Source organism: Pan troglodytes, chromosome 11, assembly GCF_028858775.2.
Source record: "Pan troglodytes isolate AG18354 chromosome 11, NHGRI_mPanTro3-v2.0_pri, whole genome shotgun sequence".
In the NCBI taxonomy this organism is placed as follows: Eukaryota; Metazoa; Chordata; class Mammalia; order Primates; family Hominidae; genus Pan; species Pan troglodytes.
This window is the reverse complement of record NC_072409.2, coordinates 76,637,700-76,709,788: the sequence shown is the minus strand read 5'-3', so window position 1 is coordinate 76,709,788 and position 72,089 is coordinate 76,637,700. Positions and strand designations below refer to the sequence as shown.

The window sequence follows — 72,089 nt, the reverse complement described above, 5'->3', positions numbered from 1 at the left end:
GTAAAGCCCCTTCCTCCTTCCTCTTTTCTGCTTATCACTATAGACAGAAACTAAAAACCATGGCTTCAGGTTGCTAAAAGTCTAAAGCAAAACAAAACAGGACAGCAACAACAACAACAACAACAACAACCTCAACAAAATAAGGCAGGTTGGACAAGCTTGCCCTATGCAGCTTCTCCACCTAACTGTTCATTAGTTTCCTTAGTAATATCCTTTGTAATAAATGAGTAAATGTAAATAATGTGTTTCCCTGATTTCTGTGAGCCATTCTAGCAAATTAATTGAACCTAAACAGGGGGTAATGGGAACCTCCAATTTATAGCCAGTTGGCCAGAAGTACAGGTCACATCCTGGGACCTGCAATTGGCATCTAAAGTGAAGGGAAGTCCTGTGAGACTGTGCCCTTACTGTGTGGGATCTGACCCTATATCCAAGTAGATAGTGTCAGAATTGAATTCAATAATAGGCCAACCTGGTGGTGTCTGCTGGAGAATTCCTTTGCATGCGGGGAAAAATCCATACATATTTTGGTGACCAGAGGTGAAGTAATGTATTGAGTGGTGAGTGTGTGAGACTAAGAAAAACAGTTTGGTTTTTTTATGTCTCAAATATATTATATATAAATTTAAAGACAAATTTAAAAATTGAATCATTTTAAAATGTCTAAAATTTAAAGTACATTGAGTAACCCATGAGAGTAATTTATAATGTTCATATTTGATGAAAATAGTTTCCAGTCAATTATTTTTTTCTGTTTACATTATAGAATTATATTTAGGTTAAATTTTATACATTTAAAAATTATTTCCTTGGTTTATATTCTGAAATTTTTTTCTAGTCCTTCTTAGAGCTGATAAGCATCTTTGTTGATTATCTGCTTGTGTTACTCCATCAGGCTTCCATAGCCCATCTGATTCCACCAGATTATTCAAATGAGCTCCTTATCACACTGTAGCTCAAGCCCTCAGAGATGTTCCTCTCTCCTATACAGACTTGCCACATTTTTTCAGGTGTGTAGGCATTTGCTCATGTCTTAAATGTTCATCTTTATCCATCTGCCTATTCAAATCCATCTACACAATGTATTCTAGGAAGCATATCTTGATTATGCTATGCATCATTGACTTCCTCATTTAGATGAGCCTCTATAACATTTGTAGGCTGTATTGCAAAATTCAATGACAAGTATATTTATATTCTCTTGCATTTGTTTCTTGTGTTTCAAGTGTATTAGTCTTGTCTTCTCAGATAGATGGTTAAGGCCATGATTTATATTTTGATGGTTTTCACAGCACCATCTTTGGTAAAATGACTACCGAAAATATATCTTTCATCACCATAGATGCTCAGTGCCATTGGATTAATCTAGAGCTAAGGATACTTGTTTTTATCTGAATCTCAGAGGCTGGGGACAGTTGGTCTCAGAAGTGACATGAATCCCTGAAAGTTAAATGTTCCTTAACGGAGGGAAGTTGGAACTCACATATTTGAAGATAGCTCACATCATATACCACAGAAACGTTATGGTTTATTTACATACATATATATGACATATCTCATATATATAAGACATTTTCCAAATGTCTTAATCTTACGGTGATAGATACTTGTTGCTTCAAAGAACATGTACACTATAGAAATATAGAAATTAGCTTAAATTAGTATTGTTACTGATTCACATCATTTTCTCATTTATTGTCATTGAAATTGGCCCCCTGGAAGAATAATCAGTCCACCATCTTGGACCAGCACTTAATTATTATTTAGCAAAATTTAATTGTTATTACCAAAATGTAGGGACAAGTAAAAATATAATTCACTATTATGATAATATTGGTAAATATTCTGATTCAAATGTTTTTCTTGCAATATGCCTCAATCTATCATCATAAAAATAAAAGATCCAAGTTTCCAGATTGAAAATATTTGATATTTGTAAACTATGTACCCAACAAAAAACAAATATCCAGAATTTATAAAGAACTTAAACAAATCAACAGAAAACCCAAATAACCTCATTAAAAAGTGGGCAAAAGGAACAGACATTTCTCAAAAGAAGACATACAAGTGGCCAAGAAGCATATGAAAAAAATGCTCAACATCGTTAATCATCAAAAAGATGCAATGAGATATTATCTCACACCAGTCAGAATGGCTCTTATTAAAAAGTCAAAAAAACAACAGATATTGGCATGGCTGTAGAGAAAGGGAATACTTATAAATTGTTGGAGAGAATGTAAATTAATTTGGCTCCTGTGGAAAGCAGTTTGATGATTTCTCAGAGAACTAAAAATAAAACTACTATTTGACCCAGCAATCCCATTACTAGGTAGCTACCCAAAGAAAAATAAATTATTCTTCCAAAAAGACACCTGCACTCATATGTTTATCAAAATACTATTCACAATGGCAAAGACATGGAACCAACCTAGGTGCCCATCAACAATGGACTGGATAAAGAAAATGTGGTACATATATACGGTGGAATACTGCACAGCCATAAAAAGAACAAAATCATGTCCTTTGCAGCAACATGAATGCAGCTGGAGACCACTTCCTAAGCAAATTAAGGCAGAAACAGAAAAACAAACACTGCATATTCTCACTTATAAGTGGGAGCTAAACACTGGAAAATATAGATAGGAACAGTAGACACCGGGGACTCCAAAAATAGGGTGGGAGAAAAGGCAGCAGGGTTTGAATACTACCAATTAGGTACTATGTTTAGTATTGGGTAAGGGAATCAATAGAAGCCCAAACCTTAGCATCATGCAATACACCCATGTAACAAACCCGCACATGTAGCCCCTGAATCTGAAATAAAAGATTTTTAAGAGTAAGAAATAAAGTTATTTGAAGGAAACTGACCTATACATTTCTTTGCTTGCCTTAAATATCTCTTCTTTGAGGAATCTGATATTTTTTGTGTGTAAGTGCTCTTCAGCAATTAGTTGAAAATACAAAACCACATAGTTTGCATGATATATCAATTTGTGTCACTTTTTTTTCAATTCTTTGCAAATAAGCACTCCCCAAATTACTAGAAATCTCAGAAGGAAAATTAATTTATTGCTGCAGCATATATTAGGCAAAGTGGAGAAGTGGAGTATTCCAACTGAACTAAAAAGTATATCAAACCAATTTCTAGCTCCCACTGAAACATTCAAAGAATTCAACATTACAACTTACTACTGTCAATGTAATTTTGTTCACTTCCACTTGTTTTTCTGCAGTTTTTTCAAAAATTTTAACAGTGAAAACATTATAAAAATCATATAACTAATTGTATGTTGGTTAAAATATGTTTTATCATAATAACGACTTTCACGTACTAATGTTTGATATGGTTTGGCTCTGTGTCTCCACCCAAGTCTCATATCGAATTGTAATCCACAATGTTGGAGGAGGTGATTGAATCATGGGAGCAGACTTCCCTCTTGCTATTGCTATTCTCATTATAGTGAGTTCTCAAGAGACCTGATGGTTGTAAAAGTGTATGGCACCTCCCAGCTCTCTCTTTCCTACCAGTCATGTGAAGATGTGCCTGTTTCCCCTTTGCATTTCGCCATGATTTTAAGTTTCCTAAGGCCTCCCCAGCAATGCCTCCTGTACAGCCTGTGGAACTGTGAGTCAATGAAACCTCTTTTCTTCATATATTACCAAGTCGTAGGCATGTCTTTATAGCAGTGTGAGAACAGACTAATACAATATTATTATTTCCTCTTGAATTGTGCATTGTCATATTAAAAATTTCAAGCATTGTTCTAGGTGCTGGCAGCAGTGAATTAAACCAAATCCCTGTGCTAAATCCATTTATATTTGATGGGGGAGAGAGAATGCTAGCCAATCTTTCTTCCTAGGTACGTGGCCCTCTTATTCTTGATGCTCTTGTGAACATGTGATGTGGCTCTTTCACTGAGAAATCTCCATGGGGAAGAACTGGGTATTACATAAGGCACTTGTAACATCAGTACAATCTAGGAAAAAGAAATCTTAAGATTTGTTTTAGATTTGAATCCTAAAATTTCCAAAGACATTCTTCTATATTGTGAGTTGTTAGAGTTCTTTAAATTGCACTTTTGACTATAGAAAGTGGATTGCCATGTTAAATTAAAACAAAAATAAAAGATCAGCAATAAATAAACTGAAACTGATTACAACATTTTATTATAGTTGCATTTTTCTGGGAAAGGCAGAATGAACATCAGATCCCCCAAAGGGCCCATTATCTAAAGTGTATAAGGGAGCACTTTTATTGTCTCACATAGTTCAAGTAGAGATATTGGCAATTCCAAATTCATATGTAAAGCCCAGAGTCAGTCTCATACCAAGGTCTGCTCTTAACATGGCAGAGATACTCCATATGCCAGGGTTACTGAGATTTAATACCAGCTCATCATTCTTTTGACTTTTCCAGATGGCAGGCTTTTAGCATAGATATTTTTTCTAGATATCTACAATTGTAGCTACATGGAGTAAAGTGCAATTAACTGAAATTACTAGCAATTTTGTCTTTCTGATTTAAAGGCATTTTGTTTATTCTTTTTAAGTACTCCAGGCCCCTGCTCACACTCATTTGTTGAATTCAGTAACTAACCAACTCTTCTGAAAATGGGAATATAAAATTGGAATTCCTCAAAGGTTATGTAAAATAATGTATGAAAAACCTTGTACCACAGAATTTGGCTGTTGACATGCCTTTAATAAATTTTGGGTGTATCTGAGCACATCACTTCATAGTAAGAACATTTCTATTTACAAGCAGTAATGTATCAAGGCTAAAGTTACAAATTTGGTCTATGGTATAAGTCTCATAAAGTTTTTGCCATGTTGAATTTTTTTAAATGATGTTGGTTTTGTCAGTTCATGATAGTTTATTTTTTAAATGTTTTACCAAAATGGTCAAAATATCTTACATCTAAATGTTTATTCTGTTATAAATAGTAGACTTACAGATTTCTTAAATATTTGTTGTAAGCATCTAGTGAGGCAGTCGTAATCCCACTAACTATATACAAACCAAAAAGCCCTTTTTATGTTTAAAACACACACGCTGTGAAGGAAGTTATTCCAAAAACTCCAGACTGTGAACAGACATTAACCTTCTACTTTGACAACATCTAATTTTCCTGAAGAACAATTAAAACCCAGGGAGCCTCAATTAGAAGCACTTTCACTTTGGTAATAAAGGCCAAGTTTTAATGTTTAGGTTTTAGTTGCATTCATTTTTCATACCAATGAACTGCATCATGCTCTTCCTTCAGCACACAAGCTGCAACCAGGCCACAATTTTATCATTTTCATCAGGGCCCAAACATATGCCATCTCTACTCAAAGCCCTGCTAATTCCTGGAGGTTTCTTCAGAGAGCTGAGTTGAGGAGAGAATTATTCAGCAAAGGTAACTAACATGGATGCTAATGTATATAATCTGGCTGAGAAATCAGCTTTTCTTCAACAGCTAACTGTGCCTTATTCTTTCTGGTCACTTTCTCCAAGAGGAGCACTGGACTCTGCTAGTGGATCTAAAGTTTTCCCTAGTGTATTTTCCAGCCATATTCTAGAGATGTGACCCTTCTCCTGAACTGTGTGGTGTGGTGAAGGTGGGGACATGATGAGGACTTAGCTCTCAGAGTTAGCAATGCTGCATGCATCCAGGATCTGCTACTCACTGGGGGACCTTCTACAAGTCACTCAGCCTCTCTGGTCCTGTTTCATTATCTATACAATGAGGAACCCTGTCTACATTCTCTCTAACTATCATATAGCTCCAAAGTTTCTATGAAGCCCAGATGTTCCACTCAAGGAATTTAGTATCTTTACACCTTCATTTTCAAGAAAAAATGAAGCTTCTCCTCCCAAAATATTAGAAACCAGTGCTAAAAGTCTAGAATATTTTAGTGTCTATGAATTTTAAAATCCTGTTTTAATTACAAAATAATAATCAGAAGAGTAGGAAGGAGACAAGTTAATAAACAAGCAAAAGCTTTTTCCCTAACAAATAATCAGCCAAGGAAGAGATGAACATAAGAATTGACATAGTTAATTCTCCTGGAATGAATATAGTGTAGGAGTTACTCCATGATATAGAAAATAAGGTATAACCCCAAGCTGTCATTTGAGGACCAATAAGTCATTGAATGACACTTTGATTCCTAGATGCAAATATTTTAAAGACTTTTTTATTAATACAAAATTGTGGATTGAGGCATCACTGAGAATCCCAAGTAATGAGCATCCACAGCCATGTCTCTCTCAATATGCAGCAGGCGGGTCTGGGTCCTTCTCAGGGTCCAGGCAGGGTATACTATCTATGCTCCCCTATATCTGCTCTTCTTCTGCAGGAGGCATTTTTCCCACCTTCATAGCTGTCTCCGTTCTCTTCTACTTTACAGTTTACAGGAAAGCTACTTGCTGTAAGTCAGCCTGTTTTAGCCCTTGAGATGCAAAGAGCTTTGCATGTGGAGCTCTATATGCAAAGCTATGGAATGTGGCACTCCATTTCTCTGTCAGTAAAATCTATCTTGAAAGTCTTTTGTTCAGGACTCAGAAATATGATTTTACAAAATAAAAGTAGAACACTGACTTTAATGGAATAAAATAATATACCAGAAAAAAAAAACTCTCTCTACATTTTATCCCTTTTGCACAAGTAATGCCCAGTGGAGTCAGTCCCCTGCCCCAAGGCCTCACTGATAACTCTTTTCCCCCATTAAGCTTAGCCTTCCTTTCTAAGAAATATCTTCTCCTTAAGCCTAAATCTGAATGCTATTTCAACCAGATTTTACTTTGGTAAAAATTATACCAACAGAGATCCGAGTGCCATTCTCCTCCAAAGTACCACAAAATCCAAGGATAACAAGGAGTGCTTACTACGTGACAGAGGAAGTACTAAGTTCTCTGCTTGTATTGACTCATGTAACCCTCTCAAAAGCCCTATGTGTTAAGTTTCCCATTTAATGAATGGAAAACTGAGTCCTAGAAAGATTAATTGGCTACCTAAGAGCATACAGTTAGAAAGGGTGGATCTGGGATTTCACCAGATGCACATGTGGCTTTGTGAAATCTGACAGTGATGTCAATATCCCGACAGGTAAAGTGAGGTTATAATTTTCTCTTATTTTCTATTCTTTTTCTAAAAATCATGTGCTCAAATCTTACAGGACTGTGTACTCAAGAGGCTAGCTATTATTCTCCACTGCTTTTTAAGCAGCAAAATCTTTTTCATTAAATGACATCTTAAGTAAAAGCTTAATATATACAACATGTCAAACAGGGGTTGCTGTATTAGAGGGGAGGTATGGATGTGCTGGCTGCAGGTGAGGGCAAAGGGCAAAGGGCAAAAGGGCAAAGGGCAAAGCCCGAGTTACCTTCTTCAAGGCAACTCTGCCACAACTTGAAAACATCTTAGGCCTCAGTTTGAAATGCTTCTCCTACTTTCGGGAGTCTTCAGCATCAAAATTTCTCCCAGATAACCTGACAAAACTGTAGAACATCAGACCTGGAATGACTGAAAGACCACCGGGCTCAGTGTTTACCTGAGGTGGGCAAGTGGCTGAGCAGCTCAGGAGTGGGCCCCCTGAGTCTTGTCCCATCTTACTTTGTACTACACTGTTCTTTAGAGAAAGCTTCCTTTTGGAGACCAACCAGGACTCCTTAGAAGCAGAGGTGACAAAGCAAGCTTTCTAAATGATTTGGGGAAAAGGACAAGTCTTCCTTTCACATTTTTGGAAGGAAATACTTTTAATAAGGCAGGGATTCTCCAATGAACGGTCTAAACCACTGCTTGTGGCCTCATGCCTGGCCTGCTTCACCCACTCAACAGAATCACCTCGTCTCTGAAGGTGGTTGTGTTTGAAACACCTGCTTTACAGAGCAGCTGCTTACAGGCTTAAAAGGGAATCAGAGGTGTCGGTTCAATCAATCTGCCCCCCTGTAAGCTTCATGAGGACAATGACTCTGTCTCCCTGATGCATGTGAACCTAGCACCGGCACCCTGGAGCAGAGCAAGTGCTCAATACTGATCATGTTTGCTTAATTGATAAGCCATTAGTGTGCGCTCTAATAAACTGCTTTAGAAGAATGCTTTAGGAGTTGGAAGTATAGATCTGCCTAACATACACTTAGAAAAAATTAGGCAGATCTTTTAAATGCTTACATTTTAGTAAGGAAAACAATTGATCATTAGGGTGAACGCTGCATCATTATTTTACAATCTACAAAGTAACAGGAAAGTGTACAGATTTGGCAAACCACAGAATTAACCATTGTATCTGACTTACATTACTCATTTGCTCATGGATGAGATTCTAATAGAGATGTGTTTGGCATTTTCACAAATGCTCTGCGTTTCAAAGAGTAGATCAGCTAATTTTGCGCTGAAACCCTTAAACTTAATGGGGACAATGTATCTCACCTCAAATCTTCAATCAGATGTGCTGATCAAACCCACATGAAGCACATTTATTCTTGGAAAATATTTTCAGTTTTACTATTTACTATTGTAATTCCCATTCATAAAATAGCCAGCATTTGCCATTATATTTTACAGAGACATCTTTAACAACTTTTTACAAGAATGACTGCAATATTTTAGGTTATCAATAAACTGGTGTGGAAAATGCAGCATTCTTAAAAGTTAGTCATGGCACTAGTGCATTAATTATACATTAGAACAATTAGCCTTAAAGAGATTATAGATTTATAAATTGTAAATTATGCCAAGTATTTTGAAATTAGGTACCTGTGAGTTATGACCCTGTGTTTTGAAAGAACAACTTGTAACTATATTGCTGATATCTTGATTATAATATTTTATGCCAACATTATGTTAAAATATAATATCCCATTATAAAAGTTCCAGAGGCAAGCCACAATATGTAAATATTTCTGTATTTTAATTTACAGAGCTTATTTTTTCATTTGCCCTGATAACTGAATTAACATTGTCAAGGGAAATTCATATGAATCAAAAAATGCAATAAATTAGACCCTTAAAATAATTCATATTTCATGAGTTGCCCATTTTAAGGTCAAAGTTTTTAGCAAAACCTCACAACTCTTATGGCACTATCTTTTAGGTACATTTTAAAACTTTGAATATGCTTTGTTTTCAAGTGTTTATGAATAATTTCTTCAATAATAAAAAAAATCATATACTTTGAAGAAAGGGCCTATCTCATTCTTCTTGCCTGGCCACATGGTCTCATGGGTACAATTCAATATTTTAATAATTTCTACTATTCCTGAGATAGTCAAACAATTTCTCATCATCATCTCACCATCACAATCTTAATGACAAGTCTCAGTTTCTGAGTGTCAGCCAGAGAGCAGATACCAGGAATTGTGCTCTAATCCTCATTAACAAAACTTCAAGATCTCTCGGCAAAGAAAAGTCAAACCAAGATTCAAAACCATGGTTGTGGATTCCAAAGCTGAACCCTTTCTGGCCATGATGCCTCCTTTAGCCAAGTGGTAATTCAACAGTTAGCTTTATAATATGTCACAGATAGATGATCCATTAAATAGTTTCTAACACTGTTCTGATTCATCTCTTTTACAATATATTGAGAATAATAGCATTTCCACAAAGGTTATTTCAAATGAAAAGACATTTACTATCTTTGTGCTATGATTTACCCTAAAGAGCCTATATTTTTCCAATAATGTAGTTTCCACTCCTGGGAAAGCACAGCTCTTTTATACAAATGGCATGAAATCAGAGGGATGCTGTGCAAATGCTGTGCTTCTCCAAAATGAATTTTTAAGATTGACCCCAAAACTCATCTTCTCCTTTCAATTTACATAATATCTCTTACAAAACTGCCAAAACCATATTTCAAATTTAAAATGTCTTGGACAAAGGGAAAAATGCTCTGAAATATCAAATTACATGTACTTTATTTCTTTCACTGTGACGACTCCAAAATATAACCTCAGCTTCAGCTATGATTTCTCTTAAAAATTCTATTAAAATGCAAATAAATAGTTGGTTGTAGGTGGGAGAGCCTTCTGAGATCCCTCTGGCAGTTTGAAAATATGCCCTTAAATTCTTTGACACTTATTTAAAAATAGAGTCTAATTTCCCTCTCTTTGAATATGAGCCAGATTTACTGGCTCACTTCTAATGACTGTAATATGGTAGAAATGACACCATGTGACTTCCTCAGCTCAGTTAGGAAAGGCCAGACACCTATGCCTGGCTCCCTTCTGCTCTCCTGATACACTCACCATTGGATCCATCTACTACGCTGAGAGGAAGCTGAAGAGCCACATGGAAATCCAACAGCTAGTATCAACCACTAGATGTGTGAGTGGATGAGCCTGCAGATGATCCTCGCCCCTGGTCTTTGAGCCATCCCCAAACCATGCGGAGTTATTGCATATTCATAAACAAAATAAATGCTGTCATTTTTTAAGCCACTAAATTTTGGGTGGTTGTTCTGTGGAAATAGATAGTCAGAGCAAGCCCATTCAACCATTTGTTTTGGGGTTCCAAATAGAAAGCATCTTGAATAACGTAGATTAAATAACAGTAAATGCAAATGCAGACACCAAACATATCCTAGAGGAATCTTGGAGAACTTTAGTCTTGCTGCTTTTTATTTTTACATCTCATCAGCAGTACTGACGTTTCATCAGGATCAATGGAGAATTAACAATGGAGTTAATATTTTTTCCCTTTATTAGTTTGGGGAAAAGGTAGATCTCATAATCTGGTGTACTCCTTTTGGAAGCTTTTCATATTATCCTATCCTTTATCACAGGCTCCTCACATTCAGCATGTCCTAAACCAAATATTTTTTCTCCTACCCATTGACTCCTCCCCCTATGATTCTCATCATTATCAATGGAATTTGACTTAGAAATCTATTCCTTTCTCTTCTCCTTCCCTATAGTCAATCATTAAATCTTGTAGATATTATCTCCTATCACTGATCATTTGATATAACTCACCAAATTTCACTAATAATAATCAAAGTGGTAATACATTTGACAAACTCCAAAAAAAGATAATTTTTTTCTTTTTCTTTTTATATGGGGTCTCGCTCTATCTCTCAGTCTGGAGTGCAATGGCATGATCTTGGCTCATTGCAACTTCTGCCTCCGGGGTTCAAGCGATTCTCCTGACTCAGCATCCCAAGCAGCTGGGACTACAGGCATGCGCCACCACGCCCGGCTAATGTTTTTCGTACTTTTACTAGAGACAAGGTTTCACTATATTGGCTAGGCTGGTCTCAAATTCCTGACCTCAAGCAATCTGCCAGTCTCAGCCTCCCAAAGTGCTGGATTACAGCTGTAAGCCACCATGCCAAGCCAAAGAAAGATAGATTTTTAAAATGTTTCTAATAATAGAGAAAGTAAAGATGCTACGTTAGAACACATTATCTGTTCCCCTTCCCGAAACAGCGAATTATTGTTTCGGTTTGTGAAAATATCCAAATGCACAGTACATAGAAAACTGCAATGACTTCCTTTAATGTGTACTCATAGAAACTCAAGATCAGGAGTGACTTCTCCAAGACCCCACATTCGCCTGCTTCCTTTGCGCCCCTCTCAGGTGCATATTTTATGTTTTTTTTTTTTCATAACTCTTTTCAGGCATGGTCCCTCCGTTTATATTTTCAAAGACACTTAGCCAGGTTAATATCCTGTCAGTCTTTTCACACACTAGAAGTTAGCCTGTTCACATACGGGCCAATGGATCAGAAAATCAGGGAAGAATCCAAGGAAATCAAATCACCATGTGTAGTTAATAAACTCGTATTTATTGCTTATCTATCAGCAGATGCTTCTAAAAACATCCATGCCCAGGCCCCACCACAGTCCCATTAAATTAGTGTCTGGGGGAAGGGCTCAGGCCTCACTATGTCCAGAGCTCTCCTGGTGATGCCAGTGAGCAGCCAGGGCCGAGAACCACTAGCCAGGGTGTGCCTACTATTACGAAGGTGTTTTCAGAGATACACAGAAAGCACCTCAGATAAATTCTGTAAACATCTCTGTAATTGAAAAAAGTTATAATATGTGAGAGGGAGAACACTAATTCAACTCATTTTTTACTAACTGGACCAATTATTTTACCAAAACAAGTGTATATTGTAGGCTTTGTCATAAGGTTTCTGTATTGAAAGAATGTAGAGCATCTGTGAGACGGAATGTCTTTTGGGTTTTGGTGGGTGTGGAGTCTAACCTAACCAATATTTTGAGTAAAATGTTAGAGAATGGAGACACTGATCTTTGTTTAAATCTTATTTTCTCCATTCATTGATGTGCTGGAGATAGCAAGCCACAGCTGATGAGGACCTAATATTGCCCTCGTGAGCACAGACCTTCTGCTGTTTTCTACAACAAAGAAAACAGTATCTCTGCATCATTGTTGAGGCTTCCAGCAGAAAAGGTGCAGGCATGAGTTCAGAGAAGCACTACTAGTGAAGCCGGGGCGCCCCACAGCGCCCCCCGACAGAGGGGTGAGATGATTTGTGGGTGCTCTACACTGCGTGACTAAAACATTTGGAGGCTCGCTATTACTTTGCCTTTCATTCCCTTGTAGGAAACTATAGATTCAAATGGGTTGGTATGGCTGGTTAATTTTAATTTATAACTCTATGTTTATTTAAAAATTGGATAAAATTCATGCTGACTGTATTTTATTATATACAAACATATCCATGCTTACTTCCATTTATCCATACAACAAATTCTACTCATAGTATGTATTTAACTCGTACTATTAGAAATGATAAAATAAAATTGTTACTTAAATTTTATTTAAATCTAATAAGATATATTCAGTATTGTTTAGCTCATAATTGTATAGAAATGAATGTATACATTTATATATTTTTTCTTGAATAATCAAGAGGAAAGACATTCTCTGCTATAATATGAAGTGTCAAAGGTGATTGTTGCACCAGGCACGGTGTGGCTCACACCTGTAATCCCAGCACTTCAGGAGGCTGAGGTGGGCGGATCATTTGAGATCTGGAGTTGGAGACCAGCCTGACGAACATGGTGAAACCCCATCTCTACTAAAAATACAAAAATATTAGCTGGGCGTGGTGGTGCACTCCTGTAATCCCAGCTACTCGGGAGGCTGAGGCAGGAGAATCGCTCGAACCTAGGAGGTGGAGGTTGCAGTGAGCCGAGATCGCACCACTGCACTCCAGCCTGGGCAACAGAGTGAGACTCTGTCTCAAAAAAAAAAAAAAAAAAAAAAAAAGATTTCGTATAATGGGCAGCTGCTTTTACCTGGAACGCAATAAATCCTCACATACTTTCTGAAAACTGACTTTGAGATTCTGTCTTAAAAAAAAAAAAGGTGATTGTTGGGGATATAAATAGTCTATTTGTTCCTATAAAAAAAAATCTTTCGTAAATCCCCTGGCATATAGGAAAGGTGGAGGAAATGCTGGTGTACCAGGCCTCATGGGTAACTCTCCCATTTCCTCGGGGTGCTCCACCGCCAAGACCCTCTCGGAGAGCCTTGAGCGCAATGCCGACTCCCGTTCTGCCCTCGCTGGCCCCCGTGCCAGATCTCCATGCGGCTTCTGGTTGTTTCCATTGCCCGTTCTGATGTGGGAAGTTGCTTATTTCCAACATGGAGGGAAAAAAAAGCCCTTATAGCCCCACTATACATTAGGCTTTAATTAGCAATTACCACCCTAATGAAAAGAATCAGCAACACTTTTTACAATGCCCTGAGGTGGTGTTGGTGAGAATTTTTCTTTTAGACTACTACCACAAATACAACTTTTTGATTCAGAGATGTAGTGGTTTTAGAATTTAAGATTTGACTGCCATGCAGTTGATTATCAAATGTACTTACTATATTTAAACACAATCTCAAATTCTGTTTTGTTTTATTTTGTTTTGAGACCGAGTCTCATTCTGTGGTCCAGGCTGGAGGAGTGCAGTGGCGCTATCTTGGCTCACAGCAACCTCCATCTCCCAGGTTCAAGCGATTCTCCTGCCTCAGCCTCCCCAGTAGCTGGGATTACAGGCGTGAGCCACCATGCCCGGTCCACAATCCCAAATTCTTACTTGGGATATTATATTCAAAGAAATATAAAGTGGCCGAGCGCGGTGGCTCACGCCTGTAATCCCAGCACTCTGGGAGGCTGAGGTGGGCCAATCATGAGGTCAGGAGTTCGAGACCATCCTGACCAACATGGTGAAACTCCATCTCTACTAAAAACACAAAAATTATCCGGGCGTGGTGACACATGCCTGTAATCCCAGCTACTCAGGAGGCTGAGGCAGGAGAATCACTTGAACCGGGAGGCAGAGGTTGCAGTGAGCTTCGACTGTGCCACTGCACCCCAGCCTGGGCGACAGAGCGAGACTGCATCTCAAAAAAAGAAAAAAAAAAAAGAAAGAAGAAATATAAAGTGATACCTTGTTAAGTAATATTTCCATTATAGTTTCTGTCTGCAACTACATGAAGCACTCTGTGCTCTTGCAGTAATGGCATCTAAATCCAGCAAACAGAGTCGCATCTTCTATTACCACCATTTCCCCGATGGATTCTTCCAGGGAATGGAGGCACAAGTCAGCTTCATGCCTGGCTGCATATGGAAGAAAGCAATTTTCATAAATCCTCAGCTCCATACAATGGGAAAAGCTCATTTAGTTTCTGAGGTAAATTAATATTTTTTGTCTCACACTTTTTTCTATTTTCTTTTGTTTTTATAATTATCATACAGTAAAATTGACCTTTTTGTGGTGCACATTTCTATAAATTCTAAGACATATATATAACGATCACCACAATAAGATACATTTCTATCACCCTAAAAAAATTCCCACATGCTGCCTCTTTATCAAAGCCTCCCTTATGCCACCAAGCACTGGCAATCACAGATCTATTTTCTATCCCTATAGTTTTATCTTTTGAGACTGTCATATAATGGAATCAATACAGTATGAACTTTTTGAATGACTTTGTTCACTCATCATAACGCCATTGAGATTTATCCAAGTTGTTACATGAGTCGATAGTTTCAAGAAAATGTCTACTATTTTCCTGCCAAGGGACAGGTTTCCTTGGACAAATCCTAGACTCAAAGAAATCATTAAAAAATTCAATATCTTATTATCTTTATGTCAACTAGATTACCAGACAGAATTTTCTTTGTTAAAGGAATTTCTATTCTTTGTTTCTTAAAGTAACTAATTTTGGCTAAAAAAAAAAAAAAAAAATCTGCTCCTGGATTTCACAGGATGAAATCTGGCTTAAATGCACTAAATCGCCTTGTGACTCCTTAGTTCTCATGACTTATAAGAGCAAAAGACATTTTCCCTACTGCATGCAGCCAACTCTACAAATATTAAAATCTAGAACCTAATGTAGTGGAATAAATTCATATGAAAGCTACAGAATGCACTGAACTTTCAGCTAATGCAGAGTTCAAATAAGAATTCCCTCTTTAATGTCATAATACAAAACGTTCACATCAGTTAAGTATTGATTACAAACATCTATTTTAACAATTTGGTCCCTGGAAACTACCTTACAGCATGGTTCTTGCAAATGTTACTTCAAATTAAAGTTAAATGTTAAATATTACATATATGGAGAAAGAGAGATTCTTTTCTCAGAAAAATACCCTTCAAACTAATTTTAATACAAAGACCAAATTTTAACCAAAAAAATTATCTTCAGTTTTCCATTTATTTGGCATATATGGCAGACAAAAAAACAATCAATTTATTTTTCTAAAGACAGGGATGTTATATGTGTCATGTGTATCGTATGTTAAGTTGATTTTAATAAGTCTGTGTAAAGAAATTTATTGAGATAAGCATTTGGTGAGCATGTGTTTCTTCTTAACTGGTCACTTTCTGTTGGTAAGTGGGTATCTAACTGCAAACGACAACTTTACTATGCAAGGCACCAACCTCACTTGGGAGCTTGTTTGAAATGCAGACTTCCCTACTTACACCTACGTTGACTTGGAATCTGCATTTAACATGATCATAAGGATCTTGCACATTACAATTTGAGAAGCACTGCCCTAAAACATCTTAAGAATAAAACTGGAACATTTTCACTGCAAATGTGCTATTTACATTAGCATGACTACTGTGGAAAAAAATCCACTAAGCTTGAATTTTGAACTAGTTGAAAGCAGATTGTGATAATGTAAGACTGTTTTGAGAAATGCAAGCACTAACTATCCCTTAGCAAATATAAAGATGCCACATGTGGTCTAATGTAATATTAGACCTTCCGTCTTCTCAGGAGGCAGAGCCATTATGTTCCAACCTGAGCCTCTGAGCTACCATTACTTGTTTCTATTCTTAGCCTTCATGAATACAGGTCACTTATTGGGATTATACTATTCTAACAAAAAAAAAAAATGTGTTTTCCATTGGGAACTACAACAAAAATAGATGAATTCCTTAAGAAACAAATTTTTATTCCTAAACAAATATAATCATATTTGTAAGACATAAGAATAAATGAAAAAAATTAGTAATTAGGTAAAGAGTACATTTATTTTCAAATTCTGTAGTTCCCCTCAAGATACCACTATTGACGTGGTTGCAAAGCATTATTTGCAATTGTTATGTCAAAGTCGTGTTGTGTCTAAAGAAAGACTGCCTGACACTTGTTTCTAAATTGTTCCACTTATACAATTTGTGCTTTTCCTAGTGTCAAAGGCTTTCCAGCCAGAATGATTCCATCTTGAGTGAAGGCTAAGAAAATAAGGCTGGGACTTGCTGGGCTGCATTCATAGAAAGTTAGGCATTCCTAGCCTCTAGATGTTTACTGCTAAGAGAACAGATTGATAATGTTTACTAAACAGGCCCAGACTTGGGATTGTCTTGATATCCTGATATCTTGAGAACAGAAGCATTCCTAATTTTGCTTTAAAGATAATAATATCGATCCTTGCAAAACATAAGAAAATTAATCCTTTATCACAAACCCTTGTAGCATAGCACATCTTCCCGTGATCTTTATTTATCCTATATATAAACAAGCGTTGTACCTAGGGTGGACGCGTTCCTCTTCTTCCTTTTGGGAACTCCTGGCTCTGTCTATGGAGTAGCTGTTCTTTCGCCACTTTACTTTCTTAATAAATTTGCTTTTGCTTTGCACCGTGGACTGGCCCTGAACTCTTTCTTTCACGAGATCCAAGAACCCTCTCTTGGGGTCTGTATAGGGACCCCTTTCTTGTAACACTAGCAAGGAAGTCCCTTCCAGAGAGCTCTCTCTGGTTTAGCAGCACACTTATATTGGTGCAGGATGGGAACATTCCATAAAGACATATTCACATTTGTTCAAAGTCTTCTGCATCAACTACCCCCAGACTTTGATGTATTCTGCCTTTAAAATCACGCTATGTCCCAGTCACTTTTTGTTGCCTTCCCTTCCAATCCAGTTGAGGAATCCCTCTGGGAAAGTAAAATCTGTCTACTTGTGCTCTCCGTCCACCTCCTGGCATCTCCTGTCAATTATTTCCCTACTCTCTTGTTCTTTCAATCATTCCCATCCTACTGGAACTTTCTATCAACGTTTCAAATTGTTATCTAAATGTCACTTATCTGAAAACAAATAAATCGCCTTTCATGACTCTATTTCAAACTTTTTTTTTTTTTTTTTTTTTTTTTGAGACGGTCGGAGTCTTGCTCAGTCACCCAGGCTGGAGTGCAGTGGTGTGATCGTGGCTCACTGCAAGCTCCGCCTCCTGGGTTCACGCCATTCTCCTGCCTCAGCCTCCGGAGTAGCTGGGACTACAGGCACCTGCCACCACGCCCGGCTAATTTTTTTTTTTTTTTTTTTGTATTTTTAGTAGAGACGGGGTTTCACCATGTTAGTCAGGATGGTCTCAATCTCCTGACCTCGTGATCCACCCACCTCGGCCTCCCAAAGTGCTGGGATTACAGGCGTGAGCCACTGCACCCAGCCGACCTTATTTCAATCTTTTTAGCTTTCACTGAATGTTTCTCTACCTGTCCGTGAATGAATGGTCTCCCTTTATTTTCCATTTGTCTTTCACATATTCCAACTTAACATTTATTTCCACAACTGACATTTATTTGATAAAGGTCCTTTGAATACATTTTAGCTCTAATATGCCTACTCTGTCTTTAATGTGTGATAATTTCACTAATGGAAATACAATCACATGTGCCCTGTAAATCTCCCAAGTTGTCTCAATTCTCCAAAGAATTACATCATGTCTGTCCACACCCACCAAACACAAAACTGAAAAGTGACCAGTTCAGCTTCAGACTAGTGTTTTTTCATTCCACCAAAGCCACATTATATTTAATTAACGAAACTAATGCCTATAAAGTTAACAATAAAGGAATATAACACATATACCTGAATATACCTCTATTCAAAATTATTTTCCAAGAATGAATAAATGTTCACATTTTATTAGAGAAAATGAAACAATCATAATGTCTGAGATTTATTTCAAAACTCTTTTTTTTACTGACACATGTTCTTGTCCACAGGCCAATGGAAACAGACATGTGTAGCATTATTTAGATGATCAACTGCATTAATTCTTCATATATTAGTCATTGACAATAGACCTACAAAGAGAGTATTTCTCATCCTTGATATAAATTACAGTTTTCATCATTGAATTTACTTACTCAACAGTTTTTAGACACATGTGCTTGTGGACTTATATGGAATTCCTGAGGTTGAACTTGCTGTGTGATAAATCTTCTAGCTTTAAATACAGAGTCTGTTTAAACAGGGTGAGTTGTAAATTATCTGACAAGGAAATGGATTTTATGTGGAAAATGCACATTTTCTCACAGGCAGGGCCCATGAAACTCATGGTTTGAATATTTTCAGATGGCAGAGCCTTTGACAAGTAAAAGAAACAAGACTATTGTAAATACTGAGCTTATTGGAAAAGCATTTTTTTAAAAATTTCCAAGCTTATCAGATTATGTCTATATAAAACTAACATTTTTGTGAATTTCCAAGTATGTATTTGGCTCATTCATTGTTTCTTTTTGTCCACAGATGTACACATTTTTATAATGATTACAACAAAATAATTTAAACCATCCAGTAGGTGAAGCATTCCCCTTTTCCCAAGACAGTTGGATAAAATTGAATCAAAATTTAATTCCATGTCTGAAGGAAGTTTAACACCCTCCTCGGAAGTCTTGAAGACTCCCAGGTACGACTGAGTAAAGCAGATTGCTCTCCACATTGTAGGTGGACCTCATATCGTTCCTTGAAGGCCTGAATGGAATGAAAGTTTGAGTAATAAATAATTGTTTCTCTATGATAGTCTTTGAACAGGGTATCAGTGTCCTTCTGCCTTTGGACTCAGACTGGGACTGGAACTTACATCATCAGCTTTCCTGGTATTCAGGCCTTTGGAATTGGGGTGGACCTACATTACCAACTTCCCTGGGTCTCTAGCTTGCCAACTGCAAATTTTGGACTCCTCAGTCTCTGTAATCACATAAACCAATTTCTTACAATAAATGTACCTATGTGTCCACATATCCATCTAAGCATCTAGTGGGTTCTGGGTTTTTTTCTTTTGGAAGGTACGTGACTAATACAGATTAGTACTGAGATTAGCGTGATTTAGTACTAACAGTGGTTCTAGAGAAACAAAATTTTAAGAATAAATTTCTTGAATTTGTTCTGAAGTTTCCAGAATTGGCTTTCTAATCTGATTAGAATTAAAGATGCTAGTGGTTCTGTTTCCAGTGGTAAAGAAAGCACTCATAGTACCTGGCGTGATTTGGCAGTAGAAATATGCAAAATATCACCCTTGGATAGTCCTAATCAACTACTTACAAAAAGCATGGATATGGATGACTGTGTATATGGTACTTTCAAACATTTCCGACAAGCTATTGAATATAACAGTTTAGGACTGATTGTTCCTAATGGTGCTGGACAAAGTATAGAAAGAGAAAGATGAGCTTAACGATTAAAATTCCCAGCTCAAATGCTACCTAAATGATCTGAAAGCTTCTATGTGTGCCCTGAAGGAGACATTTATCTCCTGTAATTTCAGGTCTAAGATTGCTGAAAATGAAGCCCAGAAACTCATCCTGTGACTGGCTGAATTACAATGTAAGTTTGAACTCCCAGCCTTGTAGAGTATTTATGGGGAAAGTGAGGGCATTGATTGGGAAGGAATGGAATCTGAATATTGGAGTGGGGATGTGATGTGAGGGAAGACCTGGATGAAGCTGGAAACACTGAACCACTAAGTTCTTTTCTGCTGGAAGATGTCTCCCCAGCCCCAGGGGGAGCAGCCTCTCTACCCCCATTTGAAGAGAGTAACCTCTTAGTGACTGATGAAATTTTAGTGGCCTCCCCTGAGGAAGCTGCCATCAAGAAAATGCTGAATATTCTCAGGGACCATGCCTACCATCTTTCTTTGCTTCTGGATCTAGAACTAGACTCATCTCAGCGGGCCCCTAAAGGTGAGGTATAAAGTGTGGCCCATGAGGAGGTGTGCTACACTCTACAATAATTATTTGAGTTTTTAAAATTATACAGACAGAAACCTAGGAAACATGTGAGAATGGATATTAAGTGTGAGAGATATTGGTGGAGGAACACCAACTTACCTCAGGCTGAAATTACTTTTACTAAGCATAGATTATACAGTTAATGTGCATCTCAGGAGTCAGAAAGGGCTCTAACACTTTCTGTGGTTGACTAAAGCCTAGACCAAAAGGTGGCCTACAGTGAGTAAGTTGGAAATGCCAGACCTGCCTTGGTTGAATGTATAGATACCCCTCTAGTTACTATAAGGTTACATCCCAATAAAGCTACCATAACTTGAAAATATTGCAAGTCAAACTGCATTTAATACACTTAACCTACCAAACATCATAGCTTAGCCTATCCTACTTTAAACATGCTCAGAACACTTACTTTATTCTATAGTTGAGCAAAATCACCTAACACAAAGCCTATTTTATAATAAAGTAATGAATAGCTGACCTAATTTATTGAATACCATACTGAAAGTGAAAAACAGAATACTTGTATGGGTACTAACCATTAATGTACACAGCTGAAAGTGCACGGAGCCTGAAGAAAGTTTGAAACATTGAACTAAAATTGATTGCTGGCTGATGGAGAGGTTATAGTGACAGGGTCATTGGTTTCTCTCTCTTCTGATGAAGCTTGAGAATGCAAAATGATACAATGGACTTTGGGGACTTGGGGGGAAAAGTGGGAGGGGGGCAAGGGATGAAAGACTACAAATATGGTACAGTGTATACTGCTTGGGTGATGTGTGCACCAACATCTCATGAATCACCACTAAGGAACTTACTCATGTAACCAAATACCACCTGTACCCCCAATAACTTATGAAAAATAAGAAAAAATTAAAACATTAAAAGTATAAAAAATAAAAACCACTGGCAACACAGCACACTCACAGTACACAGCTGAGTATTGGTCATTTACCCTTGTGATGGTGTGGGTAGCTGGGATCTGTGGCTCCCTGCAGCTGCCCAGCATTGCAACAGAGTGTCATACAGCAGATCTAGCCTGGGAAAAGATCAAGATTCAAAATTCAAAGGTGGTTTCTACTAAATGTGCATCACTTTCACACCATTGCAACAGGAACCATCTTAAAGGGGACCATCTGTAGAGGAAAGCACTCAAAGGCTTAGGGAGATCGGAATGTTGGAATAGATTTGCCATTTCAGATCTAACCACCCTCATTGGGAGAAAACAGAAGATGTACTTCTTTTCACTGCTATTGTGAGAAATCAATTTGTAAGGAGAGCCTCAGCGTCTCTGAAGAGCTTTGTGATTGCCAGACCTTACAGTGGAGAATGCAGTCACTGTTTGGGAAATCTAGACAATGGGAGTAATTGGATCCCAGGATGGCAGGAGCCAAGGGGTGGTACCAAAGTGAGAGTGGGTGTGGTTCCTGTAAGGGAGGCAGACTCAAGACAGCAATCAGAATCATCTCACTTGTGCAGATTTATGGTGTTGGTTAGTTGAGCATGATGGTTCTAGAGGTGAAATACTCTGGAAGACTACTAAATTCTTACTTTCTCTGTATACATAAGGCTGTTCTTGCATTGCTATAAAGAAATAGTTGAGACTGGGTAATTTATAAGGAAATAAGTTTAATTAGCTCATGGTTCTACAAGGAAGCATTAGCACTCACATCTGCTTCTGGGGAGGCCTCAGGATCATGGCGGAAGGCAAAGCAGGAGCTTCCATGTCACATGGTGAAAGCTGGAGCAAAAGAGAGAGAGTTAGGTGCCACATTTTTAAACAGCCAGATCTCATGAGAAGGCACCCACTGTCATGAGAACAGCACCAAGGGAATGGTGCCAAACCATTCATGAGAACTCCACCCCCATGATCCAGTCATCTTCCACCAGGCCCCACCTCCAATACTGGGGATTACAGTTCAACCTGAGATTTGGCTGGGGATATATATCCAAACTGTATCACTGGGTAAGCAGAAAATTCCTAGGTCAAGTGAATATAAGTTTAACCTAGACCAGAGTCACAACTCCTCAATCAATTCCCAGATTAGAGCCAGTTTATAGCCCCAGAACCCCCTGGAGGGGAGGCCAAGTACTCTTGAGGAAGGAGCACCATACACTGCAAAAAAAATTACACTGTTAAACTTCCTCACAACTTCCCCAAAAGTAAGGTACCATTTAGCAGGGTAACTATGCAACGAGGAAAAGGAAATAATCAGACCTATTAGAAACTACTGGACACTGGCCCTGAACTGACACTAATTCCAGGAGACCTAAACCCCCTCTGTGGGTCACCAGTCAAAGTAAGGACTTATGGAGATCAGGTGATTCAGGGAGTTTTATCCCATGTCTGTCTCACAGTGGTCCCAGTGAGTCCCGAAATCCATCCTGTGGTTATTTCTTGTTTTCAGAATGCATGATTAGAATAGATATACTCAGAAACTGGAAGAACCCTACATTGGTTCCTCAACTTGTGTAAGGGACAAGGGTTATTATGGTGAGATAGGCTAAATGGAAGCCGCTAGAACTGTCTCTGCCTTGGAAAGTAGTAAATCAAAGTTAGTACTGCATTCCTGGAGAGGTTGCAAACATTAATGCTACCATTAAGGATTTGAAATATGCAAGGGTGGTGATTCCCACCACATCCCCCATTCAATTCACCTATTTGAACTGTGCAGAAAACAAATGAATTTTGGAGAATGACAGATTACAGTAAGCTTAACTAGATAGTAACTCCAATTGCAGCTGCTGTATCAGATGTGGTTTCGTTGAATAAATTAACACATCCTCTGATATGCAGCCATTGACATGACAAATGCTTTTTTTCCTCTGTATCTGTTCATAAGTCTCATTACAAGCAATTTTCTTTCAGCAGACAAGGCCAGCAATCCATCTTCGCTATCCTGCCTCACAGATATGTCAACTTTCTAGGCCGATGTTAAAATTTAGTTGGCAGGGATCTTGATTACCTTTTACTTCCACAAGATATTACTGGTCCGTTACACTGATGGCATTACTGGTAAGACATACATGTCAGGGAGTGGTTAACAAATCCAACTAAAATGCTGGGGCCTTCTACCTCAGTACAATTTCGAGAGGTCCAGTGATGTTGGGCACATCAAGATATTCCTTTTAAGGTGATGTTGCTTCTGGTCTCTCCTACAACGAAAAAAAGAGACTCAACACTCTGTGGACCTCTTTGGATTTTGGAGGCATCATACTCCTCATTTGCGTGTGTTACTCTGACCCATCTACTGAGTGACCTAGAAAACTGCTGCTTTTGAGTGGGACCCAGAATAAGAGAAGGCTCTGTAGCAGTCCAGGCTGCTGTGCAAGCTTCTCTGCTGCTTGGGCCGTATGATCTAGCAGATCCAATGGTGCTTGAAGTGGCAGTGGCAGATAGGATGGTGTTTGGAGACTTTGACAAGCCCTATAAGTGAGTAACAGCACAGGGCCTTAGAATATTGGAGCAAAGTCCTGCCATCTTCTGCGAATAACTCCTCTCCTTTTGAGAAACAACTCTTGGCCTGATACTAGACCTTAGTAGATACAGGACTCGTAACCCTGGGCCACCAAGTTGCCATGTGATCTGAGCTGCATGTGATGAGCTGGGTGTTATCTGATTCACCAAGCTATGAAGCTAGGCATGCAGAGGAGCACTCCAGCATTTAATGGAAGTGGTATACACATGATTAGGTCTGAGCAGGCTCTGAGGCACAAGTAAGTTACATGAAAAAGTGACCCAAAAGCCCATGGTCCCCACATCTGCTACACTGACCTTTCTCTCGCAGCCTGCACCTATGGTCCCATGGGGAGCTCCCCATTATCAGTTGACTAAAGAAGAGAAGACTTGGGCCTGGATTACAGAGGGTTTTGCATAATATTCAGGAATCATCTGAAAGTGGATAGCTGCAGCACTGTAGCCCCTCTCTGGGACATCCCTGGACAGTGGTGAAGAGAAGTTGTCCCAGTGGACTCAACTTCAAATAGTGCACCAGGTTGTTCACTTTGCTTGGAAAGAACAAATGGCATAATGTGTAAACATAATTAGAAGATTGGTGACAAGGAAACCTGGGAAAGAGGTATGTGTGGGTGGACCTCTCTGAATGAGTGACAAAACCATGGTGATATTTGTGTCCCATGTGGATGCTCACCAAAGGATGACCTCAGCAGAGAAGAATTTTAAAAATCAAGTGGATAGGATGACCCATTCTGTGGATACCTATCAGCCTCTTTCGCCAGCCACTTCTGTCATCTCCCAGTAGACTTAGGAACAAAGTATCCATAGTGGCAGGATGGAGACTTAGCCTACATGGACTCCCACTCACCAAGGCCAACCTGGCCATGGCCACTGTGAGGGTCCAGTATGCCTGCAACGCAGACCAACTCTGAATCCTTGATATGCACCTGGGGTAATAAGCCAGCTACCTGGTGACAGATTGATTACATTGGGCCACTTTCATCATGGAAAGGGCAGTGTTTTATTCTTACTGGAATAGACACTCTGGATATAGAGTTGCCTTCCCTACATGCAATGTTTCTACCCAAGCTACCATCCATGGGCTTACGGAATGCTTTAACCACAGTCATTGTTTTCCATACAGCAGTGCTTCTGATCAGGGAATTCAGTTAACAGCAAAAGAAGTGCAGCAATGGGTCCATGTTCGTGGAATTCACCGACTTTACTATGTTTCCTACCATCCTGAAGTAGCTGGTTTGGTAGAATGATGAAATGGCCTTTGCAGACTCAGTTACAGTGTCAGCCAGGTGGCAGTACTGAGCTGGGGAAAGATTCCTCAGGAGTCTGTATGCTTTAAATCAGCATCCAAAATATGATGCTGTTTCTCCAAAAGGCAGAATTCACAGGTCCAGGAATCAAGGGAAGAAAGTGGGAGTGGTCTCACTCACCGTTATTCCTAGTGACCTACTAGCAAAATGTTTGCCTCTTGATCCTACAACTTTATGATCTGCTGGCCTAGAAGTCTGTTTCAAATGAAGGATTGCTTCCACCAAGAGACACAACAGTGCCTTTTTAGAACTGGAAATTAAAACTGTTACCCAGTGGCTTTGGATTCCTCATGCCTGTAAATCAATAGGCAAGGAAGAGAGTTACTGGGCTAGTTCTGGTTATTGATCTTAACTGGCAAGGGGAACTTGGACTCGTACTTCCAAATGGAGATAAGGAAGGGTGTGTCTGCAATATATATACCCTTAGGGTGTCCTTGGGATTATAATATTCTGTAATTATGGTCAATGGAAAATGACAACCACCTAATCCAGGCAGGACAACTAATGGCCCAGACCCTTCAGGAATGAAGCCTTGGGTCATCCCAACAAGGAAATAATCACGACCAGCTGAGGTGCTTAGTGGAAGAAGTGAGGTGCTTAGTGGAAGAAGGTAGCTATAAATACCAGCTATGACCACATGACCAGTTACAGAAATCAAGATTGAAATTATTATCAGCATTTCCTCCTTTTTTGTTATGAATACATACAAATGTGTGTGGGTGCATTAAGCAAATATTATTGTTTTTCTGCTGTCTTATTCCCTTATAAGGGATGTATTGACTATATCATTGCATTTAAGTGTTGTTGATTTTATATTATAACATTTAAGTTGCAGGATATCAAGGAGAAAAGTAAACATCATTCGAGGATTATACCTCCTTTTCTGGGGAAGGGGTAGGTGTGTCTTCAGTGGTACATGGGATGATGATATATTAGACAGAAGCATGGCCTTGCTATTTTCTTTATTTGGAGATTAAGTATAGTTTAAGGAGATGTGTATGGATGCCAAGTTGACAAGAGGTGGACTTGCGATGAATAATTTCATGTGGAAATTTGACTATGTCATGAGGTGCCCAGATGTTTAATGAAACATTATCCCAGCTATGTCTGTGATGGTGCTTTTGGATGAAATTAACATTTGAATCAGTAGACTGAGTAAAGCGAGCTTCTCTCTCTAATGTGAGTAGCCCTTACTCCATCAGTTGAAGGCCTGAATAGAACTAAAATTACTCTGACCTTCCAGTAAGAAAGAGAAAACTCCTGCCTGGCTGTTTGAACTGGGTCATGACTTTTTTCTTGTCTTCAGACTAAACTGAAATATTGGCTCTTCTTGGATTTTGAGCCTGCCAGTTTTCAGACTGGAACTTCCACCATTGACTCTCGTGGTGCTCAGGCCTTCAGACTCAGACTGGAACTCTCCCGTTGGCTCTCCTGGGTCTCCAGCTTGCCAACTGCGAACTTGACTTCTCAGCCTCCAGAATTACATAAGCTAATTACCTATAGTAAGTCTTTCTCGCTCTCCCTCTGTCTCTGCTATTGGTTCTGTTTCTCAGGATATTCCAGATAGTACAGTCACCTCTGGCTGAGAATTCCAACTTCTTCACTTTATAGATTATTCTTTCTCTATGATTCAAACATCCTAACTCATAAATAAGATTTATTTTCTCCCTCAATTTTCACCAAAAAAAGACACATATACATATAACCCATTAGTTTATTTTCAATAACCTTACAGAAGATATGGAGGTGTAACAAAAATTACTGTAAACATAAGCCTTATATTCTTTCTTTTTGTTTTGTTTTGTTTTGTTTTTTTTGAGATGGAGTTTCACTCTTGTTGCCCAGGCTGGAGTGCAGTGGCGCAATCTTGGCTCACCACAACCTCCACCTCCCGGGTTGAAGCTATTCTCCTGCCTCAGCCTCCTGAGTAGCTGGGATTACAAGCATGTGCCATTACATCTGGCTAATTTTGTATTTTTAGTAGAGATGGGTTTCTCCACGTTGGTCAGGCTGGTCTCGAACTCCCGACCTCAGGTGATCCACCCGCCTCGGCCTCCCAAAGTGCTGGGATTACAGGTGTGAGCCACTGCACCCAGGCCAAGCCTTATATTCTTTAAAAGTTAATTCCCCACTGCTTGGCCAGCTAATTCCCTCTGAGCTTCTCTAGCATGATCCTGGCTCTCCTTCCTGCATCTCCCTCCTTCCCCTCCCTTCTCTTCTGTCTTTTCTCTTCTCAGGAGCAAAAACTAAATTGGTCTCCTTTTCTCACACAAGATAGTTTTGGTGCCCCCTTTGCTGCTTTAACTCTTGCCAATGGGCATAACTTTGAAGTTTCAATTTTATCCCAAGCAGCTCATCAAACTAGTACTTCAACATTAGGAATTCTTCTGTAATAGGAATTCTAGTGCCAGCTATTCAAGTTATAAACATCTCAATCTCTGTCACAATCAAAATAACTGCCATTGACTGAGAACTCATGCTCCAATCACTGTTATGATGTGCTTCACTGACATTCTCTCATGTTCTTACAGAAACACCACATAGTCATGCTTTTTCTAACTGTGGCAGATGCTGCTGTGTTTCTAATCAATATCCATTTTCTTCTTCTTTTAAATTAAAGGGTGCTGCTCCATTCAGTCCCACTTTACTAGGCCTCTGCATTGCACCCCCGCATACTATTGTTGGTAGCTAAGGGCTCACAAGTGCCCTGTTCTCTCCTGAGCACTTCTCCAGACTTAAGGGAGCTGCCTCGCCTGGACAACCTGTAGCCAGTGACTGACTGACACATGGTATAAAGGGCTATTCCTCTAGCCTCAACGTCAGGCCAACTCTGTAATGCAATCCATGCTCCAAAACTCTGGGTGTCAGGCTGAGCCAGTCTTGTGTTGAGATCATCCTGGCTTAGGTAGATCTCACCCTTGTCTCACCCTACTTACTATTCCCCTCTCATAAGGTTATTCTCTCAAGAAAAGTTGCTCAATAATTGCTATTGCAGGCTCTGCTTCTAGAGAACCCTACCTGACAGACTGACTGTGCTGCAGAAAAAGCAATGAAGGCCATTAACAGAAGGAAACCAATTAGGGTATCACTGGAGCCTGGGTGAGTGGCGACCTAACAAGAGCTCACTCCAAAATGGTAGCAGTGGACACAGACAGGAGTTGGATCAACCAGTTCATTTGTTTTCCATAATCATATTTTATTTTCTTTGTAGCAATTATCACTCTCTGCTATTATAGCATTTTGTGTCTTTTAAAGTTTCTTTGTTTTTTGTTTTTGAGATGGAGTCTTGCTGTGTCGACTAGGCTGGAGTGCAGTGGCATGATCTCCACTCACTGCAACCTCTGCCTCCCAGGTTCAAGTGAGTCTCCTGCCTCAGCCTCCCAAGTAGCTGGGATTACAGGCATGTGCCACCACACCCGGCTAATTTTTTTAGGGGCGGGTATTTCTAGTCCAGACAGGGTTTCACCATTTTGCCCAGGCTGGTCTCAAACTCCTGACCTCAAGCAATCCACCCACTTCTCCCTCCCAAAGTGTTAGGATTACAGGCATGAGTCACCACGCCTGGTCTCCTTTAAAGTATTTTTAAATATTTACCTTGTTAAAAGTTTTTATCTTCCTTTAAAGAGATATAAGAATGAGGGCCTTTCTTAGGTACTATCATATTCTTTCTGCCCCTAAAACAGTGCTGGCAGACAATTCATGCGAAATACATATTTGTAAATAAGTGAATGAAAAATGAATGGAAGAAGAGTGATTGAGATTAGCTTGATGCCTATGTGGGATCGAGGACGCTGATTAGGTTATAAGTTGACAGAGATCTAGAAATATCAAAAGAACTCTGGAGAATGATCTGTTTGGTATAATAAATTATATACTGGGAACTCAGGAGAGATACTATAAGGCCTAAGATGGTATTTGGGTGACTAAGCCCTTCACTTTAAAAGCTCAGTGTAGTACTTTATGCAAAACCTTGAAACTTACCGTATTTCTTTTTGGCATTTTGGGTGATGCTTAAGAATGTTAAATAATGAAAGACTCTTTGTGTTACCTGTACTGTGTGTGTATTAGAATTGTAATCTATTTCAGTTTTCGTCTCATCACCAACAAGCTTTTCAAAGTAGTAGAAACTACTTTTTCAGAAGGTGAAGTGATGCTGTTTTGTCCAGTGGGTGATTACTTGCTGTGAATACTTAGTAATCATCTGGCTTGGAAACATGCATAGGTGTGTATAGTAAATGAGACCGCTACTACCTGTTAATTGTACTTTATAATTGCAGTTTATCTCCTCTGTACACCTGCAGAGTCCTGGCTTATATCACAGAGAAAAGGTCGTTACTGTGGCTTGACTGAGAGAGCTCATTTATTAAAGCTCTAAGGGGTTGTATTATCAACTTCATCTCATGTCTTTCTACATTATCTAATATTCTCCATTCAGATGTACACAAAAAATATCCATCTTTTAATGCGTAACTGATGTACATATATGCTGTTATCGTTATTGTTGAAGAACTTTAGTAATTTAAAGTTAGTAAATTAAAGTTATTGTTATGGTTATGCTGTTAAGTTATTGATGGTTAAATCAATAACTTTTAGGCAACAAATTGGTTGATCGCTTATTGTTGATTTTAGGCAGTTGCCAAGCAATATTAATGTCCTAACATTAAGATTAATGGAGTGTATCATTCATTGACTTGATCATTCCCCTCCCATTTCTATTGCCCTGTGCCTTGGGGTGCTGGCATTGGGTTGGTATGTGTGCAATCGAATCTTTTCCGTGGCAGATGCTGAGGAGCAAGTCCTGACAGTGAATAGCCGTGTGTTTAGTCAGCTGTTTACACAGGCTCAAGTAAATGAGAATTTTATGGAAAGTTGATAAGACATCTCACTACTTTCAAATTCATTTTAGAAAAGTATAGTATGAGAAGAAGAGCTTCGACAAATAATGTGTCTAAAAAGCTAAAAACATCCTGATCTTCGTAACCGAGTGGCTAACAAATAAACTAAAGAAACTCACACAACGCTCAGTTAAAGGAGTCAAAATAAACTGTCATAGAATACACATCATGATGAGGTCTTATTTAGCAATATTATATTCCCTTTAATTGCATTTGTAATGTTGACTTAAATGGGAGAATACTGCATTCCTTTGCCTTTTCCTCTCTCTGAAGATTTTGAGAGAAGAAACAGAAGAAGTTGTAGAAAATCAACTCTGCTTCCTTTTACTAATTGTGAATATAAGCTCACCGTACTCTGGAGTGAAAATAAAAACAATGTTTTAGTTGATTGCATCTACCAATGCCATCTACTCCACATTCTTGCTTTAATTGATAGCTTATTTTAAGAAAACACTATGACTTGTTTGTAGAAAATGTACTTTAAGATCCCAGAAGCATTTAATTCCTCAGGAAAACTTATCAGGATGTCATATAATGATTAAAAAGACATTGAAAATCAGTAATTTTCATCAGCTGATCTGCTTTCTTGGTATTTTATACTGTAATACCCTTTACTACATGTGATCTCTGAATAGATAAGTCAACTTTCAATGCTCACAGTTTTTAACATAGAGTATTTTTTTTAAACTTTGAGTATTGTATAGATTAGGGACAGTGACTTTCACTGAATGAAACTATACTTACTTCTGGTATAAAGAGAATATATACTCATCTACACATGCTCCACTTTGCACTACAGCTGAAGGACTCTGAAAGCACACCGCTCTGGGTTTTAGCTCCAGGGCATCCCGTGGGTGGGTCACTGAGCAAAAGCATTATAGGACATCCCGTTCTACAAGGAATGAGGACAAAGCCCAGGCTTTTCTGGAAAGTTCCTCTATATATCAAGATACTGCATTCTTAGCACATTCTACAGTTATTCTAAAACTGCAAGCCAGGAAATGGGGAAGGGGAGAAGAAAGCTGGGTCCGCTGAGGCCATCTAGGGGCCAGTCCTCCTCCAGAGGCCGTTAAATTGGTCCAGGAAAGAGAAAAATATGGCTTTGATCAGGGTGGTGACGATGGAGTTCTTAATCAGTGGTAGGGTTTTTGATAGGTTTTGTAAATGTGATAGAACCAATAAAATTTCTTTCCAGACTGGATGTAGAGTGTGAGAGAAGAAGAGTGGTGATCCCAAAGTCATTAGCTTGGGCACCAGATGGAATTGCCATCAACGGAGATTAAGGAAGAATGATTTGTCCCTTAAATTGCACAGTTGTAGTAATAGATGAGTTTACTAGGAAATAAAACATGTGTTTGCAAAGGACTGGTCTATTTCCTTAAGAAAACAGAAACTAGGCCGGGCGCGGTGGCTCACGCCTGTAATCCCAGCACTTTGGGAGGCCGAGGCGGGCGGATCACGAGGTCAGGAGATCGAGACCATCCTGACTAACACGGTGAAACCCTGTCTCTACTAAAAATACAAAAAATTAGCTGGGCGTGGTGGCGGGCACCTGTAGTCCCAGCTACTCGGGAGGCTGAGGCAGGAGAATTGCTTGAACCCAGGAGGCAGAGGTTGCAGTGAGCCGAGACTGCACCATTGCACTCCAGCCTGGGTAACAGACAGAGACTCATTCTCAAAAAATAAAATAAAATAAAACAAAACTATCAATATTTCTAGTGAAATTCATATCACTCTAATACCTTAAGATATATTATCAAAATCTCCTACTTAATCAAGCCCTGTAAACTCCCATCAGTGAAACTCATACATACGTGGGACGGGGAAAAAAACAAAAAAACACCTTTTCTTATTGCTGGAAACCTAGAGTAGTTTTGAATTAGAAATTCAGAGTTGCTTTGAGTTACTGTTATTCCATGAGAAAAACAGTATTTTATGAATATTTCTAAACTTAAAAAGATAGATCTAACCAAAGATGGCTTCTCCCAGTGATTTTTGATCTTTCTAGGGGCAGTATATAATCCATTGCAGGAAGCTGTGGTGCTATCAGAAGCTGAAACATCAAGAACCCAGATTATTCACATTCCCCTGCCTCCTATCTCCTCTGTCTCTCCTTCCCCCACTGCCCCACTCATTGATCATTTACTATTTCTTTTCACAGTGAATTATGCTTTTATCATGAATAGTATCTAGGTTTATAAGTGTACAGTAATATAAATTCTAAATTCTTCGGTTTAAATGTATTAATTTTCTCTCATACTTTACATCCTAGAACGATTATCTTGGATTATGGTGTTCCTAGACATTCTTGGAGTATTCTTTATCCCAAACTATTTCAAATTTAGAGCTTCAATCTCTAAAAGACTGTTAGTAAAATTAATTTATTATTTTACCTGCTCACCTCTTTGCTACAGTGGTTCTTTCCTATCTATGGATTCTATATCCATGGACTCAAAGAGACACAGATTTAAAATATTTGAGGAAAAACAATAAAAATAGCAATACAACAATAAAAATAATACAAAAAATACAGCATAACAACTATTTACAGAGCATTTACATTGTATTAGGCATGATAAGTAATCTAGAGTTTATTTAAATTATATAGGAGGATGTGTGTGAGTTTTATGTAAATACTATACCATTTTTTATCAGGGACTAGAGCATCTGCAGATTTCAATGTCTGAGAGGTCCTGAAACCAATACTTCACAAATACTAAAAGAAGATTGTACTTCTGTATCTATCTGTTTTTTGTACAATTGAAAGATTCAGATTCTTCCCTTTTTATCTCAGTTTGTAAGCACCCCCCATAGTTTTTCTTTCATCTAAACAAATGATGGACCATTTAAAACAGAAATTTCATGCCCACATTCTTAGTGTTTAAACCTCTTCATTTATGTTCTACCTTCCATGATGATCACAAGTACTGGATCACTGTACCAATTTTTTTTCTCTTTCTGTATCTTGATATCAGAATGCCATTAGAGGAAACCACGTATTTGTGTAGATTATGACACTCTAAACCTCATCTGGTCTATATGAACTAGTTAAACATGATCTTTATCAGTCACCTTTTCCATTTCCCACATAAGTTATTCCAAATGGATACCAAGCACCTCAAGTCCCTCATATTTCCACCGCTACAAATGCAAAGGGTGAATATAATCATATGGGAAATTGTGGTTATTAGTAAGATTCCTTCAATGTCCTGTCTGTATCTCTTTATATAACAAATAAAAGAAAAGCAACCGAATTAGAATTTTACTCATTTTCACATCTTTTTCTATAGGCCCACAGGATGAGCTTTTCACCATTCCCTTTTTAGAGGGGATTTTTCCACCAGTGACTTTGATTTCTACACTTTCATTTCTACCATAACCTGAATTCTGATCTCAAGTATTTTCAACTAATGTTCAGACACGGTGGCTCTGTCATAGTTCTTACAGTCAAGTCTCTTATTTTTCTCTCACAATTTCCACCTCCGAGTAGAAACTACCCTAAATCCTCGCCTTTCATTTTCAGTCAAGTTTCTGAAAAGAATATTCTATGAAATGTTTTTCAAATCTGGCTGCACATTAGAGTCACCTTGGGGAGGTGTTGAGCCACACTGATGTCCTTTTCCCTCCTCAAGAAATTCTGATTCCGTTGGTCTAGGGTACAGTGACAGGCATAATTTTTGTTGTTGTTGTGGTTTTTTCTTTTGTTTTTTGTTTGTTTGTTTTTAAACTTCCCATGGGATTCTTTTTTTTTTTTTTTTTTTTTTTTTGAGACGGAGTCTCGCTCTGTCGCCCAGGCTGGAGTGCTGTAGCGCGATCTCGGCTCACTGCAAGCTCCACCTCCCGGGTTCACGCCGTTCTCCTGCCTCAGCCTTCCGAGTAGGTGGGACTACAGGCGCCCGCCACTATGCCCGGCTAATTTTTTGTATTTTTTAGTAGAGACGGGTTTCACCGTGTTAGCCAGGACGGTCTCAATTTCTTGACCTCGTGATCCGCCCGCCTCGGCCTCCCAAAGTGCTGGGATTACAGGCGTGAGCCACCGCGCCCGGCCCTTCCCATGTGATTCTTATACGCAGCCGTATTTTGAAACCACTGTTCTACTAACTCAGACAATGGTTTCTCATTCCTCTCTCATGTACTCCAAATACTTTCTACTTCTACTTCTCCCCTAAAACAGTTCTTTTGAAGGGCACTAATATCTCCCTTGATTTCCAAGTCCAGTTAATTATTTTTAGTTTTTGTATTATTTTTTCATACTGAGTCTCAACTTTTCTTTAAAAGCCTTGCTTTCTATGACATCACTCTTTCCAAATCCATTTCTATATTTTTCTCAGTTTTCAGTTCTGGTTCTTTTTCTCCTTCCTTCCTCTCAAAGGCCACTGTTTCCCAACCTTCTGCTCTTTGCTCCTTTTTCGTCCTTCTTTGTAAGCACCCTCATGACTCCCTCCTCTTGCAGGGTTCCATGTTATTACACATTATGTTTCTGTAGCCCGTACAGACTTTTGCTGTATAACATCAGATTCATATTTAAGAACGTACTAATGGCTGGGCACGGTGGCTCACGCCTGTAATCCCAGCACTTTGGGAGGCCGAGGCGGGTGGATCACGAGGTCAGGAGGTCAAGACCATCGTGGCTAACACGGTGAAACCCCGTCTCTACTAAAAATACAAAAAAAAAAAAAAAAAAAAAAAAATTAGCCGGGCGTGGTAGCGGGCACCAGTAGTCCCAGCTACTTGGGAGGCTGAGGCAGGAGAATGGCATGAACCCGGGAGGCGGAGCTTGCAGTGAGCCAAGATAGCGCCACTGCAGTCCAGCCTGGGCGAAAGAGCGAGACTCCGTCTCAAAAAAAAAAAAAAAAAAAAAGAACCTACTAAGTCCTTCCAGAATGGTGTTCCAGATCCACCTCAAATACCACGTTTCTGTCAAACAGCAGCTTCTCCACCTGAACTATTCTTTCTTTAGTATCATGATTCCCCAGCCCTGACACTCATGAGAATCACTTGAGGAAATTTAAAATTCTGAGACTGGGCTGGGTGCAGTGGTTCAGGCCTGTAATCCCAGCAGCACCTTTGGGAGGCCGAGACGACAGGATCACCTGAGGTCAAGAGTTTGAGACCAGCCTGGCCAGCGTGGTGAAACCCCATCTCTACTAAAAATACAAAATTAAGCCTGGCATGGTGGTGCACGCCTGTAATCCCAGCCACTAGGAAGGCTGAGGCAGGAGAATCACTTGAATCCAGGAGGCAGAGGTTGCAGTGGGCCAAGATTGTGCCACAGCACTCCAGCCTGGGCAGCAGAGGAAGAAAGAGACTCTGTCTCATAAAATAAAAATATAAAAATAAAAATAAAATTATGAGTCTGACTTTCAGAAATGTTGATGTAATTGATCTGGGGTACCTAGACATTGAGATTTTAAAAATATTTCAGGTGCCCCTAAGGTTCAGGCAATCTGAAAGTTAGGAAGCACAAGAATGAATTTTAGTATCAGGGTATTCAAAGGTGGTTTCATATTAGAATCACCAGGAGAGCAATTTTTAAATACTATTGTAGACCCAAACCCATTTCAACTGAATAAGAATCTCTGAGGTTGGATTTCAGGAATTCGTATTTTTTTAAAGTTCCCCAGGTGATGCTTATGTGTAGGCAAGGTTGAAAACCATTGCTTTAGTAGTTTCATCTCAATGAATGGCACTGGTTTTTTTTTTGTTTTTTTTTTGTTTTTTTTTTTTTTTTTGAGACGGAGTCTCGCTCTGTCGCCCAGGCTGGAGTGCAGTGGCGCGATCTCGGCTCACTGCAAGCTCCGCCTCCCGGGTTCACGCCATTCTCCTGCCTCAGCCTTCCCGAGTATGGCACTGTTTTCCACACAATTGCTCATCCAGGACCGGGAGTCATGTTAAACCCAGACCTTATCCTCACCTTTCTCTTATTCCACACTCAAATAAAATCCACATCCCATGAGTCCTACATTTATAAAATATTCCTTTTAAACATCTTCTCTTGAATGTCTAATGGCCATTTCAAGTTTTAACATACATAAAATTAAGTTTTTGACATTTCTACCCAAAACAGGACTTGCAAAGTCCAAAATATCATTTTGACATTTTTTCCTAAAATAGTACTGCAAATAAAAAATCAGTATTGCCAATTTTTTGAAGCGAACTTATTTGAATAATATAGACTTTTTAAAAAGATCTTTGGATTTTGTTTTTCTTTGTTCCTTTAGGAAAGAGTATTAAATAATAATATTTAAGATTATAGTACTTTGAGTATATTTAGATAGAATGATAGAACAAGAAATTTAAAGAACTTCTGTTGTTGGAAGAAAAAAACTTATAAAAAGATTTCATCTCTTTGTCATGAGTTAAAAACAAACATTTTAAATGTCAATAAATTTCCAAAGGAAATTTGGCTTATAGTTAAAAAAAGGAAGAAGTAGTAGTATATTGAGAGTTAGTCTCAGCTCCTTGAACTTGAGATGTTTCTGTCTAAGCCTGTTTCTTGTCTTTTTAAAAATAATTTAAATTTAGAGCAATAATCTGTTATATTATCCTCTGTTTTTAATATTGATTCATATAATTTCTTAGTGTGCTGCTTCTTTTGTTCTTTCAAGAAAAATGAAACTACCCAGAGATGGATTTCCAATCTAAGTTTTCACTACCTTTTGTGCCCCTGAGAGCCAGTAAATCCAGTCTGTTTTGATAATATTTTAGCCATGACACAGGCCAGTCATGGCAAGGAAAAAAAAAATGAATTCATAAGAAAAAAATCTGTATATTTGTGAAAAAATCAGGATCTATCATATCCCAAGTTTATTTGGTGGCATTAACATATAATAGTCCATTTGCTTACTCCCCATAAATATGTAAAAAGGCAAAGAGAAAGTAAAAAATAAAATTATTCTTCCACTCACACAAGTGGCTGAATAGGCCTAATCAATATTAACTTCATTGTTCCCCCATAATTCTATATGTTTAGCTTTTAAACATCTATCTTTTAAATATGCTATTTTTATTAATTTGAAGTTAATCAACTAAAATAGGTTCATCCCTTTCACTTTACCAGTATTACAAGTGACTGTCTAGGAGCCTGAGTTCTAATGAGGCAGCCATTCCAAACATGTACAGACAAAGCAGTGGTTTCCCTGGCAACGAGAACCATGAAAAAGCTCTTAGAATAGTTATTCCCACCCTTACACACAACTCCTTCTCATTTCAGTAAAGCTTCCTGTCAGAACACATTCATCAATGTAATTTGCCAACAAAGTTTAAGACATTAAATCCCCCTCCCCACAAGAATGTAAAAATAAAAAAAAAAATAAAACCTACAATCAAAAATCAACAGCTATGCTGAAATTGTAGTTAGGTCATCAGGTAATGCTTCAAAGGAAGTAAAGGACATCATAAGACTCCTGAATACAGTTAACACCACTTTGAACCTGAGATTAATTTTCATTTGATTTTTATCAGAGGATACAGAAGGTAGATGCATCAGGAGGAGGGGCAGGTGCCTTTAATCATTACCTCTAGAATTATCACTTACAACCTCAAAGCAGTTTTTATTTAATTTAGTAAAAGTTTATAAAAATTTAAATTATTGTATGCATCAAATTAAGATTTAAGATGTCCTTCATAAACATTAACCTTTTGTTGGTGATGTTTACCAAGAAAGGTAAACTCTGAAAACATGATGTCATCGTTTCAATTGGTGGAATTAAGTAAAAGATTTTCAAATGAGGCACTTGAACCTATTTTCTATCTATGCATGCAGTAGAAAAAAGCACACAAAACAGGCAGCATTTTGTGTCATGCGGCATTTCAAACAAGAGGGAAAACACATCTGGAAATAAAAGCTGTTTAGTTGAAAGAATTGACCTTAAATAAAACAATTGCAACACTTGATTTGGGCTTCTTACTGGAAATCAAATTCTTTGAGTTTAAAATACACCTACTAAATGTAATACAAAACCAAAATAACACACTTTCAGCATTTCTCAAAATGTTAGCACCCAGCAAATGCAGAGTTTACAGTTCTAGTGATTTTCCCTGTTCTTTTCATGGAATGCATATCTAACCTGTTTTTCAGCCAGCATGCTACAGCAAAGGAAGATTCATGTTGTCCAGGGCTATTTCTTTAAAACAGTATGGAAATTACTTTTACCATAAATTAGGTTGTGCTTCAATGCTGAGAAAGGTCTATTTTGCCTTCATTTTGACCCATGACATACTTAGCCTTATAACAGCATAATGAGCATAATGAGGTCAAAACTAACACTGCAAAATAAAACACACACACCCACACAAACACACATTATTTCTCAAGGAAGATGAAAAAAAAAAAAAAGGTCACATTGATTTTTTTTTTTTAAAGTGGGACATTCTCACTACTTTTTTCACCTGAAGATTGAAAAGGAAACTCATTTCAGTTTGTAACACTGCACTGACTGTTCCAGACACAAAATGAATCAAGTCTCCTGTTGGATTATGTGGTTAGCATTTCTTCTCTTCTCTGGTGAGATAATTCGTTACTTACAGCTGTGGTATAAAAACTCAAACATTGTCTTTTGCAGAATGGATTTGAAAAGTGGGCCCTCATTCTATTTTTGTTAGAAAATAATAAAATCACAAATTTTATCATGTATCAAAAATGAAAAGTGAAATATAAATGTGAAAGGTCTGATATTTACTTAATGAATATTTACCAAATACTTAGCATTTGCACAGTAAGTACAAGCCTCAGGGAAAAAAATGTAGCCGTGTTTAAATCTCAACTTTATTTCTTCCCCTTGCTTTATTTTTTGAAAAATAAGAAATATTCACATTAAAGAAAAAAGAGAACATATTTAAAAATATTTTCATCTATATTCTAGTCTAACCAGAGTATCTATAATTTATATTAGTTACCAAATGTATTAGACAAATTAAAACACAAGAGTTTTTATTATTATAATGCTTTTTTAAAATATGGACATTCACAATTTTATGCTTACAAGAGAATATATAATTCAAGTACTCCCATGAAATAAAGTACCAGTTCTCTACAATCAAACCTACAGTGCAAAATGTCAGCTGAAAATTACTTATAAAACTTTCAATTAAACTTTTACTAGTTTAGGTATTCTCTTCATAGTTGAGAAATATAATGCAAATAGAAGTTGAGTATGCCTCCCTGCCTCCAACTAGGACATAAAGTTGATCTTCCATGTCATGTTTCTTAAAAGTAACTCTAAAATAAGTTTCTTTCAAACCTTCTAAATTATTCTCTTTCCCTAATGGCTTGTTGTATTCTTCCCCAGCAGAAATGACTAAAATAGCCCTATTGCACTTAATCTAATTAGGGATTTTTGGAGAAATGGTGGTTACATAGTTCTCATTAACTGACTAAAAAACTGTACCATCTCCAGAGGTATAGATATTAAAAAGCGGGGGAGGGGGATGATTCCTTTTAAAGCTCCAGAAATGAATGTAAGTGTTCATATTCTGGTACATTAACAGTTCGTTCCAGTACATTGATATTTTATGTGGAAGCCCTACTCTGCAATTAATATGCCTGATGCAAATTGAAAAACCCATAATCCATCCTTCTCTGTTGGAATGTAAGAGTATATTATTATTGAGAAGCTACAGGATACCAGAACCATTTTTTAAACTTGACTGCTCATTACCTTAAATCTGCGTATAAAACAGTTTTGCATTCAGATGAGGTAATACATACCGGAATATATTGTGACACATATTTAAAAAAGTGCTCCAAATAAAAATGACCTGTGGGCTTCCTTTGTAGAAGAAATTTATGCAGTTCCAGGCATTAGGGATTAATGATAGCTAAGAGCAAAAGAGAAGGAATGAGCATTAAAACATTGTGCCTAACTTTCCTGACTACCCCAAGGCTAAAAGACAAAGTGAATTGTCAAATCTCCTTAAAGGTAAGGACTATGAATTTATATTAAGTAAATATGATATTTGGGGATTGCATCTGGTTCTGTCACATTAGTATTCAGAATATTTCTTATAGCTTTAAAGGAGAAAAGACAACCTTAATGGAGGTATGAGAGAAGAAAGATTTTAAAAATCCTTTGTTTCTAACAGCTTAGAGAGCCTCTTTCCTTTGTCTTGTTTCCAAAATTATGCATACAATTCTTCACAGGACATAAAATGCTATTGTCTGCTATGACTGACAAAATCCAAGATTTTAATGAAAGTTATACTGTAACTATTTTAAAGGGAAGGGGAATCACACATCCCTAAGAGATTCAAATGTAATATATTCTCAAAAATGGAAAGATCCCAGGGATACAGATTTATTTCTTTCACGGATTTCTCCTAAGCCTGTTCAATTCATTTGATCATCACCGCCTGTGATCTGGGTTTTATTAACATTTTAGCATTTGATTGGACCCTTCTTACCTCTCTGTCTATCCATCACTTAAGACATTTAGTGCTGCCTACTGGCAGTTATCTGTGTAATTGTTTTATTTCACTCACTAAGTGATAAGATCCTTGAGGCAAGACGCTATGCGATATGGCCTGTATCTTCCACAATAAGTAATCACATTGATTCAAAAGATTCCCTCACAATACATTTTTATTGCAAAAATGATTTTGTATTTATCCATTTTGGAAAAGAAATTTTATCTCTTGAGCCCCTAAAAATGGAATTGTACACATTAAGACCCTTACACATATCACATAATAATCTTCAGGGTCAAACATTATAGTTTTCACCTGCTGCTATTCCTTTGCAGTAGACTAGAATAGAGAATTATATAAAACTTCTATGACTGTCAAAAAAAGATATATTTTTTGAAATCATGTAAAATCAACCTCTTTATTTTACAGATATAGAAATTTAGATCTGTAAGAACCATCAGTGTGGTGAAGGTCACATGGTAAGTTAATTACAGAATCAAATTTTTCCCTTTCATTTCAATCTGTTTTTAAGTTTTACATGATTCCACTTTCAGGAAAAAGCAATTAAAATACAGACTGGCTTTGGTAAGAGTGATATATATTTTTATGTTTCAGACCAGCATGTTGTTTCATGCTGATGTTAAAAGATAATGGTTGATATCAGATAAATACCCACACATACACACAAACACAAACTAACTTGGGGTCCAATAAAATAAGACTGGGTGGTTCACATATTTTTCCATTAGTGCAAATATTTTAAAGAGATAATTTTCTTTGATAAAATCTGTGTTCTTAAAACTGATTAACACATAGTCCTTACTAGAAACTCTTTACAAAAAAAAAAAAAAACATAAAAACAAAAATGAGAGTGCAAAAATTGAGAGAGTAAGTCAAAGGAGAAAGAGAAGTTCTCCCATAACTGAAATTCATTGTACCTGTACATTAATCAAAGAACAAAATTGACTGTCATGTGATTTGACTCATGCTAAAATGTCCCTCACAATGAAAATAATCTCTTTTATTGGCCCCTCACAGTATTTAAAATTTTTCACCATTTAAAAAAAAATTGACTTAAAATACTTCATCTTCTGACATTTTTGTTCACAAAAATAGTAAAAGTAAAGGAAAAAGGTAGATAATATACCAACTCTGCAGGGTATTGCAGGAAGTTCAGAGAGGGAAAGAAAGAGGAACTATAAATAGTTATCATAAATTACAGCTAAATATTTTAGTTTAGCATAAAGAGGGTATGATGAATGTAAACAACATCACATATAGTTCAAAGTAGACTTGTGGAATTACTTTTCCATGACAATGTTTAAGAATTGTACAGCTTTGCTGTTATCTAGTGATGTGTCCCCACCCAAATCTCACCATGAATTCCCATGTGTTGTCAGAGGGACCTGGTGGGAGGTAATTAAATCATGGGAGCAGGTCTTTCCCATGCTGTTCTCATGATAGTAAGTTTCATGTGATCTGATAATTTTATAAAGGGAAGTTTCCCTGCACAAGCTCTCTTCTCTTGTCTGCTGCCATGTGAGACATGCCTCTCGCCTTCTGCAATGATTGTGAGGCCTCCCCAGCCACATGGAACTGTAAGATCATTAAACCTCTTTCTTTTGTAAATTGCCCAGTCTTGGGTATGTCTTTATCAGCAGTATAAAAACAGACTAATACAGTAAATTGGTACCAGGAGTGGGGTGGGACTCTGCTCTAAAGATAACTGAAAATGTGGAAGCAACTTTGGAACTGGATAACAGGCAGAGGTTGGAACAGTCTGCAGGGCTCAGAAAACAACAGAAAAATGTGGGAAGTCTGGAACTCCCTAGAGACTTGTTCTATGGCTTGACCAAAATGCTGATAGTGATATGGACAATGCAATCCAGTCTGAGGTGGTCTCAGATGGACATGAGGAACTTGTTGGAAACTGGAACAAAGGTGACTCTTGTTATGTTTTAGCAAAGAGACTTGTGGCATTTTGCCCCTGCCCTAGAGATTTGTCGAACTTTGAACTTGAGAGAGATGATTTACGGTATCTGGCAAAAGAAATGTCTAAGCAGCAAAGGATTCAAGAGGTGACTTTTTAGCCAGACATGGTAGTGTGCGCCTGTAGTCTCAGCTACTCGGGAGGCTGAGACAGGAGAATTGCTTGAACCCAGGAGGGGGAGGTTGCAGTGAGCTGAGATCATACCCCACTGCACTCCAGCCTGGGTGACAGAGTGAGACTCCCAAAAAAAAAAAAAGATGTGACTTGTGTGGTGTTAAAAGCATTCAGTTTTAAAAGGAAAACAGATCATAAAAGTCTAGAAAATTTGCAGCCTGACAATGTGATAGAAAAGAAAATCCCATTTTCTGTGGAGAAATTCAAGCTGGCTGCAGAAATTTGCATAAGTAGCAAGGAGCTGAAAGTTAGTCACCAAGACAATGGGGAAAATGTCTACAGGGCATGTCAGAGACCTTTGTGGCAGTCCTTCTCCTCACAGGCTGGGAGGTTTTAGAGGAAAAAATGGTTTCATGAGGCAGGCTCAGGTTCCCTCTATGTGCAGTCTAGGGACCTGGTGCCCTGCATCCCAGCTGCTCTAGCCATGACTAAAAGGGGCCAAGGTACAGCTCAGGCTGTGGCTTCCAAGGGTGCTAGCCCCAAGCCTTGGCAGGTTTTACATGTTGAGCCTGAGGGTACACAGAAGTCACGAATTGATTTGGCAACCTCTGCCTAGATTTCAGAGAACGTATGGAAGCACCTGGATGTTCAGGCAGAAGTTTGCTGCAGGGGCAGGGTGCTCATGGAGAACCCCTGCTAGGATATTGTGAAATGGAAATGTGGGGTGGGCACCCCCACACAGAGTCCCCACTGGGGCACTAGTGGAGATGTGAAAAGAATGCCATCGTCCTTCAGACCCCAGAATGGTAGCTGTACCAACAGCTTGCACTGTGCACCTGAAAAAGCTGCAGACACTCAATGCCAGCCCATGAAAGCAGCTGGGAGGGAGGCTGTGTCCTGCAAAGACAGAGGTGCAGAGCTGTTCAAGACCATGGGAACCTCCTCTTGGATCAGTGTGACCCAAATATGAGACATGGGGTCAAAAGAGATCATTTTGGACCTTTAATATTTGACTGCCCTGCTGGATTTCAGAATTTCATGGGGCCTTTGTTTTAGCCATTGTTTTTTCCATTTGCAACAGCTGTACTTACCCAATGCCCGTACCCCCATTGTATGTAGGAAGTAACTAATTTTCTTCTTATTTTACTGACTCATAGGTGGAAGGGACTTGCCTTGTCTCTGATAAAACTTTGGACTGTGAACTTTTGAGTTAATGCTGAAATGAGTTAACACTTTGGAGGACTGTTTAAAAGGCGTGATTGGTTTTGAAGTGTGTGGACATAAGATGTGGGAGGGGCCAGGGTGAAATGATAAGGTTTGGCTGTGTCCCCACCCAAATCTCATCTTGAATTGCCATGTGTTGTTTGAGGGACCCAGTGGGAGGTACTGAATCATGGGGGCAGGTCTTTCCCATGCTGCTCTGGTGACAGTGAATAAGTCTCATGAGACCTGATGGTTTTATAAAGGGGACTTTCCCTGAACAAGCTCTCTTCTCTTATTTGCTGCCATGTGAGATTTGCCTTTAACCTTCCAACACAATTGTGAGGCATCCCCAGCCACCTGGAACTGTAAGTCCATTAAACCTGCTTCCTTTGTAAATTGCCTAGTCTTGGGTATATTTTTTCAGCAGCATGAAAACAGACTAATACAGCTAGGGTGGTTAAGATAGAGATATGGGCAAGATAGAAATCCTTAACAACAAATACATACATTAAATTGTTCCTTCCATCTAGGATGGTTCTTTTAACCTACAGGTAATCACTTTGTGTGTTTCATTAAGGTATTTTCAAAATCTCTTTGAACAGCATAACTTTTAAAAGCAAGTACTAATACTTTATAAAAGTATTTCATAAAGTAGTTTACAGTAACTGAGGTTGATTTGTGCCATTAAGGAAAAAACTTTTACTTTTTTATTACTAAAAATGTATGTAAATCTCACTGGCACTGAATGCATTTTTCAAACAAATAAAGAGGCTTGAAATGGTGAACAGCTATTCTTTTCTGCCTACTAGGGATGAGAAAGTACAGGCTGTTTTCAAATTAAAACCGGAAGCATATACAATGAGACATTATGTGGACTGTTGTGACTATTAGGGTTGTTAGATCATGTGCTGTGTTACTGTGGGATGTTTGGGAGGGTCCTTTGAATATATTTTATTATCAAAAATTTTATTTTTCTGATGTATATAATCAGAAGCTCTTGAAGTAGACAACTATATAAATATTAAATGCTCACTTCCAACATAATATTCATTTGATTAATAAAACTGGAGACAATTTATCTTAGTTGGTGGATTATACTATACTCATCCTTGGTAGATTATGCCATAAAACTGAAGTATTTCCACCTCAGGAAATATTCCCACCAGTTAAGTTGATGTGCATTGCCAGAGTATAGTTACTTTGTTGAATTTCCACATGTAAACTCTTTTATTGAATTAGATATGTAGAAAAGTCATTGTTCTATGCTTCATCACCAGTTACCAGTGGCATTTGTTCTTCTCTATATAAACTTAACATAGAAAAATTATAACCTACCTATCTGTATATTCTATACAATATAACTGCTAATTTTATCATCGGTGAGATGGTACAAAGAATTCAACTGTCAAATTAGACTCATATGAAATAGAAATGTTTAATCATTTTTAGGATATAAAAGTCTAGCATCTAGAGGCTCAGGGAGAACTAAGGTGAGAGGTTGAGTATTCACTGGATCTCTTCCTACTACAATAAATAAGTTCTGGCACATTACTTACACAAAAGATAAAAAGTATCAGTAATAAACACTTCCATTTTATAATCAAATAGGCACAAAGGATGCATAATATTTTCCAGGAAGCGATGCCCCATATATCCATAGATTCTAGGGTTGTTTTTTTTTTTTAACACAGGAGATGCTAAACAACCAAGTACATGCTGCTAAAAACACCTTGCAGATAAAAACCCTCCCACTAGCTAACGTAACTAGCTTGTTTGCAAAAAGTCTGCTTTTAGCATGTTTACAAATATATTAGTCTGCTAGGGCTATTATAACAAAGTATCATCAACCAGGTGGCTTAAGAGTGGGAATTTATTTTCTCACAGTTCTGGAGGCTAGAAGTCTAAGATCAAGGTGTCAACAGGTTTGGTTCCTCCTGCGGCCTCTCTCCTTTGCTTGCGCATGGCCGCCTCCTTACTGTGTTCTCACATTGCCTTTTCTTGATGCAAGCACTTCACTGGTGTCTTTTCCTCTTCTTAAAAGGACACCAGTCCTATTGGACTAGGGTCCCATTCATATGACCTTAATTAACCTTAATTACCTGTTTAAAGGCCATATCTCCAAATGCAGTCACTTTGCGGGTTAGAGACTCAACGTATAGGTTATAGGGGAACTTGATTTATTTCATAACAACAGGGATATGACTTTTATTTCCTTGTCCTCTATATAAAGGAAGAGCCTAGATAGCAGATCTGCTTCCCATCCTTTTCTTTCTCAACGAAGAAGGATTTATATTTTCCAAAAACAAAAAAAAAAACAAACAAAAAACTCTTGAATTTTATCTCACGAGAGCAAATAAATTCCATCATTCAGCCCCTAAATGCCTCAAAATTCTGTAGAATAGAGCAGCTTCAAAAGAACAAGTGGGAAGTAATGAGGAAGAGTAAGAGACAAAGCTTCACAAAGGCTGTGTTAAAGAAGAACTCTTACTCCTAGTGAATTCTGAGATGATATCACAGACTCAATTTATATGCAAACCTGAATTTAAGTGTACTAAAAATATAAAATTCACTTTGGAGCTAATGAAGTAACTTTTCGTCCAAAAAAAAATATTACTTTAAGTATTTCTCCTGTAGTAAAAGTATTTACCGTTTTATTCATAGCTTTGGATTGAGCAAATATATCTTAAGATATATGTGTCATAATATAGACTATAACATAAAATGTGGGTGAACACAGTAACTCACTTTTACATCATAATCAAGTCATTAGCTTCTCATTTCCACAATTAAAAGAAATATGTCTTATGAGCTATTCAAAATCTTAGGTTAGAGAAAGTTACCAAGTAATCAGCTGCCATTCTGGACACACAGAAATTAGAGTAACAAAACCAGTTCACACATAGATACATTCTTTGAGAGACAGAATAGTGGATTAACCACAAATATAAAGTAGAGAATGCAGAGAATGCCCCTGATGGAATTCTCAAGAAAACAATTTCTAGTGCACACAGTTGGCTGCCTAACCCTCTTACATTTTCCTTATCTTTCTTTTTTTTAACAGAATCCATATTTTATTCAGATATCCATCCTATCTGTAAATAGTCCCTGTGTTTAGGGAGAGATCAGCTTTATCCATAGAAGGGATATCTGAATAAAATAAACAGAACTCCCCAGTTCCAGAGTTGGGCCTCAGTTACTCTTAGACAATGTGGGTAATTATTTTCCCATTGCTCCTGGTTGTTTCAAAAAATCAGACATACATCAATCAGTACCTGTGTTTGTAAATTGTTATCTGGGAATAAGCAGACAGTGCAAATAGTTTCTATTATAATATAAAGAAGGAAAGACTTCTATTCATAAAAGGGGAAAACTCTTTCCCTTGTATTCACTGGATTTGAATGAGAAATCCTGTACTGCTCATTGCTCTTACCAGCCATTGCATACTACAAGGGGAAGCAGAAGTAGGATGAAGCTAATAGGTGAACTGCAGGGTGGAGAGGCAGAAAGAATGTGCTTCCTTGCTGAGATCTCTGAACCATAAATCAAGCAGAGCTGAAAACTTTTCTACCTATCTACTTCTTAATATATAATATACAATCTCTTCATTGTTTAGGTGGGCTTTATTTGCAGGGTATAAGCTGTAATAAAAGAAGGGCCAAAGATGTAAATAAATGTGACTGATAGAGGACAGCATAAAAGAAAAAATAAGTTTTTTTTTTTAAAGCAGGACTGTGAGAATTTTAATAGAGTCTAGATTGGTGAATAAAAAAGAATAGAATATCCCAAAAAGTGTATGTTAATGCTCAAACCAGTAAAGAAATATGAGTTACCACTTTGTGGAAAAATAACATGGGTAGATTCATATGCCCCTACTGCGTGTAAGATTATTTTTAAAGAGATTAAAGCATTAAATGTAGAAAATAAAACCACAAAGGCTCTAGAAGTAAACATAGGACATTTCCTTTATAACCTTTAAGTGGTTAAGGTATAAGTAATTATAACTAAAAGTCTAGAAGCTAAAAGATTAAAAAATGGGTATATGTGAATACAGTAACAATAACTTCATGAAAAAATATTGTAAACATTCACTTCTCAGTCTTTTGGCTAAGATCAAGTGAAATATTATAAACAAATTAAAACTACAAGTAATCAAAGAATAATATTTACTCTTCATATAGTATAATTTCTTTACTATATGAAGTGTTTCTAGAAATTTATAAGCAAAAGACTCAAACTCAAAAGAAATATAGGCAAGTATATAAACAATTGATAGAAAGTAAATGCAGGCCGTCGCGGTGGCTCACGCCTGTAATCCCAGCACTTTGGGAGGCTGAGGCGGTTGGATCACGAGGTCAGGAGATCGAGACCATCCTGGCTAAAGCGGTGAAACCCCGTCTCTACTAAAAAAAATTAACCGGGTTTTGTGGCGGGTGCCTGTAGTCCCAGCTACTCGGGAGGCTGAGGCAGGAGAATGGCGTGAACCCGGGAGGTGGAGCTTGCAGTGAGCCCAGAATGGCGTGAACCCAGAAGGTGGAGCTTGAAGTGAGCCGAGATTGTGCCACTGCACTCCAGCCTGGGCAACAGAGTGAGACTCCATCTCAAAAAAATAAATAAATAAAATAAAAATAAAAAATTAAGTAAATGCAAATGACTTTTAAGTATATAAAAGTGTATTCAAGTTCAACCATAATAAAACTACAAATAAAACTCTATCAATATTCTTTCACCTATTAGAATAGCATATTTAATAACACAAACTTCAGCAAACATATAGAGAAGTAGGTACTACCATTCATGCATCCACATGATTGGAGTATAAATTAGTACATATTTATCAAATAAAAAATGCATGTGTGCATGTCCAATCAATTATACTCTAGGCAGATTATCCTAAATAACTGCTTACATATAAAACGACATATATGACTATATTCATTGCAGAAAAATATATAAGAACAAGATTCTGAAAACAACAAAGTTTTTAATATAGTACGACTTAATGATGACACATCCCTTTGATGTTCTGCAACAGTAAAAATACTGAAAATTTTCTATATGTATTAACGTGGAAAGTTTTTCAAGATAAATTGCCAACGAATAAAGCAATGTGCCAAAAGGATACGTGTTATGCTGTCCAAATAAAGGAAATCAATAATGTATTTTGTTATTTCTTATATATACATAAAATACTTAAGACACCAAGAAGCTGTTGTGAAGAGGTAAGAGCTGGGCAGACGATAGAAAAGGATAGAATGTGGAATTTTCCAATTCTGTATCATGTAAATGCATCACCTGTTCAAAAAATAAAATAATGTTCACAGTTCCCTACATTTTCTGAGAAATATCCAACTCTTTAGCCAGTAATTTATAGCCTTTCAAAATTGTTCCGGTAATATTTCATTTTTCTTGCTCATGCTAAACCACCTTCTCATCAAACTATTCAGTACCTTAAATTCTACTAAAATTTCTTTGTGGCATCACACACATACCCATTTCGATACACTCTTTTTCTATTATCACCTGTAGAAACCTACATAACTTCACAGCACATCTCAGATGCCAGCTCTTTCAAGATCTTCTCTGATAAACCCAAGGAGAAATAATTTTTCCCTCATCAAAATCCTTAGTGCACTTGGGATTACATCACATATTCTTCTTATAGGAGTGGTCTTTCTATTAGCATTGAAGGTCCTTAAGAGCAAGATTGCTTTTTAAACATCTGTATTTCTTAAAGTATTCTGTGCAAAATACTATGCTAAACCCTGTATTTACTCAAACATTTTAGCTTAATGAATTAAAATATGACTCAAAATGGAATGGTAAGTTGTTCCATCTTAATATATTAAGAAATATCACCAACAGCAACTACATCAAGAAACCAAGAAGACGACCTTTAATGGAATATTTGATGGACGCTGAAGTGAGTCTATTAACAAAAACAAACAAAAAGAATCAGGGACTCCATTTGCCATTAATTCTAAAATTGTTGCCATTTAGGGCCTCACTGAAATATAGGGCCAAATAGCTGTTGCTCTACCAGTAGCAGTTCTCATATTAAATGATGAATTTGCAAGGCATGCCCCCTAGGATTTCATCTGTTCTCCTTGAGAAAATGTCAATAACTTCTATAAAGAAAGAGTGGCCCTAGTTAGAGTTTTTTAGTTCCAAGTCTATGTTTAACCCATTAAGAAATAATTCATACTTAGTATATATTTTTAAAAAACACTAAAATATAGTCTAAATTTTCCTGATTTTTTAAACTATGTAGGAATTATATAATAAAATGTGATTACCTAAGAGAATGTTCTGGTTTTTAGGACATATACAATAAAGTACTTAGGATTAAAATAATAAGATGGCTCCAATTTGCAAATAGTATAGAAAGAAGAGAGAGAGAGAGAGAGAGCACACTACCAATATATTCAAATGTAATTTAGAAAAAAAATCTGGATAAAAGGGTATATAGGACTTTCTTCTACTATTCTTGCAACTTCTTTCTAAGTTTAAAATTATGTCAAAATGGCTGGGCGTGGTGACTCACACCTGTAATCCCACCACTTCGGGAGGCTGAGGCAGGTGGATCACCTGAGGTCAGGAGTTCGAGACCAGCCTGGCTAACATGGTGAAACCCTGTTTCTACTAAAAATACAAAAAATTAGCCTGAATTGATGGTAAGCACCTGTAATTCCAGCTACTCGGGAAGCTGAGGCAGGAGAATCGCTTGAACCCAGGTGGCGGAGGTTGCAGTGAGCTGAGATTGCGCCACTGCACTCCAGCTTGGGCAACAAGAGCAAAACTCCATCTCAAAAAAACGTAGTATATAAAAATAAGAGTTACACACACACACACACACACGTCAATGTACAACCAGGCAAACTGAGTCTATGTTAAAATTCGGTCATCACCTGTAAACTAGTTCAACCATTGTGGAAGTCAGTGTGGCGATTCCTCAAGGATCTAGAACTAGAAATACCACTTGACCCAGCCATCCCATTACTGGGTATATACCCAAAGGACTATAAATCATGCTGCTATACAGACACATGCACATGTATGTTTATTGCAGCACTATTCACAATAGCAAAGACTTGGAACCAACCCAAATGTCCAACAATGATAGACTGGATTAAGAAAATTTGGCACATAGACACCATGGACTACTATGCAGCCATAAAAAATGATGAGTTCATGTCCTTTGTAGGGACATGGATGAAATTGGAAATCATCATTCTCAGTAAACTATTGCAAGAACAAAAAACCAAACACCGCATATTCTCACTCATAGGTGGGAACTGAACAATGAGAACACATGGACACAGGAAGGGGAACATCACACTCTGGGGACTGTTGTGGGGTGGGGGGAGGGGGGAGGGATAGCATTAGGAGATATACCTAATGCTAAATGACAAGTTAATGGGTGCAGCACACCAGCATGGTACATGTATACATATGTAACTAACCTGCACATTGTGCACATGTACCCTAACACTTAAAGTATAATAATAAAAAAAAAAATCTCAGAAACTAGAGTCAGAAGAATAGCCAAAAAAAAAAAAAAAAAAAAAAAATTTCAGTCATCACTATCTTTAATGGATGGAATGGAGTTTAGAGTAAATAATGCAGGGAAGGTAGGGTTATGAGGTTTTAGTGTTCTCTTTCTTAATCTGCATTCTGATTACCAGATTATTGTTCACTTGATAAAATTTTATCAAATTGTGCCTTGATAATCAGAATGTAAGAATGTCACATTTTCTGTAAGATATCCTTCAATGAATTTTAACAAAAATACTATGAAAAAATAAATTTCTCTTTTTTTACTTGATTACCCTATTATAGAATGCATATGTTTAGTGTCTTTGTACAGTGATAAGAAAATACCTCAAACAGGATTTAAAAAAACATAAACAGATGTAAATGACACTTTTCTTTATTTTTTATTTTATTTATTTATTTATGATAGGATCTCACTCTGTCACCCAGGCTATAGTGCAGTAGCATGATCACAGCTAATTTCAGCCTTGACCTTCTGGTCTCAAGTAATCCTCTCAAGGCAGCCTCCCATTTAGCTGGGACCACAGACACGTGCCACTATGTCTGGCTAATTTTTTGAATTTTTGGTAGACAGGGTCTCACTTTGTTGCCTAAGGTGGTCTTGAATTGCTGGGCTCAAGCAATCCTTCAGCCTCAGCCTCCCAAAGTGCTGGGATTATACGCATGAGCCACCAGGCCCAGCCACTTTTCTTTAACTGAAGTGCTATAGCCAATACCAAAGTTGCTGGCCTCCCATCCAACTTACAATTTACAGTATAGCACCTATACATTTAGTCTGCTGCTCTAAATGTCTCCCAGTAATCAAACTGTGTGTGAAATTCATAGTATGGGGCACACTATTTTTTAATCATTCTAACTACTGTAATTATGTCCTTATCTGTATTCATGTCCTGAAAGTTTATGCAAGTAAAATTAGCATAATGACATTTAAGTTATTTCATGTTTATATGCATGCATTTACTGGACATTGCTATTTTTTACAACTTTACATTATAAGAATTCAATTTTAGTTCATCAGCCAGGTGGAAGCTAAATGTCATTATACTGAAGATTACATGATGAAAATATAAATATAGCAAGTTCAGAGGTAAAGAAGAGACAAGGGTCCAGGGTTAGTGGTAGGATCACAGTCAAGAGAAGTTGCATTATTACCCCAAGTGGAAAAAAAATTACATATTTGCAAAGAAAGGAAGGAGCCATTGGGGAACATGAGACTGAAGATAAGAGAATGATAGGAAGCAAGAAGGAAGAAAAGAGGAGTTGTTGTTGGAAGGGAAGGGAGGCTAACTGAGGGGAAATATTCCACAAGAGTTCTGAGGAGGGGCCGGGTGCAATGGTGCACGCTTGTAATCCCAGCACTTTGGGAGGCTGAGGTGGGTGGATCACTTGAGGTCAGGAGTTTGAGACCAGCCTGGGCAACATGGCAAAACCCTGTCTCTACTAAAAATAAAAAAATTAGCCGGGTGTGGTGGTGCTTGCCTGTAGTCCCAGTTGCTTGGGAGGCTGAGGCAGGAGAATGGCTTGAACCCGGGAACTGGAGGTTGCAGTGAGCTGAGACTGTGCCACTGTACTCCAGCCTGGGTGACAGAGTGAGTCTCCAACTCAAAAAAATGAAAGAAAAGAAAAAGAATTACGAGGAGGATAAAATATACACCCTGGGTGGGAGAGAGAAAAAATTAACATTAGATGAGCAGAGAGAACTTTTTTCCTTCTGATTTGGAGGGAAGGGTGAAAAGTTGGGGGTGAGTGCAAATGGAGAAGAGGATACCATCCCCGAGAGTTTCTGTGAGACGCCCTTGCTCTTCACAGTACAAGGAAAATTTACTGTAGGAATTTGTGGGAGTAACGATGAAGAGAAGTGCCACAGTCCCCTGCAAAAGCTTCACTTTACTCACACAAATCTGTAAACAGGCCATTGGCCATATTTCCATGACTTCACCAGGAACACTCTCCATGAGAGATTGGGTCAAAGGGCTGATCTAGATTTAGGCATTGACTTGGATCAAGCAAAAACTGAGGTTAAAAGTTTGCTAGTCAAGTCAACCTTTAAGTGTCTAAAAGCATTTTTGGCTAGTGATCTGTTTCAGCATTCGGAATCCTGACACTTCAGTGAGAGGGAAATGCACCCAACAGTAGTTTAGCAAAGAGAATGAGCAAGAATCTAAACTTATCTGTGCTCCATTCCTTGTCATCATCAATACTATTGTAATAACATGAGGACATATTTCTTAGCTATTGCTTTGACTCCATGTATAGAGAGTTGGAGATTGGCCATTGAAGTTGGATATTGGCACTGCTGATTAAAATTGGGAGGTGGCAGGGAGAGAGAGAGAAAAGGGGAGAGAGGCGAGAGGTTACATCTTTCCCTCCTCTGAGGGAAGGGAGGAGAAAATGTATTAACCCTTGGTGATGGGAGGAGGCAGCGTTCCTATGGTGGACAACTCTGAAGCTGTCTGAAAGACAATAGCAATGGTTGACTGGAAGACATTGACAGGTTTTAGGTAAAGCACATTAGAGAAATATTTTCCTTTGCAGAAAAAATTTCCTTCGTTTGCAGGAGGAAAGCACAATCAAGTCTCATTTTAATTGCTTAGAGATAAACAGGTCTGTGGCAGGCATGCTGCACTGTATTGCTTTTCTAGTCCTGTATATCAATATAGTGATCTCAGTAGTGACAAATAGTGACAAAAATGTATTTGAGATTTTATATATATGTATATATGCATATACATACATGTATATATATATATCCATGTTTGTGTATGTGTGTGTGTTTGTGTGTATGTGTGTGTATCCATTCTGGGTTTTTCTACTTTACTCAGGAAGGAGGAGAAACATAATTGTTTTCACTTCATCCCAAATACCAAGTGAGTGTTTTTGGTTCATCTCAGACACTCATCCCAGTGACCACAGCTGCCAGTCATGATATAGTGGTACCCTGTACCTAGAAATATATTTTCCATCCATATATTCTCTTACCTACCAATAAGGGTTTCACTGGAATACATTAAGCCAAGAATGTGAAGTTTTATGGGGTTTATCTGTATTTATTGCTATATAACAATTCATGCAAAGCTTAGTGGTTTGAAACAGTAATGATTTACTCTTTGTCAAAATTTTAGAGTTGCCTTGCTCAGCTGGGAGGTAGTTCTTCTCCATCTGGGATTGGCTGAGGTTGCTTATGCTGCTGTAGTCATCTGGAGGCTCGTCTGGGGCTGGGTGAACCAAGATGGCTTTATCTACATGTCTAGTGGTCAATACTGGCTGCTGAGTCTGCATGGTCTCTCCAGATAGGCAGCCAGATCTCTCTTTACATGGTGGCTCAGGCTCCCAAGAATGTGTAGGAAAGCCGCAAAGCCTCTTAAGGTCTGGGTTCTGGCACTCACACTATGTCACTGACACAATGCCACAAGCTATTGATCAAAGCCAAGCATAGGCCAGCCCAGTAAAATGTGGGAGAGAACTTAACTGCCACTTATCAATGAGATGAATTGTGGAGATTCCATGGCCATTTTTAACGTCTTGCAGAAAAATTAAACACAATTCCATCTGCAAAATGCCTTATAGTGTATCTGACACAAAGTAAATTATTTTCAAAATGTTTATTGTTTTTATTATTATCATTACATATGAGCCCTTTCCGCCTGAATAAAAAACACTTTTTGAATGTAAGGAGGTGGGTGAGTTTTTCTTTAGATGAACTGAAAGTTGATCAGAATATGTAAGACAAGAAAATAAAACTATCCAGCTGGGCGTGGTGGCCCACACCTGTAATCCCAGCATTTTGGGAGGCCGAGGCAGGTGGATCACCTGAGATCAGGAGTTCAAGACCAGCCTGACCAACACGGTGAAAGCCTGTCTCTACTAAAAATACAAAATCAGCCAGGTGTGGTGGCACATGCCTGTAATCCCAGCTACTTGGGAGGCTAAGGCAGGAGAATTGCTTGAACCCGGGATGCAGAGGTTGCAGTGAGCCGAGATCATGCCATTGCACTCCAGCATGGGCAACAAGAGTGAAACTTCATCTCAAAAAATTAAATACATAAAATAAAAAATAAAACCATCCATATAGGATTTGTTACACTAGTATTAAAACTAAATACACATGTTGTAGAAGAATTTGGGTATTTCAGCGAAATGCTCAGTTGAAGCGTGACAAATTTGGCAGACCTAAACTATGAAAAAGCAAATGAAAAATTTAAATTGTATTGATATGCTTTGGATTTGTGTCCCCACCCAAATCTCACATCAAATTGTTATCCCCTGTGTTGGAGGTGGGGCCTAGTGGGAGGTGACTGGATCACGGGGGAGGATTTCCCCCTTGCTGTTCTCATGATTGTGAGTTCTCATGAGACCCGGTTGTTTAAAAGTGTGTAGCACTTCCCCCTTAGCTCTTTCTTTCTCCTGTCCTGGCCATGTAAGACGTGCTCTGCTTCTCCTTTGCCTTCCCCCAATAATTGTAAGTTTCCTGAGGCCTCCCCAACCATGCTTCCTGGACTGCATGCAGAACCATGAGCCAATTAAACCTATTTTCTTATAAATTACCCAGTTTCAGATAGTTCTTTAGAGCAATTCAAGAATGGACTAATACAGGTATAAAATTTTCAAAATGTCCCACTCACAAATTTCTTAAGATTTAAGAAGTCTCACCTCCCCATTTGTATTCTGATTTTTAATCTTTGATTTTTGTCTTTTCTCATATTGCTTTTTTTAGGAATTAGAGAATAAAATCCCAGCATGATGTTCCTCACTGGAGACACCAGTCCAGCTGAGGACAATAGAGAAGCCACCCTTCCTCAATGTTCAGTATGTACTTAACATTGTACAATTAGGTGTACACAGGGAGCTTTACATTCAAGAATCATAAACATTCAAACTATTGAACGCACAGTGACACACTTGGGAGCCATGGGAAACTCCAAAATGTCACTTTAATGACTTAACATTCTTAGTCACAGAGAAGTGTAGCTCTTCCCAGGGCAGGTGGGCAGAAGTGCTGAGCTGTTTTCGTGATAGTGTGGTTGTATAATTCATTATAAAGAGCCATTCACCAATGTTAGCACACTTTCTTTTTTTTTTTTTTTTCTTTAGGAAAAGATGTATTAACCAGAGAACAATCCAGCCCAATTTCCAGGCTAAAGATTTCATGATATCAGTCCAAACATCACACTATTTAACTCCCCAAAAAAAACACTGGAAAAAAGACTATCAGTGCTAACACATTTACTTATAAAATCTCCACCTATGTACCAATTTCTAAAACAGTTACAAGACAGATACACAATTTGGGGTAAACTAACAAAACAGACTATTATAAAATATTAAAAGCAATCCTCTTGGTCCACGGGCCCTTGTCGCCTCTTACTTGAAGTTGGCATAACTGAGAATGCATCCATATATTCCTGCACCACCTTGTAGCAGAGCTCATACTGGTTCCAGGGTCTGGACCACTTGTGTAGCCTCTGTAGCCGCAGACTCTTGACATTCTGGAAGACGTCCAAAATCCCTTCTACTTTCCCACGCGTTAGCTCACTTTCTATTTGTTGCCCTTGCAATAAAATTGACTAGGATTGAAAGAAAACTCTGCATTGGGCTAAAGAACCTAAATTTTAGCCCTAACCTGAGACTATGGCCTCTTTGGCCTTCCAGTGTAATGGCCTAAGAAACCTCTTAGAAATGATAGGATTTGTAGCAAGTATAGGATTTTAGATGGGGACAGGTCCTCTCAGGGATCTCTTACTGTTTTTTTCTGCCAATAACTATTCCCAGATACTCAATGTATGTCACCATTTGCTCTGGTCAAATATCCCAGTGAGCAATGACTGTTATCGCCTCCTCAGCACTGGATTCCTGAACATTATGGGCTCTTTGGACAACAGGATGAAGCTTTGATATCTAGGTGATCTGGCTCGCTTTCTTCCTTCAAAGACATAATAGCATTGTTCGAAACAAGCAAAGGCCACAGTCTCCCACAGCTATTTCTCTCCGTGGTCACTCATAGAATTTCAGAGTTGGAAAGATCTTCAAGACTTCTTAGTTCAATTCTAACTGCCTAATTTTATAACAAGCATTTATAAGACGTGTCTAAATAATACATCTTTAGGGGAGTGAATCGGAGATTTGACCTCTCGGTTCTCTATTCCACATTGCCACAATTGACTTGGTTTAGTTAGGCAAAGATATCTTCCAAAGATAAAAATGCTTTTGTCTTTATGGTTATTTATTGTCCTATGGTTATTTGTTATTTTTTCTAGGGTTTGTGGATCTGCCAGAATATTACATTTTTGTCAGTCTCGTGACTTACCACTTTTTTTTTTGTTCACAGCTTCCAGAATTATATGCATGTATTGAGAATTTTAATAAGGAGAGCAAGAAATCAAATCTTCTAAAAATGCATGGTATTTCACTTAACGAAGCACAGGAAGTACTTGCTAGAAACCTGAATGTCATGTCATTCACCAGGGGCACTGATGTGAGAGGAGATCTCCGATCTGTTATCAGGTGCACAGTGGTTAAAAAAGAGAAGCAAGCATCCATGACTGAGCTCCTCCACCGCAGCTTACTGGCAAGCTCACTCTCTCCCGTGGAGAGGCTCTCCAGGTCCCAGCAGAGGCTGTTACAGTGTGGGATCTCCCCTCCCAAGCACACTTTTCCTTATGAAATTCTCACCGATCACTCGAATGCCTTGGCCCAAGTTACCGTACAGAAGGTTCCAAGCGCCAAAATCTTATGCAGCTTAGGCATTTCCAGTGCCACCCCAGAAAAGTTCATTTCTGAAGATAAACTTTGTAGATCCTTCTTAGTTGACCCAGGTAACTTAAACAGATGAGGCCATGTGGGAGAAAAGGAATGGAAATCTCATTGCAAATTTACTAGAGCAGAAATGGTCCAATACTGACCTACAGCAATTTTGTAGTTCTGAGGTTCATGGCTGCTATTAATATGTTTGCTTTATACAGTGTCAATAAAATGAACAAGCCTGGAAAACATAGAAAGACCCCATCTCCAAAAATAAATAAATAAATAAAAATTAGCTGAGCTTGGTGGCATGTGCCTGTAATCTCGGCTACCCGAGAGGTTTAGGTGGGAGGATCACTTGAGCACATGTGTTCGAGGTGGCAGTGAACTATGATCACACCACTGCATTTCAGCCTCGGCAACAGAGCAAGACCCTGTCTCTAAAAAATGAATAAGTAAAAATAAAAATAAAATGCAGAACAGAGAATCCAGAATTCCAGGATCGAGTCTCAGATTCACTCTTAAAAAGATATATTGTTGGGCCAGGCATGGTGGCTCACGCCTGTAATCCCAGCACTTTGGGAGACTGAGGCGGGCAGATCACCTGAGGTCAGGAGTTGGGGACCAGCCTGGCCAACATGGTGAAACCCGGTCTCTACTAAAAATACAAAAAATTAGCTGGGCGTGGTGGTGGGCGCCTATAATCCCAGCTACTTGGGAGGCTGAGGCAGGAGAATTGCTTGAACCCAGGAGGTGGAGATTGCAGTGAGCCGAGATCGCACCATTGTGCTCCAGCCTGGGCAACGAGGACAAAACTCTGTCTCAAAAAACAAACAGACAAACAAACAAAAAAAACCATGAAACTTATGATGCTGAATTTTAATGAGAAGGGAGTGTCTTACACTTTAAGTCTCCATCTTATATAATTTGAGAGAGGTAGTATTTTGTCACTTTTTAATAGATTACATCAATTTGTGATAACCCTCTGAAGCAGTTTCTTGATTCAAGATAAGACCATTTTCACAGCAAATATTTTGACACCACCATTTTTATATTAAAAGTAGTGGGACGGGGCAATATGGCAAAACCCCGACTCTACAAAAAAATTTTAAAAATTAGCCAGGCGTGGTAGCATGCACCGGTAGTCCCAGCTACTCGGGAGGCTGAGGTGAGAGGATAGCTTGAACCCAGGAGGCAGAGGTTGCAGTGAGTCAAGATTGTGCCACTGTACTCCAGCCTGGGGAACAGAGCAAAACTCTGTCTCAAAGAAGAAAAAAAAAAAGCAATGGGAGAGGCAGAAGGAACAAATTTAAAGGAATAGATTGATTACTGTGAGTATATTTGGTCCAAAGAGTTGGAAGAGTTTTTGCTGTAACTCCCTACATTGACATCTTAACAGAGCCAAATGCAGGCTTCGAAATCCTTTCATAGAGTCCTACTTTGTGGGCTCTGGAGCCTAGGTGGCAGTGCAATTAAAGCAATGATGGGACTGGCCTAGATAATTCACAAAGTACACAAGTAAAGCCTGGGACCAGAGAGGAAAAATCATGAAAAGTGTTGAGACTCAGTAAGAAGAACTAGTCAAAAACCTACTGAAGAAGGGTTTTGGATGTTTGATAAGGTCTTGAACATTTATGACTTTGCCATGCATAGGGGCCAAGTTTTTCTTTCTTCCTAATGCATGAATTACCTGCTGGTTACCTAACTTCTGGAGGTCTCTGATGTGGTCTCACAAACTGTGTTGGAGTCTCTTCTCTGCCTCCGTATCTTCATTTCCTGAGATCCCAGAGGTAAATTTCTGGTACATGTCATGTCTATTCAAGAAATATGCTGGCTGGGCATGGTGGCTCACACCTATAATCCCAGCACTTTGGGAGGCCAAGGCGGGTGGATCACCTGAGGTCAGGAGTTCAAGACCAGCCTGGACAACATGGTGAAACCCTGTCTGGACAACATGGTGAAACCCCGTCTCTACTAAAAAATACAAAAAAATTAGCTGGGCGTTGCGGCGGGCACCTGTAATCCCAGCTACTTGGGAGGCTGAGGCAGGAGAATCGCTTGAACCCGGGAGGCAGAGGTTGTGGTGGGCCAAGATCGCGCCACTACACTCCAGCCTGGGCAACAGAGTGAGACTCCGTCTCAAAAAAGAAAGAAAGAAAGAGAGAAAGAGAGAGAAAGGAAGGAAGGAAGGAAAGAGAAAGAAACAAAGAAAGAAGGAAAGAAAGAAAAGAAAGAAAGAAAGAAAAGAAAAGAAAGAAAGAAAAGAAAGAAAGAAAGAAAAAGAAAGATGCATGGAGTCAGGCAGGAATCTAAGTGAAGGGTATCCAGTAATCCCTTAGGGGTAATTGGTATTGCAACAATTCATCTTCTACTCTGCTACTCAGTCCAGAAGAACTTTAGGATCCTGGTATTCCAAAGTATACTAAAGAACATATTCCTACTGGCACCAAGAACCGGGGGAGGAAAAGAGAGTGGGTGTTGCCGTTTTGCTCTTCTATCGTATGAGCTCCTCTTGTTCAGGCTAAATCCCATAGAATCATATAGCTTAGGAATCAAAAACAACAGAAAACCAAATAGTGGTTATTTTTCTTACATAATTAGAAGTCTAGGGGTACGCAGACAAGGGCCGGAACAATGCTTTTTTTTTTTTTTTTTTTTTTTTTTTTGAGACGGAGTCTCGCTCTGTTGCCCAGGCTGGAGTGCAGTGGCGCGATCTTGGCTCACTGCTACCTCTGCCTCCCAGGTTCAAGCAATTCTCCTGCCTCAGCCTCTCCCATGTAGCTGGGACTACAGGTGCCCACCACCAAGCCCAGCTAATTTTTTTTTTTTTGTATTTTTAGAAGAGACGGGGTTTTACCGTGTTAGCCAGGATAGTCTCAATCTCCTGACCTCGTGATCCGCCTGCCTCAGCCTCCCAGTGCTTTTTATGTCTCTATTTATTTAATGAACACATTGTCATTGTACATATATATGGAGTACAATATATGTTTCAATAGTGTTATATAGTGATCGAATCTGTGTATTTATCCTGACCTCATGCACTTACCATTTCTTTGTGGTGATGACTTTGAAAAGCCCTCCTTCTAGCTATTTTGTAAGATACCATATCTTATTGTTAACTATCCTCACCTTACTGTGCAATAGAACACCAGAATTTATTCCTCTTATCTAACTGTAACTTTGTTCTCAATTATTTATTTACTTTAATTTTAATTTTTTTTTGAGACACTCTGTCACCCAGGTTGGAGTGCAGTGGCACAATCTCAGCTCACTGCAGCCTCAACCTTCTGGGCTCAAGCAATCCTCCTATCTCAGCCTCTCAAGTAGCTGGGACCTCAGGTGCATGCCACCACAACTGGCTAATTTTTGTATTTTTTGTAGAGATGGGGTTTCATCATATTGCCCAGGCTGGTCTTGAACTTCTGAGCTCAAGCGATCTGCCTGCCTTGGCCTCCCAAAGTGCTGGGATTACAGGCGTGAGCCACTGGTCCTGGCCCATTTTACATTTTTTTGAGATGGTATCTTGCTATGTTGCCCAGGTTGGCCTCAAACTCCCGAGCTCAAGGAATCTTCCTCCTTCAGCCTCCCCAGTAGCTGGGACTACAGGTGCATGCCACTATGCAGGGCTTCTAATTATAACTCTGAACCCACTGACTTATCTCTCTCCATCCTCCCCTCCCACTCCCTACTCTGTCTCTGGTGACCGTGATTCCACTCTCTGTGGAGCGATGCTTTCAAATGTCTCCAAGGACCCGGGCTCTGCCATTTTTTTGTGTGTAGCTTTTGTTTTCATGTCCAAAAGACATCTCCTTCACCCTCGGAGGCTGTGGCCACATTCCAGTCAGGAAAAGGTGGGATAGGATGAAGAGCCACATTGACACTTCTGTCCTCTTTTAATATGGAAGCAACGATTTTCCAGAACACCTCTCCTTAAGTGATTTATTCCTACATCTTCTTGGCCAGAATTGTGTCCAATCATCACCCCTTCCTGTAGGGAAGGCTGGTGAATAAGAGTTCTTAGCTCCCCCCTTTATAGCAGAGGAAGGCAGAAGAGGATTGCAATGCGTGTGGAGTAAGCCAACCTAAAGTGTCTGTCAGAGATCATGACATGAAGCTTCTTTTTTTGTTATTTTTTTTTGACAGAGTCTTGCTCTGTCGCCCAGGCTGGAGTGCAGCAGCACGATCTCGGCTCACTGCAACCTCCGCCTCCCAGGTTCAAGTGATTCTCCTGCATCAGCCTCCGGAGTAGCTGTGATGACAGGTGCCCGCCACCAAGCCCGGCTAATTTTTTGTATTTTTAGTAGGACCAGGTTTCTCCCTGTTGGCCAGGCTGGTCATTTTGGGAGGCCGAGGTAGGTGGGTCACCTGAGGTCAGGAGTTTGGGACATGAGGCTCTTTAGTCATCAAAATCATCAGCTCTAAACCTTCTCTTGTTAAAGATCCCCTTCCTTCCTTTTGCCACCACTTCTTGCTGTGCCAGGCCTCCAAAGATCTTGTCAAACTCCCTGAAACTTGGCAACTGGCCTTATGAATGGACTGCTGAACACCATGGCAGTATCTGTTCTACTTGGGGAGGTATGAGCCCAACGAAGAGTCTCTGGCACCTGTCTTCTACTTCAGACATGTACAAAGTCTATATAAAGACTTCCCACCAGGCAGGCCCAGGCCCTCCCAGTACAGGGATGGAGGACTGATTGGAGTGGAGTGGTGCCTGCTTAGTCTTTGGACTTCAGGTGACATGCTCAAATGTCACCACATGTGGGACAGTAAGGTCACCCACCAGAAATAGACCAGTCATCCTGCTTGTCTGCTGTGACCATAATTCTCCTTATACTTGTTCCCGTGGCCTGTTGGCTCCTGGTTTTACACTCCAACCCATGCCTTCAGCCTTGATTTGTTGTTGTTTTCAGGGTTATTTAGCCATGAAAAGGGTGGAAGGGAAGGGAGAGGGGAATCGCTGCTGGTGGGGAGAACATGTGCTGTGTCTTTGCTTGATTCTTTCTCCTTGGCTCATTGGCTACTTGAAGGAATTGTAACTGCTAATGACACCTCAAGCTTGTGGTTTCTGAATGAGTATGGAGAATGGCCAGATTCTAGCTCAGCCACTGCCCTTTTATACTTAGGGCTTACATTAGCATCTTGGAAGAAATGACACTAACAATCTGTGCACTTCTAACCCATCTTCCTCCCTGTTTTAGGATCCTTTTCTCTTCCCTGCTGCTTTTGGTGCTCTGCAGAGCTCTCCATTTGCACATTCTGTTAGGATCCAAGCACAGAATGAGATACCCCCTCCACCTGCCGGGGCTCTGCAGGGTCCACTCAAGCCCAGTTAGCCAGACCCACTCAATTGCTGTTTAGGAGCAGGCTTTACATGAAACTGACATCACAGGGTCTCCCTTAAGTTTATAAAGCTTTAGGCCGGGTACAGTGGATCACTCCTGTAATCCCAGTATTTTGGGAGTCTGAGGTGGGTGGATCACCTGAGGTCAGGAGTTTGAGACTAGCCTGGCCAACATGGTGAAACTCCGTCTCTACTAAAAATACAAAAAAAGTAACTGGGTGTGGTGGCGGGCGCCTCTCATCCCAGCTACTCAGGAGGCTGAGGCAGGAGAATCATTTGAACCCGGGAGGCGGAGGTTGTGGTGAGCCGATATCGCGCCATTGCACTCCAGCCTGGGCAACAAGAGCAAAACTCCGTCTCAAAATAAATAAATAAATAAAAATTAAAAATAAAGCTTTAGAAATGGCTTTCTGCCAGAAAGAGGGGACTCGAGTTCATCAAAGTTTTACCCTGTCCATGAAGCATCTCTGAGTAATGAAAGGCTGAGTAACAACACCATGTGATTCTTTGAAAATATGATTCTTTTCAGGAAAACAATTCATGAATCTAAGGGATCTGGAATGGAGATATTTTAAGGGGCTTGCGAAGTGGAGGTGCACTACTGCAATTTCATTCGGAGACATAAAATACAACACTGAGAAGAGATTTGTAGAGAACCAGGACATGCCTGATGTTATTTTCCCCCCTATAGTTCGCAAGTCTTCGGTCATTTATCCTCAAATTGATTATCAAAATGAAGGAAGTTATTCTCTTAAATGGAATATGTAGTGTATTAAAATATTTTGGACATAGATGTTTGCTTTTGAGAGCATAGATTTAATACACAAAAAGTAAAGAAGCCGAGTACCCAATAGAACATCTGAAGTGAGTGCGTACAACACACATGAAGGTATATTGTAAAATTAAGCCATTAATACGGAGCAAAAGGTCCGATTTAATCTGCTAACGTGAGAAGTGGTTTGGACGGTGCAACTCGTTTAGACCATGCAACCCATTTGGACCAGGGCTAAAGCAAATATAGGTCATATGAAAAGAAAAGGTGTAACCGAAGAACACTCAAGCAAGCATAGCTTTTTAAGGAATTTTAAGCACACAAGGAAGTTCATCATCATAAAGTATTTGGTAAATTCAACAAACAAATTAACATCTGAGCATATAGAGATCAATATGAGAACTTAAATATAATCTATTAACTGTTCAGTGACAAAGAAGGAAACAGCATCCATGAAATAAGAACAGAAAGATTTGTAAAAGAACAAATTGGAAATCTTGGAAATGAAAGATATAGTCATTGAAAATTATAATAATAACCCTTGATAATTATCCCAGTGGTAGCCTGGATATATCTGAAGAGAGAGGGCTAACAAGTTGGAAGACAGCATTGAAAAGCTTATAGATCATAGCACTGTAAGACAGAAAAATAAGAGTATTGGAGGGTAGAATGAGAAGTTCAGAAATGTATACAATGGAATTAGCAGAAAAAAATAGAATGGAAATTAAGTGATATGTGAAAATAAAATGACAGAAAAATCTCAAGAAACACATGAGAACTTGAACTGAAAAAATCTCAGACTGATTAGCAAGATATTGAAAATAAATCTATACCCAGAAATACTGTAGCAAAACTATGGACCACTAAGCAGTAAAGGAAAATATAATCTACGAAAGAGAGATGGATTACATACAAAGAAATGACAAATTGACAATAGAATGCTCATTAACAATAGAGGTCAGAGGACAATAGTGTCATATACTTACAATGCTGAAGGAAAATAGCTGTCTGTAATTCTATAAGCAACCAAACTCTCTCTGAGGAGTAGGGGGTAAAATAAATATGTTAAAAAATACATGAGCCTAAAAATGTTTACTATCCATAATCCCTTGCTTAAAAAAAACTACTAATAAAGTATGTATTTTAGTAAGAACCCAGAGGGAATGCAAGAAATAATGGCAAGCAAATTGTTAACAATATGTGTGTATGATTGTGTAGATATTAAAATACATTTCCTGATTCTGTTTCCTAATATGCTATTTTTAAAAGTTGTCTCCATATAAATGAAATTATTCTGTAGTCTCCACTTTTTGCACTATTTTTTAAAACCAGATTTTGGTATTAAAGTTTATGCTGTGGCTCATACCTGTAATCCCTGCACTTTGGGAGGCCAAGGCAGGCAGATCACTTGAGGTCAGGAGTTCGAGACCAGCCTGACCAACATGGGGAAACCCTATCTCTACTAAAAATACAAAAATTAGCTGGGTGTGGTGGCGTGTGCTTGTAATCCCAGCTACTCAGAAAGCTGAGGCAGGAGAATCGCTTGAACTCTGGAGGCAGAGGTTGCAGTGAGCCCAGATCATAACATTGCACTCCAGCCTTGGCGATAGAGTGAGACTCCAGCTAAAAAAAAAAAAAAAAAAAAAAAAAAAAAATTATGCTGGCTTCAGCACAGTGACTATCTTCAGCAGAAGATACTGTCTAAAATGAGCATGGGGTGGGTATCTGGGGTGCACACAGTGTTCTAGTTTTTAATCTTTTTGCACAGATGTGTTCAGTATGCAAAAGTTATTCAAGCTACACACAACTATTAATTTTTCTCCATGCATATTATATTTCAAAAAAAAAAAAAAGGTTTTAGAACCAAGCACAGTGGTTCACTCCTGTAATCCCAGCTATTGAGGAGGCAAAGGCAAGAGGATCACTTGAGACCAGGAGTTCAAGAACAGCCTGAGCAATGTGGTGAGACCCTGCCTCTAAAAAAATAATGTTATGGCTGGGCGTGGTGGCTCACGCCTGTAATCCCAGCACTTTGGGAGGCCAAGGCAGGTGGATCACAAGGTCAGGAGATCGAGACCAGCCTGGCCAATGTGGTGAAACCCCATCTCTACTAAAATACAAAAAAAAAATTAGCCGGGCATGGTGGCGTGTGCCTGTAGTCCCAGCTACTCGGGGGGCTGAGACAGGAGGATTGCTTGAACCTGGGAGGTGGAGGTTGCAGTGAGCAGAGATCGTGCCACTGCACTCCAGCCTAGTAACAGAGCAAGACTCCATCTCAAAAAAAAAGAAAAAAAAGTTACAAAAATTAGTTGGGGGTGGTGGTGTGCACCTGTAGTCCCAGCTACTTGAGAGGCTGAGGCAGGAGAATTTCTTGAGCCCAGAAGATTGAGGCTACAATGAGCTATGATCATGCCACTGTACTTCGATCTAGGCAACAAAGTGAGACCCTGTCTCTTAAACAAAGCAAAACAAAACACAAAAAAGTTTATTAAAAGTTATGCTAGCTTTATAAAATGAATTGGGGAGTTTTTCATCTTTTTTAAGATCACAGATATTTAAACAATATTAGAAATATTGAAGTCTAGCTAGAATTCAGGTATAAAACCATCCACTCCTGCTATCTTTTCTTGTTTTTATGAAAATGTTTAAACACTCATAAAAATGAATAGGATTCTACAATGAATTTGCATATATCCATAATCTAGATTCAACAGTTATTAAGATTTTACCACATCTGTTTTATCTGTTCCTTTTGTTGTGTTTGTTGTGTCTGCTGAAGTACTTTAAAGCAAATCTTAGACCCCATGTCTCAGTTGTTACTTTTGTTTGCATCTCAGAAAAATATGGACATATTCTTTCATAGCTACAATGCATTATTTACTAAAAGATAATAATTCCTTAGTACCATCTTTGTATCTATATTCAAAGTCACCTTATTATAAAATTATCTTCTTCTAATTGGTTTGTTTGAATCAGTATCCAAGCAAGATCTAAAGATTGCATTTGATTGTTAAGTCTCTTAAGACTCTTTTAGTCTAGAGCAAGTCCTCATTTTTTTCATGCAATTGACTTACTGAAGAAATAGGTCCATTGACATGTAGAAGGTCCCACCTTCTAGATTTGTATCCTCATGGTGTCCTTTAACTTGTTCTTCTATCATATATATTTATTTAGAAATAAACTGATAGATTTATTTCTTATAAAATGGATGTCTGTTAAAGACTTGATTGGTTTTGAGCTCACCTCTTTTTGGAAAAAGTACCTCATTAGGTGGTGCTATGTACTTCAGATTGCTTCACAGTACAAGGCAAATAATGTCTATTGTTCTTTTAGTGAGTTTAAGATTGAGTAAAGGATTCAGGGGATGACAGTCTGATGCCTCTGTTTTATAAAGTCCCCATCAACTTTTCATCTAATAGCTTCCATCCTTTGATGATGATGGTAGGCAATGTTGAAGTCAAATAAAATATAGAAACAAATATCTAAATTTAAGACATTTTATTTGGGAAGCAAGAATTGCAATTTGAGTCATACACACACACACCAGGTGGTCTTCAGTATGTCCAAAGAACAAAGAGAAGGTTGCAGATTTTATAAAAAGAAGAAATGTTACATATTGTTCTAAAAGAAAGTTCACTGGCACTAGCAAAGTTCTGGGGAACTGGCAAGCTCTAATTGGTGAGTGACCATGGTGGCTAAAACTAGTCTTAGGGTCTAAGCAGGTTGTTCCAGTAGCCATTAGATACAACTGGTTTTAGGTTATAGCAGGTCGTTTCAGCATCCAGGCTTGCAGAGAATGACATTCTTGGAGCAATGTTATGTGTCTTGGTGCTTTTTCTCCTGGCCCCTCAACTCTCATTTAGTTCGGTATGACAAGAACAATCCAATTTGTATGATCAACTTTTATAGCAGCCTCTAAGAGGTTCCCTGTGATCGCCGCCTTCTGGTATTGACTTTCTGTGTAATCTCCTTATCTTGACTCTAGTCTGGACTTAAGACTTCCAGAATAGAGTGCAGCAGAGGTGATGCGATGTCACTTCAATAATAAGCTACCAAAAAACTGTGGATTCCACCTTGGGCATCTTCTCTTGCTCTCTTCTTCACTGCTAGCTCTTAGAGAAGCCAGCTGCCATCTTGGGAGATGCCCTATGGAGAAGCCCATGTGGCAAGTACCTGCTGTTTCTGGCTAACAGCCAGCAAGAACTTGAAATCTGCCAGCAACCCCATGAGTAAGCTTGTAGGTGAATCCTCCCCAACTCAAGTCTTGAGATGACCGCAGCCCTCGTTGACATTTGGTTGTAGTGTTGAAAGACTGAACCAGGACACCATGTTAAGCCATGCCCTGATTCCTAACCCACAAAAACTGTGAGATGATAAATGTTTGTTGTTTTAAGCTGCAACATTCTGAAGTAATCTGTTACACAGCAATAGATAACTCATATTATGACCTTTGCCTGAATTATTTCATTAGTGGTTACTCGTTGGTGATTATCTAATTCTGCCATTAATTCCACGTTTATTAGTTGGAAATTATTTGTAAAGAAAAACTTTTCCTCATCAACTAAAGTTATTTACTTACACTGAAATACAATCTACAAGAAAGCAGGTTAACTGCTTATGTTTTTCCTGTTGTCAATTTTTAAATTAAGGAGTTGATGTTCTAGTTACTTCAAAAGGTTGCCAAATAAGTATTTCTTTCCTTCTGTCTTTTAAAATAGCATTGTGGCTGGGCATGGTGGCTCACACCTGTAATCCCAGCACTTTGGGAGGCCAAGGCGGGTAGATTGCTTGAGGGCAGGAGTTCAATACCAGCCCGGCCCACATGGCAGAAACCCCGTCTCTACTAAAATAAAAAAATAAAAATAAAAATAAAAAATTAGCCAGATGTGGTGGTGTGCTGCCTATTAATCCCAGCTACTCGGGAGGCTGAGGCAGGACCGATCGCTTGAACCCAGGAGGCAGAGTTAGCAGTGAGCCAAGATCGCATCACTGCACTCCAGCCTGAGCAACAGAATGAGACTTTGCCTCAAAAAAAAAAAAAAAAAAGTATTGTGAACTTGTAGGTGTTTGCTTCATTTTTAAATAACTTTTTTGAAGTATAATGTTATACAGCAAATCACAAGCTTGATGAATTATAACAAGCTGAACGCACCTATGGAATCGCTACTCAGGGCATGAATCAGAATTCTGCCAGTACGCCCCTCTCTGGCCCTCTCTTAATCATTACTCCATCCCTCCCTTCCAAAGATAATCAATATTTACCATAGATTAGTTTTGCCTATTTTTATACAAATGGAATCATACAGTATGGATTCTTTTGTAAGATTCATCCATGTTTTGTTCCTGGAGAAGGAACGTGTGTCTAATAGATTCCTTACAGGGAGAGAACAGTCAAAGCCTGGGCCTGGTGCCCTGGGCCCCTTGCTACTATCTGTGATACACATCCTTACCTTAATGCTTTTGCTCTATTGAATCCTTTTGTTATTGATTTCTAACTTAATTCCACTGTGGTCAGGGAACATATTTTGTATAATTTCCATCCGATGAAGTATGCTTTATGGTCTGATATATAGTTAATTTTGGTAAAATTTCAAGTGTACTTGAATAGAATGTATATGTCACAATTACTGATTATAGGTGTTTGTTTGTTTGTTTGTTTGTTTTGAGAGTTTCACTCTTGTAGCCCAGGCTGGAGTGCAATGACACGATCATGGCTCACTGCAACCTCTACCTCCCGGGTTCAAGTAATTCTCCTGCCTCAGCCGCCCGAGTAGGTGGGATTACAGGCATGTGCCACCATATCCGGCTAATTTTGTATTTTTAGTAGAGACGGGGTTTCACCATGTTGGCCAGGCTGGTCTCAAACTCCTGACCTCAGGTGATCTGCCCGCCTCGGCCTCCCAAAGTGCTGGGATTACAGGCATGAGTCACCATGCCCAGATGAGTATAGCTTTTTTATCTATATCAATTATGTCAAATTTGTTAATCACGTTGTTCAAATCTTCAACAGGTCTACTGATTTTTGTTTATCAGTTATCAGACAAGGAGTGTGTTAAAAAGTCCCCATTCTCATTCAAGGAGCCTCTACTTTTACTTTCATTTCTATTAATTTTATTGTGTCATTTATAAGACTCTGGAAATGTTATAGCTTCTGGATGAATGAAAACTTTTATGATTAATAAATAATCTTTACCTCTAATGATACTTCTTAACATTGACTTTGTTTATATTAATACGGGCATATCAACTTTATCTTAGTTAATGTTTATATGCTGTACCTTTTCTATTCTTTTACATTGAACTTTTTTGTATTCTTATATTGAGGTAATGTCTCTGGTAAACAGCATGTTGTTGTTGTTTTTCTTTTCTTTTTTTCCGTTTTTTTTTTTGAGATGGAGTCTCACTCTGTCACCCAGGCTGGGTTGCAGTGACGTGATCTTGGCTCACTGCAACCTCCTCCTCCCGGGTTCAAGCGATTCTCCTGCCTCAGCCTCCTGAGTAGCTGGGATCACAGGAGCACACCACCCCACCCAGCTAATTTTTATATTTTTAGTAGAGACAGGGTTTCACCATGTTGGTCAGGCTGGTCTCAAACTCCTGACCTCATTATCCACCCCCTGCCTCAGCCTCCCAAAGTGCTGGGATTATAGGCATGAGCCACCACGCCCAGCCTGTTGGAGATTTTTTAATCCAGACTTAGAACCTTTGGCTTTTTTTTTTTTTAAGACGGAGATGAAGTCCTACTCTGTCACCCAGGCTGGAGTGCAGTGGCGCAACCATAGCTCACTCAGCCTTGAACTCCTGGGCTCAAGTGATCCTCCTGCCTCAAATTCCTGAGTAGCTGGGACTACAGGTGCATGCCACTGTGCCCAGCTAATTTTTTTTAATTTTTCATAGAGATAAGGTTTCACTATGTTGCCCAGGCTGGTCTCAAACTCCTGGCCTTAAGCAATCCTGCTCCCTCAGCCTTCCAAAATGCTGAGATTACAGGTGTGAGCCACCACTCCTGGCCATTTTTTGGCTTCTAACTGAGGCATTTATTCCATTTGCACTTAATTTAGTTATTGATATACACCATTTAAACATCTTATTACTTGCTTTCTGTTTTTCTCGCCTTAACTATCTCAATTTTTCTTGCCAGTTTTTGGATTTGTTTACTTTTTAATTTATTTTCCTTCTTCAATGCTTGTTAACCTATTATCAGCCTATTATTTTAGTGGATACCTTAGATATTACAACAAACATCTTTTTTTTTTTTTCACTGTTGATGCCCAGGTTGGAGTGTGATGGCGCAATCTTGGCTCACTGCAACCTCCACCTCCCAGGTTCAAGCGAATTTCCTGTCTCAGCCTCCTAAGTAGCTGGGATTACAGGCATGTGCCACTAGGTCCAGCTAATTTTGTATTTTTAGTAGAGACAGGGTTTCTCCATGTTGGTCAGGCTGGTCTTGAACTCCTGACCTCAGGTGATCCTCCCCCCCAGCCTCCCAAAGTGTTGGTATTACAGGCATGAGCCACCGTGTCCAGCCTCAAACATCTTTAACTTAGAAAAAAACAATGTATACTAGTGCTTTTACCTCATCTCAGACATGCTACTGCCTTAGGACCCTTTAACTCCATTTATCACCATTCCAATTTATGGACTATTGTTTGTGTGTGTCTGTGTGTGTGTGTGTGTGTGTGCACGCACATATATATATATATATATATTTTTTTTTTTGAGATGGAGTCTCACTCTGTCACTCATGCTGGAGTGCAGTGGTGCAATCTCAGCTCACTGCAACTTCCGTCTCCCAGGTTCAAGCGGTTCTTCTGTCTCAGCCT

At 38.7% G+C, this 72,089-nt stretch overlaps 1 protein-coding gene across 1 annotated transcript; it reads left to right on the top strand.

The window, feature by feature from the left end:
- The first annotated feature begins 38,411 nt into the window (after window positions 1-38,411).
- C9H9orf153 (chromosome 9 C9orf153 homolog) lies at window positions 38,412-65,341 on the top strand. The gene is made up of 5 exons (XM_016961064.3): window positions 38,412-38,659; window positions 40,987-41,036; window positions 56,130-56,221; window positions 57,741-58,227; window positions 64,024-65,341. Exons 3-5 carry the CDS (start codon window positions 56,153-56,155, stop codon window positions 64,260-64,262), a joined length of 795 nt encoding a protein of 264 aa, XP_016816553.1. The 5' UTR covers window positions 38,412-38,659; window positions 40,987-41,036; window positions 56,130-56,152; the 3' UTR covers window positions 64,263-65,341.
- Window positions 65,342-72,089: the final 6,748 nt, after the last annotated feature.

What these genes read in the sequence shown, in the direction of transcription:
- C9H9orf153 (XM_016961064.3), top strand. Translation starts at nt 56,153, where the DNA reads ATGATGTTCCTCACTGGAGACACCAGTCCAGCTGAGGACAATAGAGAA. An exon ending in CCACCCTTCCTCAATGTTCA is followed by an intron (nt 56,222 to 57,740) that starts GTATGTACTTAA and finishes TTTTGTTCACAG; the next exon opens with CTTCCAGAATTATATGCATG. An exon ending in ATCCTTCTTAGTTGACCCAG is followed by an intron (nt 58,228 to 64,023) that starts GTAACTTAAACA and finishes GATTCTTTTCAG; the next exon opens with GAAAACAATTCATGAATCTA.